Genomic DNA, 61,609 nt, shown 5'->3' with positions numbered 1-61,609 from the left:
TTGTTAGGAGATTTTACGTTAGGGCACCTCCGCTAGTCTTTTCTCCTCCGTGACTGGTACTCAGCTACATCCGGTTAGACTGGAAGCCGACCCCAACATAGTTTGGGAAAAAGGCTCGGAGGATGATGTGACGAAAACGTATCGCTGCAAAACCGACTCCACGTAGTCTTGTCTGTCCTACCCCTAGAGTGCAATTCACAACCGCGTAAGTGTGGAGGGGCGAGGCGGCCTGCGAGCTGAGGCGCAGGTAGTTTTAACGCTCGCCGACGCGGCTGAGGCTGGCCGGCTGGGCCGGCCAGCAAGCCGAAGCTGCGGCGGTGAGCGTGAAAACCATCTGCGACGATAAGCTCGCATGGGACCGCCGGAGCCCCGCAGCACCGGAGCCGTGACAGAAGCCATGCTTGCTGCATGTTGCTTGCTTACATTTTAAACGTACTGAGTTAAAAAATTAGAAGCTAAATAAATAAATTTTATGATGTCATTTAATAGTATTTTAGAAGTTTACTGTTAGAACGCATGCTACAAATTTAGATGCTAAAAAATAACCATCATGCGGAGTTGTATTTAGAGCGGTTTACTTAGAAGATAACGAGTGGCTGAGATAGTATTATTTAGATGCTCGTTAATTGTGGCTGACTTAGTAATTTAGAAGGCAACATACATTATTCGGGGCGAATAATTATATTAAAAAGGAGCCTGTTTAATAAGCACCCTTTAAATATGACTTTCCTTAACTTTTAAATGCAAAAACTAGTGGATTTTTAAGGCAGAAGTCCTTCATAATTAATCCAAATCATGAGGCTGATTATTTAAGTGGTTTAATATTTAGTTTATTTTAAATTAAATGGCAATAACAATAAAAAATTGAATATAAATATGTTATTACTTTGCTTGTATTACTTTGCCCAAAAGGTCACGGGCAATATGTATAGTGCCCGGTCTATTTGATTATTTGAATAATTATTATCAAATTGCGCTCTCATATTGGGCATTTTTCATAATGACCGGGCATTATGTATACTGCTCAATTTATCACTTGGTCCATAACATATACCCCATATCCCTTTATATCCCGCTGTGGGTAAGCAGCGGTGAGGGAGTGTCAGACTCTTACTGACTAAAAACCGTCGTGTTCCGTCGTAGGCCTTTTATGTACCAGGGCCGCGGTAACTCTTTAACGCGCGGTAACTCTTTTCGCGGTAACGGCAGGGCTCAGATTTAGTCACGTTTGAACTGACTATGATCGTCGGTGCTAAACTATTTAAAGATTAAGCTAAGCCCATTGAGTATTTATAAAAGGTCAAAAGGATTTTAAATAAAAAACTCATTACTATATAATTTATTTATTTCATAACATGTTTACATGTTACTGAAACATTGATTAAAAACGAATAACTACACACGGATCAACATTAAAATTAGGACAGGTTTCACCAGAGCGCTTAGCACAAGTCGCAAAAACAGCAATCTCTTTATGAATATATTGAAAGGGTCAATAATACATTATATTGTTAGGGTGGTTACAGTTTACAGTATGTCATGAAATACATCAAATACATGAAAATCGCCATTACGAAATCAATTTTACTGTGACTAGACATCTATCATTTATCGTATAAAATATTAACATCAATCTTTTTTTAGAACTAGGAATATAAAAATTGTAAAGATGTAATACATAAAAGGTTGATCTTAATGAACTAAATCGTGTGCGCACTTGAAATATTAAATAAAAAGAATGCATTAGGAATAATCCTGCACGTGAATATAGCCACAAAAGAATACAAATGGTATCTAATTTCTAAATAACATACACTTATAAATAATAAAATGTTAAATGCAACAGATAGGAAACCTATTGTAAATAATGCATAATTAGTCATGATGATAATGAGGAATTTCCTCAAAACAGTAAACACACTGTTAAAACTCCAATAATGTAATTATGAGATCTTTCAAAGTTTAAAATTGATGTAAAATACCCACATATTAAACTCATCTACAAAACATCAAAATCTAAATAACACACAAAATACTGATTAAAAATATTTTTTAAATTATTTAAATGCCAGTACTTCATGAAAACAATTTGTGAGAAAATGCTTTTAAATAACAATTTACAGGTACTGCTAGATATAGTCCAAACGAAGTTTCTTTGAAAATGCTTTTAAACAAATAATTTACTTAATCATAGTTAACTGGTATCTTATGACACTAAGCTCAATAGATTGCACATGCTTCTTATTTGGGTCTTCATATTACAATATAACAATCAGAATAAGAAACTTTTTGACACTTGATATTGAAAGATCATTACTTACTATTTAAAAAATCCATTTATGGACTGGAAAACATGGATAATATTATTATTGTGCATTTTATATACAGCATTTTACAATATAGGTACTTTTACCTACTAACACTAATCAGTTTGTTTTTGTGATTTTATAATTTTTGTGATACCAATAAAACAATTTCTTAAATCTTAAACATCTATTACATAATAATGAAAACATTAAATAGTATAATATATTGGGAGTTATATCTATCAAACTGGACACAAAAATACATTGAAATAAATTGATAGACAGAATCATAAAAACATTTCAACCCACAATTATGAAAATTCTTACATTTAAACATTACTAGTAGCATACAATGGGTATAGTATTTTTTTTATTTCTCAACAGAAACTTTTGAGTATACATTTTCTGGATAAGCTTGCCATTTCAAGCACCTAAAAAAGTTTACTAGCCTTCTCCGGCCGGTAAATAATCATCTTCCTGATATCACATAGCTCTATATGGCCCTTGAGACTTTAAATATTGAATTACTAGAGAAGGTCCCGAGGACACCACTTCTGGTGGAATAGCAGTCAGTGGGCAGTTCTCAATGCTCATGATCTGTAAGCTCACACAGAGTGCTAGCTCAAATGGCAGATTGCACAGGTTGGGGTTATCATTCAGATAAAGTGATTCTAGATTCTCCAAAGTGCCAATTTCCTCAGGTAAGTATTGCAGGTTATTTTCACCAACACTGAGATATGTCAGGTTGGTCAGATGGCCAATTGAGCGGGGCAGTGATGTCAGCTGATTTGACTGGACAATCAGTTTTTGTAAATCATGCAGAAAACCAATTTCATTTGGCAAAACTTCTAACTTATTTTCTTCAAGATCCAAAACCCTCAATTTCCTTAGGCTTCCAATACTGGGAGGTACCCGCTTCAAGCAATTATTAGATAATATCAGAACTTCTAAGTTTTGTAGGCATTGTATGTCATCAGGTAATTTGGCCAACTGATTTGTTCCCAAGTTGAGTTCCACCATATTTACCCAGGTTCCAATATCAAGGGGAAGGGATGTAAGCAAGTTCTCTTTCATGTTCAACTTAGTGACATTCTTGGCCCTGGAGAATATTCCATATGGAATTTTGTCAATCTGATTATGTTCCAAATTTATAGAGAACACATTGGTGAACTGAGCTGGACCTCCTGACGGGTAGCTCCCAAATGAGTTCCTTGATAGAGTGATACTTGTCAGTTCATTTAAACTAGCCAAGAGGCCATCAGGCAGCTGGGATATAGAATTCCCTTCAACATTAAATTCATCCATGTGCTTGCAGTTGCTGAGTGAGGCAGGGATAGCAGTCAGTCTGTTGTATCTGAGGCCCAGGCGGGTAATGGCTTGCAGATTGCCGATGGTCTCAGGTATATCCAATAACTCATTGTGTTGAAGGTCAAGTGTTGATAAATTAACACAATTACCAATCTCCTGTGGTAAATGCTCTAAATGATTGTGTGAAACATCAAATGTTACTAAATTCACCAATTTGCCAATTCCAGATGATAATTCTTTGATTTTATTTTCTCTTAAACTTAACATTGTCAAATTAGTCAAATGGGAAATTCCATTGCCAACAACTCTGATTCTATTGAATCTTAAAAATAATGTTGTCAGTGAAGTGAGCTTATAAACAACGTCTGGTATGTCATTGAGCTTGTTGTGTCGCAGATCTAATACTTTTAAACACTTCAAGTTGGCGAGGGACTGTGGTAAACTTGTGAGTGAATTCTCATTCAATGCTAATGTTTGCAGGTTCACCAGACATCCAAACTCTGCAGGCAGTAATGCTAGCTTGTTTCCATATAAATAAAATTCCACTAAGTGGGTTAGATCGCGGACATTAGGTGGGAGACACGTAATGGAAGATTTGCTTAAATCAAGCCGTTTAAGTCCTTCGTCACGGCATCTTTGAAATTCTTTGATAATATCTAAATCTGCCTGTATGGGTTTATTCTTCTTGGCTGTGGGTTTCGGCTTATTGGACTCCGGATGCTTGACGGTCACGACCTTTGGTCGAGCACCCTCAGCGTTCGTCAGCGACGCAGTGGACAACTTCTTTTCTCTCATGCTTTGATATTTATCTCTCGGGCTCACAGTACCAACAGAATCTAATGCTTCAGAATTTTCTCTCGATGAATTATCGAGATTCATTCCGTTCTATTCCAAACACCAACAATAGGTTCAGAAAATCTCTTACTCTTTTATATTATTTACTAAAACACTCTTGACATGGTTTTGTCATCTCATCGTATTAGACACAAATCAATACCCTATTTCAGTGGTATGAAATGAACGACTTCCTGCACTCATCCACGATAACACTCGCGTATAAATAGCACTTTACAGTAACGACGCAATGTTAAACTGAATCAATAGCATAAATTTCTTCAAACAGGCCCAGCAATCAAAAAAATTGTAATTTTCACGAAAACAGATTTGCTCAAGTCAAGCGAAAATGGAATGGAATTCGATTCAGACAGATTTCATTTCATTTCAAGCAGGCAGGATTTGACAACCAAGCCTATAGATAAAAATTATAATAAACAAAAAAATCGTTTCGATAGTGAATTAGACACGTACAGTGTGACCAGAAACCGAAAAATCGACTATGACAATGGGTTGGCCTCTAGAGATATCATCCTCCGAGCCTTTTTCCCAATCCTGTTGGGGTCGGCTTCCAGTCTATCCGGATTCAGCTGAGTACCAGTGCTTTACAAGAAGCGACTGCCTATCTGACCTCCTCAACCCAGTTACCCGGGCAACCCGATACCCCTTGGCCTCTAGAGATATCATTGCCTCTATTTCACTCTCTTGTCTCTGGTATTTGACAGCATCGCGTCACGTCAATTTCAAAGTTGTCAATTTTTTACTTTACAGGTTATATTCATCGGAAGCTGAGTCGGTATTTAGCTTAATTTTATAATTTGTGAGTAAATAAACGGTGTACACAACCACATTCACCATGGATAAAAGTAAAGAGAAGGAAGAACAGAGTATCATGGACAAGTCCATGAGATCTGTCTTCGGTAAGTTTTGAATACAACAACAGTTCATAACAGTACCTACCTAACGATCATATTTATCAACAAAAATGAATTCTGTGTTTCTTTTCCAGTTGGTAATATACCGTACGAAGCTACAGAAGAGAAACTGAAAGATATATTTAGTGAAGTCGGTCCTGTGCTGTCGTTTAAGCTTGTGTTTGACAGAGAAACCGGCAAGCCTAAGGGATATGGTTTCTGTGAATATAAAGATCAGGAGACTGCACTCAGTGCTATGCGGAACCTCAACGGATACGAGATCGGTGGGCGATCCTTGAGAGTAGATAATGCTTGTACCGAGAAGTCTAGGATGGAAATGCAAGCATTGATGCAAGGGCCTCAGGTGAACTCATTCTCCATTATATCTAAAAATAATAACAATAGATTCTCCTCCCAGATATTTATAACAGTGTCTAATACATACAGCAATTACTTAAAAATGGCAACTTTCCAGCACATCCGTTTTTATACTTATAAGAAAAATATCTCTACTTTTTGTGATGTTATTGTGTCTATACACTGTTACAGATAGAGAATCCTTACGGAGAGCCGTGTGAGCCTGAGAAAGCTCCGGAAGCCATCAGTAAGGCTGTGGCCACCCTCCCTCCAGAGCAGATGTTTGAGCTCATGAAACAAATGAAGTTGTGTATCCAGGTAAATAAAAAACTTAGGAAATACTCAAGTTTTTTAAACACACAAAGTGTTTAAAAATCTTTGTTTGTTATATAAAGAACAGTATATAAAAATCATTGTTCTCATAGAATATAATGTGTTTGGTAACTCAAATCCTTATAGGTATATAGCTTATTCTATCATATTCTTAAAGTATGTATGACTTTATCTAATTATATTTCCACTGCTGAGTGTTCCAATGCTCGATTGTTGATTAAAATGTAATATTGTTATGATTACAGAACAACCCCAATGAAGCAAGAAACATGATGCTACAGAATCCTCAGCTGGCATATGCTTTGTTGCAAGCTCAAGTGATTATGAGGATTGTAGACCCAGCCACAGCTGTTGTAAGTACTAATATTGATATTCATTTTATATACATTTTACTTCAGGAGCCCCTGATTTAAAAGAAATAACACCATTCAAATGCCTTTTACTTTATGAAACCTTATATCAAATGAAAATTCTACAATCAATACTGAACATTATATGTACAACATATACTTCACAGTACATTTTGTTAAGGAAATATGTAATTTTATATTATATTATTTGGGAATATGTGCTGTTAAACCAACAAAAAACTTGATTATATTTATAAACTTTTATCCTTCATGAGAAAACAACAAAGGAGTCCTTATTCATCTGATATTCATATTGCAGAGTATGTTACACCCCAGCAACCCACTGCCACCATTGATTCAGCCGGGTGACAAGATTCCACCTTCAAACCATTACATTCCAAGCAACCCTCCTCAGAGTAAGTATCTCAAAGTTTAATAAGTATAGATACACCTCTCTAAATTTAAGAAAACATCTTTTAAAGAAGGGACATGTCTGACGGAAAATGCATCGAGCGTATCGTAAATGTATGATAAACGCAGTAGCGCATCATCAGTGAGGGTTGATGATTGAATGTTTTATCATATATTTGTCTGTTTTGGCGTAATGCAACCGATAGTATGCAACGCATGCTCTGTCACATATGAACGTTCCCTTTACCAACTATTTGGGATTAGCTTCCAGTGTAACTGTATATAGCTGAGTATGGGCGTTTTACATTTGCAAATCAGATTTATGTTCTATTCATTTAGTACATAATATTGTAGTAAGTAACAGTGTTTAACATTTAAATATTAATTTTATTTTCACTTTAGATCAACCGCCTCAGATGCCGCCGCTACTTGCGGCGCCTGTCCCGCCACCAGCTCAATATGCGCGTGAGTAAAAATATGTACAAAAGTATATATAGTTAAAGCAAAAAGTGGTAATGCAAACAAAGCTCTCGCAATCTATATGTAGCACAACATTATAATACCTACTGATCAAAAAAGATTACTATAATTTTGTCCAAGTTGCAACTTCATCTGCATCTACACATCTTGTCCACCCTATAAATATAGTGTGCTGAAAAACAGGTGTCTCTCTAACAAATCGGGAGAAAAATGCCCTATACATAAGACTTCTCATATATTTGATCACATATCTATAAAGGTCGTATTCCCCCAGCTCGTCCACCAATGGGCGACATAGACCTGCGCGGCCGCGGGGCGGTGCCGCCGGCGCTGCTGGACCAGGACATGCGCAGCCTGCCCCCCGCGCCGCCGCACCCCGTGCCGCCGCCGCAGCACCATGCCGACACGTATGAATATGTTTTCTTTGTTATCGTAATATGTTATAAATCAAAAAGATAGGGAACTTCGGAGATTGACGATGATCTCAACCTATTTTCGTTAAGAAAAAAGAAAGATTTTTATTTATGACATGTATTTTTTAAAAGCTACTGAACTGATTTTATTGAGAAAATCTCACTACAACACAGAGTTAGACAATGTGTGGGTATTATTAGAAAGAGTTACCACAGTTTTCGAGCGTAATGCTTAAGATATTTTTTATATTTACATTAAGAATACAAAACATAAAACTAATAAAGCGCTAGTTAAATTAACTAATGTAATCTCTGACAAAACCCTTTTCTCTCAAGTATTGCTCCCCCAGTGGAGAAGCCTACAGAACCGATGTAAGTCACATTTTCAAGATGTTACTTATTCAGTCTGTTTTTTTTTGTACGCATTTTGTTATGCTATATCTGCTTTTAGATTTATTTCAATTCACGCATGGTTTCCCCTAGAATTCAGTAGTGTCGAGACCATTTTGTAAGTTTTTTGGGATTACTCGTTTTGTAATATTTCTGGAATGACAAACGAACAATGCTTCATTTTTAGGGTTCCGTAGCCAAAGGGTAAAACGGGACCCTATTGTTTTCGCTCCTCTGTCCGTCCGTCCGTCCGTCTGTCACCAGGCTGTATCTCATGAACCGTGATAGTTAGAGAGTTGAAATTTTCACAGATGATGTATTTCTGTTGCCGCTTTAACAAAACATGCTGAAAACTAGAATAAAATAAATATTTTGGGGGGCTCCTATACAACAAACGTGATTTTTTTGCTCGATTTCGATAAATATATATATGTATATAGAATATTAATTTGGATGGTACGGAACCCTTCGTGCGCGAGTCTGACTCGCACTTGGCCGGTTTTTTATTTAACCAACTCCAACATTGAATAATTTTCTCAATTTGAATAAGGTTATTCCTTTTTTGGCAAACACAGATGTTTTATGGAAAAGTAGAATGACAAGTGTTTGTCTTAGTCGACCTTTGTTCTTAGTTGTTAACAACATTATAAAGGAATTAAAATTATTTTGTGCACGTTTAACAGTGGTTTCCCCCGCGACCCGCGCCTGGCGAGCATGCAGACGCAGGCGTTCAGCGCCGACCCGCGCGTGCGCTCCAACGATCCGCGCACGCAGCAGAAGATTCAACAGCGTATGTCATTATTTTGCTATATTTACCAATTTTATTTACTTCTCTTTATAGGTCCGCATTATGAAAAAGTGACATTACCATGACTAAGCAAATTGCAAGACCGCACTAATCATCACTAATTTCTTGTGTGGAGTACTATTTATTCTGTTCCACATATTTACTCTTCATCTAGCCTTTTAGCCCAAGGTGTAGGGTGCAGCTCAGTACCAGTGTTTTACACTCCTTATCTGACTAAACTCAACCCAGTTATGGGTAACCCAACACTACTACCTGGATTGTTTATCAGGCTTTCTGGTATTTGACTATTAGTAACGATAGTCAAAAACGTGCAAGTGCAAATGAAAGTCAGGATTTTCTAATGCAGCGCATAAAAAAAAACTTTCATTTGTACATTTTTGACTTGACCTTCCACACATTTTGTCTCGTGATTGTTACCTACTTTTGATTGTATTTCAAAAGTAATGATTAATATATTATTATGTTTGCAGAACAAATGCCACCTGGTATGCCGAGCGCTGCGCAGGCTAGGACCATCCAGGGCATACCTTCAGGTGCCTCCGATCAAGAGAAGGTAAGTGTCAAAAAGATTTTTCGCATAATAATATTGATCCATTGAAATCCTAGCATTGGGTTTAAGACGTTGTAATCAAGACATGACTCTTAAGTCAAAGCATCAATGATACTTTTTGACAAACAAACACAAAAACAAACAAGGAAATCTTCATCTTTATAATAATTATACCAAGATTCAAAAAGGTAATCAACGATTTCTCTCTCCCAGGCTGCGCTGATCATGCAAGTACTACAACTATCGGATGAGCAGATCGCCCTGTTGCCGCCAGAACAGCGAGCCAGTATTCTGATGCTCAAGGAACAAATAGCTAAGAGCACGCAACAGCGTTAACTTAAACATTCGTCATAGATTGAGATACCGCATCTATATTGTGAATTGATTCATGAATTTATGTTTTAAGCAGCGGTTTTTTTTTTCATTTTTAACGTGTAAGTTAGTGACAGATTAACCAGCCTTAAATAAAGTAATTTTATATTTCAACGACAATGTTTTTTTGAGCTATAGAACCAGCTCAGGCTGTAGATCTAATATTGATAATGATTAGACATATAGGCAACCTAATACGTTAGTAAGTATTTTATATTGTAATGTCAGTAAGTAATAAAGAATATTTACGAATAGCCTTTGTTTCTTTTTAGTCACCCAATTTTCGTGTTTATATTATAATCTTACATTAAATAATAATTAATTACTTACTTCAAGATTAAGAATCGTTTTTATGCTTCAGGTCAATTCAGGGCCCGTTATCGCGTACGTGATGTTTTTATCGTACAATATTAAATATTGATTATATGGGTAATGTTTGCTGATTGTCCTGTAAGCCACTTGTTGCCTGGCTTTCGGACTGTTCACATAAGGTATGTATCTTGAAGATAATGTCCTAACTTAGGGTGATGCATTATGTGAAAGAGGATCTAACGAACAAATTGGTATAGGATTTAAAAAATATATCCGATTATACTTAATTTCTTCATGCAATAAAATAAATGTTTATATACAGTTGTTATTAGGAATGTATTAAATTAATATAATGCACAAAATCAATATTTTAATCAAAATAGTGATATGCTGTAATTTTCATATTAATTCAATATAATATGATAATTATAACGGATTATGAATTAGTGATTCGTCATTATTACCGCCAAATGCAAGTTGCAACTGCAACTCGTGGGGTGTCGTCGCGTCCCCGTCTCTTGGACTATAATTACGACCTCAAATGTCAAACACCTGTCTGACTTACTGCTGATTCACGTTTTGGTTATATGTTATTGTTTTCTAGACAATAAACAGGAATGAAATGTAATAATTTGTGCCTAACTAAAGACATTTACGATATTTTTTAAATACCAGTTAATCATAAGGTAGGTATTGCAATTATTTCAGCTTTCTTATCAATAAAGTTGGCATTAATCGCAGGGTTTATCCTCAAGTTGAGTTAAAACAATACCTATTTGTATTTGTTTATCGTTTATGTGCAAACTCATTCAGTTCCGTTCCTGCGTTTATAGAAAGCGAACGTGTCTATACCTACGTATTGTACGTGATTTGTTATTATTTGCGCACATTCCAAGTACTTTGGTTATTAATAAACATTAGAGACGCGTGACTTGTGTTTTTGGCAATGTATTCACATTTTAAGTACTCATAAGCATATTCAGATTTGATTTTTACGCCGGAAAATGTCGCTTGAATAGTTCTGTTTATTTCCTCTTATATTTATTAAAATACCTAAGTAATAATTTTCTTGTAGGTTTTCAAAATGAAGTGGCAAGTGATTTTATTCGCTTGCTTGTGCTTTTTGAATGCGTTCGAGTGCAAACATTATCGGGGGAAACATTGGCGGGAAAATGCGAATGAGGTGACGATGAGCCCACGCTATAGGGAGGGCCCTCCGGACCATACCAAGTTAATTGCTATGGCCAGATATGTTTTACACAACGCTGGTAAGTTTTCATATTTACTTTGATATAAAAACTTTCAGTATATATTTAGGAGAAGCCCTTATAAATAATTCAATGTTTTTTGCTGACCCTAGCAAGGGCCAACCTGAATTTTTTTTTCTATCAAAATATTTTACCGTAATATTATTCATATTACAAACAGGTAGGTATCTTACTAAACAATAGGTAAATATTTACATATTTTAATACCTCCGTAATGACCAAGTTCATGCTTATGTGATAGATGTCTCGTAGTTTTATTCTCGGTAGGTACTTACTACTTATATTTTCCTGTTCTATTTTTTCCCTCATATCTTTCTCGCCAATCTTGTTGGCGGCTCACAAAGAAGTAGGTCCCTACTTACCTACTTGATGCATGGTGCCTTACTCCTTAAATACCTCCCCTGCCTGTTGATATCTTTAAAAAAGTACTAAGTAGTTAAAAAAAGTAGGGATTCTGTGCAACGTCTCGCGCTTATTGCGAGCCGCCATAAAGTTTGGCTGCAATATATCTACTGGATTTTTTCTAGGTTCCGCCTGTTATAGGTACCTGTTAATGTAAATTGTACGTACCTAGCTACTAAATATAGGTTTAAATTTTTCGCAGGCTGGGCATCCTTAGCCACCATATCAGTTTTACCAGCCATTGAAGGGTTCCCGTTCTCAAACGTGAAATCCATCGTGGATGGATCCCTAGCCAACTCGACTGGTATACCTTACTTCTACATGTCACCTCTGGATTTCAGCGCTAAGGATTTATCGGTATGTTAAATTTCTATGGCTCTTCTACCTCCGATGTTTTTTCGTTCTCCGTAAGTAGGGCATCGAGTTATCCGACAAGCCAGTTATTGTTCAAGTTATTCTTGTCTTGATACTACTTACGCTACATTTTGTACCTTGTGTCTTTTTCATCTCAAATGCCCTCTGTGAAGTCGACATAGGTGCATACTGATAAATTGTAGCCGTATTACAAGTCAACGTAGTAGTCAGGTACTACGTTGATCCCAAACTTTATCCTTAGTACCTTACCTATTCATAAATAAAAAATATTTTTCCTTTTTAAAGCTGACCAAGGCGGAAAGTTCAGTAGTTTTCATAGCTAGACAACAAAAATTTAAATAAAATCACCTAATTACCAACAGAAAAACAGCCGTGCCACTGTCCTCGTGTCACTTGAAGAAACGAGATACTGCGAGAATCAGAAAATTGACCCGGAAGACCCGCGCTGCACCAGGCTCATGCTGTCAGGAAAGATGAAGAAGGTGCGTATTATCTTATATTTTCCATTTACTCGGAAATTGTCTTTGAACTTTGTTAACACGAGCTTAACTAAGGTTACATGCATTTTAAAAAGTGAGGGTCCAGCAACTCGCGCATGTACCAAAGCAAAATAAATACCCAGCCGCGTGCTCTTGTCAATTTTTACCTGCGCGTGTTAACTTGCTCCAGCTACTTGCACCGTGTATATGCACCCTAACTTTGAATATAGCAACTACATGCAACCTCCTATCTAATATAATAAGGACCTACTTAAGCAAAACGCCTTTGCTATCAATGCAGGTCAGATAAGTTTTGATATCTATAGTGCTTTATCACAAACAGCAAGCATTGCAAAACACTAGACTATCATATGTTTTGTTTACTAAAACAACGTTATGCATTCAGATACACGAGAACACAGCGGAATACGTGTTTGCAAAGGGCGCGTTGTTCGAGAGGCATCCGTCTATGGCCGACTTCCCTCCGGGTATGTACAAAGACGTAGGTACCTATTGTATTTCCGCGGTTCCAGCCGCGTATTGAGGGAAATATTTTCCGCACGGGGACAATAAAAAGCCTATGTACTTTCTTAGGCTCTAAACTATCTATGGGTATACATAAATATAAATGTCACTTTAAATAGGCAGAGATACTTTCGCATTTTTAACATTTAGTAAGGATTGAATAGGTATTTTGAGAGAATAAAAATAGTACGATTTAAATCAGTATACTATTCACAAAAGGAAAGGGAGAATAGAAGTGTTCCTTGTTAGTCTTTTATAAGTCGCCATGTAATAATTGAGGGTTTTTGATTTTAATGGAACTTAAATCCAAATATATAAGTAAGTATTAATCCTAGGTAGGAGAAATCCCGCGTACCTAAAACCTGAATAGGCACTGATTATTTTCCTCTTACTTTGTTCGACGTAGGGTCAACACAACAATTCGCTTAGTTCGCATTAATATGTACGTAACTAATACTTTTCATACGATTTTCAGACCACAACTGGTTCGTAGCTAAACTGAAGATAGCTCAAATCGCCATGGTTGATTGGTTCGGCGGCGCCAAGTACATCCCTGTTCGCGATTACTTAGCGTACAACTACACTGGCAGAGAAATGATGGAGTACCATAGTGAACGTTTGAGAAAAGCTGTAGCTGAAGAACTAGGCTACTTACCTTCAACCGTGAACTTCAAACTCGAGAAAAAAGTTGTGGGGTATTAGTGAGTCAACCTCTTTACATAAAGTTTTTTTTAAGAGTGCATAGACAACTCTTTACTGGTGAATAGGTTATACATATATTTTCGTAGTTTTTGCATCCTTGTTAAGAAGAATTCTCAATAATTGACTGAAAATCAGACGACAATATTGTTCTTTTTTATAGTAATGTTATGATATCAAGCTGTGATATATAAACAATGAAAACAAAGTTGTATTCGTACCTACCTATACATATCTACTTATGCAATAAAGATATCAAGCTAAGCTTTGTTATTAAATAAAATCATAACAGTAACAATAAATAGTTTTATTAATAAACAGAATTATGTACATTTTTACACACAAATGCCTTTCGGAATGAATTTCACCACCTTCCACAAAATTATTTTATAAAAAGATTTTATTATAAATTACACTTTACACATCGTAAAACTAAAATACAATAAAAAAAAACATCGATATCTTGTTTTCAAAAATAAGGCAAGCGGTTGTTTTCCTACTACAGAGTCAAGTTTCCAATTACAGCGTTAATTAGCCATATTTCTTTTCTGTTATAGAATAGCACATAAACAAGTTTCTGAGGTCAACATTCTACGTGACTTCGGGAAATACAATACATACATTTTAATTAACATTTATGTACACACTTCGTTATTTTAAGGAAAAGAGAAACATACCTATGTAAAGTTAGATCATTGCCTAATTAAAACTAATTCAATTTTCATCAATTATTGTACCTAACTATTTCTAAGGATTGTCGGAAGACATATTGCTTGGTTAGTTGGTTAGGTATTTAAAATAAAATTATTAAAACAGAGCACCATAATTATAATTATACTAAATTAGCCGTTTCCCGCGGTTCGACTTGCCTCCAGTGAGGATAAATTGCCGTCTTTGGGTCAATCCTATCTTCATATACCAATCTCGTCGCAATCGATTCAAACATTTAATATCGTATCATAAAAACGTAACAAACAAACTCAATCACATATAAAATGTTAGTAGGGATCAATGTTAAGATTTGATTACAAGTAGGCAGCCTGAAATTTACTAGCTTTTCCCACAAAATCTTAATTACCTACCTATAATTACAAGAAGATAAATACTGATATTATTGATACGTCTTAATTAATTGACGTTCATTTTATTTTACTGTCTTTAAATATTTAGTAAAACCAGAAAGATTTTCGATCGTTGAGTTAAAATTGCTGACTGTAGCAACAAAGTTCCTAAACACAATCAAAATATCCCTGTACAAATTAATAAAGTTAAATGATAGTTACAATCTCATAACTTCAGATGTTGTTAAATTCAATCGTATATCTTCCTTCAGCCTGCAGACTGGCTAACAATCGAAAAAAAAACACGCTGTATTGTCGTCAAAATACTCATAATAAAAAACATGTATTTTTTCCTCTGAAAATACAACGTTGAAGAAATGTCATTTGCTGAAGCCTTTCCCTACCGAATTATTGTTAATCAGTTACGCCCATCTACTGAGAACCGTAGTTAGACTTTAATAATCTCTATTGCGTAATCTTGTGCTTTACCATACCTACCTATCATTTAAAGACTTTCTACAGTAGTTGGACTCTCCCGTGACAGTGTACACAAGAAGCAATAGGTCTAACTGTATTACCGCTGCTGCTGTAAGCGTGGTGAACTAAGGCATTCACTGGTGCCTCGTTCACTTTCTTTACGTCGAGAGGCATGGCCATTACCTGGAAAGTAATAAAAACAAATATATAATCAAACAAATGTATGCTCAGAATGTTGAGGTAGAATGCTTATGTTATGTAAGTATCACACAACAAATTTTACTACAGTTGACTCTCGTTAATTCGAAACTCGGGGGACTCTTAAAATATTACGAATTATCGAGTTTTTGAAATATTAAATGGTTTGAAATTTGTGAGAAAAAATAAATAAAACTTCGAATTATTAAGTGTTGATCAATTATTATTTGTATCATAATGATGGGTTCTTCCTAAAGACAAAATACATGTCTACTACGTGTATTTTGCAAGACATGGTTGACATTATTATGACCCACCACATTTTTAGTCCCTGGTATGATAAAGAAACATGTTGGAAGTAAAATTAATAATTACATAACTGTAAATTCTACCAACACACTAGGTATTTTTTGCACGATTTATTAGTAATTCTGTAGAAATATTTCCTGTAATTTATGCATGTGCAATAATTAGGTATACTTACATTTTCAGCATTCTTTTCGCCTTCAGTGACTGAAGGCAGACTATTCAAATGACTTATATCCTGCTTTTCAACGGAACTGCTTATATTTTCCGAAAGCTTCAGGTTTACGGATGTCATATCCAGAATATTAGTTGAATGAGGTATCGTCGCGTTGAAATTCAGGTTACCAATTGGACGGTTGTACATTTTACTGTTTCCCACATATTCGGTAATGGCGATATTCTCAAGCCACTTTTCGTGTAGACTGTACAAGTTTTTGTAAGTGCATAGCATCATATCGCGCGCCCTGCATCGCTCGTCCAGCAATTGTTTTATTGCTTGTTGTAAATTTTCAGTCTTATCGCTTAGTAATTTCTTGCATTGTGCCAATTCTTCCACCATCAAGCTAAAAACAAATTAGTCATTTGTAAACAAGTTTAGTGAGTCAATGTGACATGTGTCCAACTAATATTATCCTCAATAGAAGGGACAGTAACAATTTTACTATCCCTACTTATTTTATAAACAAGTTTTTGCATATAATTAACTACATAAAGGGAAGTCATGTTTACCTGCTTGCTAGGAATTTGCTTCTCCATACTTCACACTGGCCTGCTAACCATTCCGTTTGTTCCTACAAGCAAGGTGAATGTTTTTATTCATCATCACAATATGCTACTATTGTAAAGAGTTGATCTATTTGCTACATGTTCACTCTCAAGCGGATAAATGAGTTTAGATGAAACTAAGCAGTAACATACATAGCTTACAAAACGAACTAAGAAAATTAGTAATTTTTTACCCCAGTATATGACAAAATAAATCTGACAATAATTACAACCTTCTTCTTGAATCATGATTCTATTTGCTCATTGGACTTGTCTATATGAATTTTTTCAAGACAGTGGGTTTGTGTATTTACTTTTTTAGAGTACCTGGTACCAAGGAGTAGTTTGTTGAAACATACCTGATGAGTAGACAAATGTTGTGCAGAATTCAACAAAGCATTAGCCAAGTGCTTCTTATCTTCATTGAGAGATTGTACTTGAGTCTCAAGGTCCTCACCCATAGATGCCACCAGCATTGTTTTTAATTCTTTGTTGACCTGAAGATAACACATTCTTTTAAACAATAGTATGATGCAATGGTGTTAGTATGATATGGCAGAAATATGTGTAAACATAAGGATGATAACTTAATAAACAGTATTAAGATTATTATGCTATTTAAAGAATGTTAGGATTGGCAGAGCTAAGATATGAAACTTAGTTTATCTATAGCATTGATGGTTAACTGCAGTTTTGTTTATACAGTCAAACCTGGATAAGTGAGAACTGGATAAGTGAGAAAACTCTATGAGTGAGAGTAATAGCCAGGAAACGTCATTTTAAGCTCCCAAAACCTCTATTAGCGAGAAGCAGAAACCTCTGTAAGAGAGAATCGTTTTTCCCTCATAGACCTCCGTTAGTGAGACTGTTACTTATCTATACCTCTATAAGCGACAGTCGAGCTTTATTTACAAAAACATCTGCAATTTTATGAGTCATTCTTAACTTTCGTGGCACCATTGTTTTTGCATTGTTTTCTCGTCAATATTGTACCTATTATATTTCGTGAAACTAATAATATTGTTATTCTATCGCATTCTTTTGGAACGGACACGTGTGCCTGTGTACCATCCTGGTTGTCGGAACTATAGTTATCAATTGCAAAGGAAAGTTTAGTTCTGCATCATGTCAAAACGCACAGATTAAGGAAACAGAAAAATCATTACAATGAAGCTAGCTTCAAATGCGTTGGAGACGGTCCATCAGTACTTTGAAGACAGGGCGGTTGTTGATCTAGCAATATTCGTCAAAATTTATGAGTTTAGAAAAACATTCGAAATACAAAAACAGAAACTCAAACGAAATTGACGGATTTTTTTAAGGGTAAATCATTTCTAAATAAAATAAAATTACATAGTGCATTAATTTTTGTTTTGTTTTCGTAAGCATTTAAAATATATGTACACAATATATGTTGTGCATATGATGCACATAATTCTATCATATTACATATGTATCTACATATTTACTACATTTGTACATACTGTGGTTTGTTATTGCTGTGTACCTCTATAAGAGAGAAACGCTACTTGCATTATTATAGTGAGAAACTCGGGTTAGTGAGAAACCTCTTTAAGCGAGAATGAGATTGTGTCCCCTTGAACTCTCGCTTATCCAGGTTTGACTGTACTGGAAGTTAAACCAAGTCAAAGATAAGGCTAATTCAGAAGATTTAAGTATAAAATTTCAAACTTATATCCTATCTTATATTTATTAAAGGCTGAAACTCAGCACACATCAGGTTTCTTTAACGACAATAAAATATAAGATGTCTGACCGTTAGCGGCTCATGGACAATGAGGTGCACTTCTTTTGTTTACAGTGTCTAAAGAATGCAACTGCTATTTATGGTAAAATGGAGATATATTATGTCCTTTCATTGCTAACAGTCACAATTCAGTACCCAGCAATGAGTGGAAAATACTTTATTGTGTAATCCACTGTGTTGTTGTCATTCAAGACTTGTTAGTCTACATATTTTTTTACATTAAGTAGGAAGAAGGAAGTCATGGTTCAAAGAATAACTGACCTGAACTTGTTGCTTCAGCTGTTCCTTCAAAGATTCATTTTCATGAGTCAAATCATCAATCTTTTTCTGCATCTCAACTTTCTCTGAGTTGTTTGTATCAATATCCAAGGAAGTTTTATCACCTGTGGAGTTCAACTTTGGACGAGGTTTGAATTCTTTCAAACTAGTATTCATCTGAGACATTTGACTTATCAAGGTATTAATGTCCATATTGTTCCTCGATTTTTTCATTCCTTTTGAAGCCGTTTGAGGCGTCATCGGCTTCACGGCCGCTGGATATGGTTCATACGGCACAAACTTTGGTGTCTTCATGTTTATCGACTTCCTCTTATCTGACTGGATCACTTTTGTAGCGTACACTTGCACCAAACGAGCCGGTAATAAACTATCCTTCCTTGTCGGACTAGCGGTACTTTTAGAACCAACATTATTAATCGTTTCTGTTGTGCTTTCATCCGATTCCATTCCATCACCCGCTGTCCTTGTTTTACTCATTATCTCTAGAATAGAATAATTAATTTCATGACAATCATCATTATAATATTCCAGATTAAGATAACAGAAACACAATCATAAAGATACATAGTAAAATGAACACGAAATGCATGTAATAAATTGATTAAAAGATGTGCATACTTGGGTTAAAAGAATAAAGTTTATCCATATCTACAAGATAGAAAGGCAGGAAAATCAGATCGTATAATCACAAACACTGCATCTACCAATTTCTTATAATATTTTATATTCCTTTCCCTTTTGGCTTTGAATTTAATTACAAAATAAAGTAGCCCAGTTTGGTTCGTCAAGCAAAAGAAAAGCAACACAAGACGTATTTTGAGCTGTCAATGTCATGCATGATGACAATGTGTCATTAAGCAAAATGTCACAGTCAGAACACTTTTTTTAAATGGCTACATTTATTTTGCGGCTATATCATCACAATTATGGTCTGCAGTCTGCACCACGACTTCTTGTAGGTAACCAATAGCCAGAAAAGATAGATAAATAGTTCCACATTTATCCGCCGGAATTATAACGGGGAGTGTAATGTTCAGCAGTAGATATTCTATGGCTGAGATGACGGAACCACATCTTATAAGCAACTAAAAGCGATTGAATTCTGCCATAGGCCGACCTCAATAGAATTGGGCCAAACGCGACATCTATTACTCCAGAGACCATAGGTGGCGGTGCTGCCTGGCTACCTGCATTAGTTTCCATGGTCAATCTCAACTTGATATAAAATCGTCAATTTCCTACCTACATTTTGTATAGGCCAAGTTTCATTAACAGGCATACTAAAGCAAACATCAATTTTAATAAAAATCAATCATTTATTGCAATAAATTAAATTCCTACAATGGATTAAACCATTCATTAAGGCTTCAGTGTAGCATCTAATTCTCCATTAGCTTGAAGTTCCTTGATTATATCCAGTCCCCCAATGAGTTCTCCCTTGACATATAGTTGAGGGTAGGTAGGCCAGTCAGAGTACTGCTTTAGGCCTTGGCGGACTTCCTCATCAGTCAGTATATCAAATGTATCATACGGCACCCTGGAATACAAAGTATATTGTTATTTAACATGCCTTTAGATTTAAAATCGTAATTCTGCAGACAATCACTTCAACTGCAGATTGTTTTACAAACATTTTATGGGCTCATCACCATTGTTTAATATCTATTTCACAACAGGCAGTGTAAACGTTCACAAAGAAATTTATCATGCTAAGTTTGATATAAGCACTACTACATTATGTAGCATGGCAAAGTATATTCTCATTTGCAATATCCTTACCCTGTTCCATTGAGGATTTGAATTAAAGTTCTGCTGAATCCACATCTAGGTTGCTCACGGTTGCCTTTCATGAACACCATAACATTATGTCTGTTAATCAAGGCTTTCAGTCTGTCTTCTAGTTTCACGGGAGCTACATCTCCGAGGGCAGTCTTATTTGTACTATGGGCCTTAACTTTGGAAGTGATTTGTGCTGCATCAGCACCATGAACTCTGTCTATTTGTGTTCCATTTCTAAATAATATAACCGTTGGTACAGAGTCAATCTGGAAATAAAATAATATTCAGTTTTTTTGTGCCATTGTTAAGGTTTTAAACAAGTATGTTCAGCTGTTTCAATACATATTAATTTATACACATTTGCATGTTTTTTAAGTAGTGTTAAATGGATATATGAAGTAAAGTTTACCTTAAACTGCAATGAGATTTCAGACAACTTTTCAGCATCACAAACAGCTACCTTGCTACCATTGGACTGTACTTCTGGTAGTTTCAGCAGTTCCTTCAATACTTCCGTGACTTGCTTACATTGTTCTGCCCAATCAGCAGAAAAATGTACTACTGTTAGCACAGGTGTCCTGAAATTAAAATATCGATTTGGAACACAAAACTTCAAGATAACAAACTCATGTTGAGGTTTTGTGTCTCCAGTCAAAGGAGACGAGCAGGTATTGATTTTATCAATATTTTTATCTACAGATATCAGTGTTTTGTTTAGGTAGATAATTTGATACTACTAGAATAAACAAAATATGTCACATGTGTTAAGCATGGAAAAAATTACGGCACTAAAATTGTTATCTTGGGTGACCTCATGAAAAGGTGAAAAACATTATGATAATTGTTTTTGTTCAAATCAAATTAACACATTAAATTATTAGATAATTAATAACCTTGTAAAAGTTTATAATAAACGCTACGAAGATCAGTGTAAGAACATTGAATCTTAATATTTTTTGTCAGTGAATTAAATTTGTGACAAACAAAAGATAATTAAGTATGTCCCACAGTAATTCAGTATGTGTGACTCTGAGAAAACTGTTCAAACAACTAAACTGTATTTCTTTATGTAATGTAAAAGGTTGAAAGATTTCTTACCTAATAAAGTTTTGAAAATTCTCAATTGTATCCAGACTGGTGACAGACATGACGAAGTTGAATTGGGGTTAAGTCTCACTCAGAAAATATTAAAACTGTTCACTATTAGTATTTAACTTTAGCGGTTCTTTCATGAAACGTGACACGACTGCGATATCACAAAGTTCAATACATATTATTTTAGTAAATACTAAATTCCAAAATAGTCTAGAATTCTGCTGTCTCCGGTCTTGATCGCAAATTGGCGACCCACAGATAATAAATGGCAAAATAGTGTTGCTATAAAAATAACTCAATTTCGATTACTTCTATCCCTGTCGATTGTTGTTATTATGTAAATAGTCGATTATTCCATAAACAAAGTGATATCTGACACTGACAATTGACAACGACAGCTTAAGATCCAAGACGAACTGTCTATCAAAGAGTAAAGTAATATATAGGGAAAAGAGAGCCCACTCACGTGTTATTCTTGCAACCCAATTTGACAATGCGCCATCTTTCTCTAAATTGGCCCCGAACTACCTACATAGCTATAGCTATAAAAATATAATTATGCATCATATTATTCATAACATTTTCTATTAGGGTAAGTAGCACCATATAACTATAACATTGGTTATCGTTATAGTTACATGGTGCTACTTACCCTAATAGAAAATGTCATCGTTAATATAGTAAAAGGTCGAAGGAAAACAAATAATTATTATACATTACTTTTTATTTACGCGTGTATGCGGAATGCAAAAAACCGCCATATTGATATTATTATGATCGGTTTTGTTAAGTTACTTGGAATACTGACACCAGGTCTTTTTAGATGAAATTTGATATTTGTGCTTTTTTAAACCGTATTTAATTTATTCGCCTATTTTATCTTTTTTTAAAGTGTCTAATATTTTCCTCATACTTTTGTCTAATTAATATTGCACAAATAATTTTATATTAACAAACAAAATCGATTATAGTGTAGTGCCATCTGTTGGTAATTTAAGGTATCTTTTAGATAGTAAATAGTTTCCGGGCCAAATAAAAGGTGGCGACTCTTCGTTTACTTAACTGTCAAAATGTACGGAGTGTCCCCCCCCTGCTGTCTATTTTTGCTGTGGAGTAAATTATTTGAGGTTACTTCAGGCGAATAATGTTAAAAATCTTGCATTTATTTGAATGATTCATATTTGCTAATTGGAGTAGGCGTGAAATATATTTTTTTTCAACCATGGCCACCGTATCAAGTGCACCAGCCCCGGGCATGCATCAAATAGATCTATCTAAGCTCAATTTACAGCAGTTGGCCCAACTTAAACAGCAATTGGATCAAGTAAGTTAAAAATATGCCGCAAGTTATGTATTAAATATTCTTATGAACTTAACTAACTATATTTCTGTGTTATACTTACTCATCCAACTCGTTTTATTTTCGGTACTTAAAATTCTCAGGTTAAGTATGAAATTTTATTTAACTACATCTTCTTGACTATACATTTTGTGTATTTTTCAGGAAATTACTGTATTTCAAGATTCATTACATACTTTGAAGATAGCCCAGGGAAAATTTATGCAATCAGGTGAATGTGTTGAGAAAATGACTCCTGACAGCAAAGGAAAAAGTATACTTGTACCATTGACCGGTTCTATGTATGTCCCCGGCACAATATCAGACACAGAGAATGTGCTCATTGATATAGGAACTGGCTATTATGCTCAGAAAGTAAGTATTCTTTGTATGTGGTTAAATGTAGATGATATAATAGAATTTCTTAATGGCTTTTTTTAATGTTGAACTGCCTTTTTTCAGTAATTAGTAATTATTTTCTGAAATATTAAATTGTTTCTTATTATGAATGAAACTTTTCAGGACATAGCCGGTGCTAAGGACTACTTCAAGAGGAAAGTGACATTTGTCACAGAACAAATGGAAAAAATCAAAATGCTAGGAATAGAAAAATCAAAGGTTCACAAAGCTATCTGTATGATGATCGAAATGAAGTTGCAAGCCCAGATGCAAGCTGCGAAACCATCTACTTCATAAAATATTTCGTTGTTTCTAAGTAACAATTGCTTTACCATTTATGTAGCCTTGTAACACAAGGCTTTATTTAATATAGCATTAGAATCTTGGCATTTACGCTACACACTGCCTACAGGTATAATCTGATCACAATTTTATATGGAGTAATATAAATCTTATGGCGAATTGTAAGAAGTTTTTATGTCTCCTAGAATACTTTTTCACATAAATGTACTGAACTTTATCATAATAGTCATAGGCTAAGCTAAGCGAGATTCTAATGTCTTAATTTTATCATTAAAAATAATAATGCATTTCTGTTTCCGAATATTTGATATATTAATAAAAAAGTGTATGACTTCATTTAGTTAATTGATCACAACTTTGTTAACCTCTCTCTTTTGGCATAATGTGTTTGATAATAAATTAATATCAGTATTCTCTATTGATTTTACTCACTAACATTTTAATTTTTTTAATACTTTAGAAATTAAAAAAAAGTGGCTATAAGCCATGTTTCTTTTAATCATATTGATATGTTAGGCAGCAATAAATTATTTGGCCATTGTATTCATGATCATTCATTTAAGCACAAACAGAAAATGGTTAAGATTTTAGAGGTTTTAAGATACATACATACTTATTAATTTCTTACCTTTTTATGGGATTATGTATGTATGTTCTACTATAATAATTTCTGCTGTGAGTGGAATGTAACTATTCTCCCATAACCATGTACTCATTATATTGAAAAATTACAACTACCTACTTGAGTTTTTTTTTTTGAGACTGATTGAGGCACAAAAATTCTACATTGGTTTATGTAAGTTCTGCTTATGTAAGACTACAATTTCCACTTTTCTTTGTAGGAAATTGATAGAGTAGTCAACTCGCCTTGCATTTCTATGGTCTTTTTAGGGATAAAAGTGGTAAAAGCATAAAACATGTGACACCAAATGATTTATTCTTTTAATAGGCCAAAATGATAGAGCTGATGATATCTACAATAATAATGACTTAACAAACTATCTTAAAATGTATCTACAGTATGTCTTATAGTCACAAAACAATATTAACTAAATAAGGCAACGACTATTCCTTAAGTTTGTAAACAATTTCTATTATTAAGTGTCGTAAAATGATTTTTATTCATTATCTCTTATCATGAACACGTGAAAAGGTGTTTGGATACAAGACAAACTTTAAATATGTATTTTGTAGAAATTTACATGGATACCAGATTTAATTACAATTTATTCATAATTATATTTATCAACAGTATTTATATTGGTAATCCGCACAAGTATGTATCAAACAATGGCTCTTAGATTGGATAAACTGTTAATTTTCTTTTCTTAAATATATCTCCGATCATGAATAAGTATTTTCGCAACTGGGCATTTATTTATTTTTAATCAAATTCATCATTATCTATTTTTATTCTGTAGTACGCATCAGAGTAAAAATTTATTTTAAATTATCTATTACAATAATATTAAGAGATAAGTATTTATTTACAATTTATTACATTATCATTTATCATAGCAACTATTATAACAAAACAAACTTAAATTGGATTAGGATTAGCCGTGAATAGCAATCTTATACTTCATCGCCTTGGGCGAACACTGGAGTGTCAACACCGTAACCCTTATATTTAAACGTCCCGTACACAGTATCATATAAATTATCTTACACGAACAGATCACTCGCCTGCTCGGCGAAGTCCTTATCTCAAATGGTGTAATATTCAGGTGCGAAATCGTTAGCGAGATTGCTGAGGAAGTGAAAGTCCGAGGAGGAGTTGGAGTTGTCTCCGGCAGGCGCGGCGTGCGTGGCCTCGTAGAACTGCTGGAAGGAGCCGTAGCCCTCGGCGCACTCGGTGCCGTTGTAGGCCTCGCTCGCCGCGCCCGCCGCGCCGGCCTGCGCGCTCCCCGCTGCGTACCCGGCTGCTGCTTGCTGCGCGTAAGCGTTCCCATCATAGTAGTTCTTTGAGTAGTCAGCTCCATGCGCGGCCTTCTGGCCCTCTGAAGCATAGTAGTTATGCCCATGGTCATGCTGCGCACCTTCGTGGTAGTGGTAGCCGTAGTGACTATTTGCATAACCCATGTGTTCTCCGGTGTAACCCTGCGACTGGTCATATCCAGGATGACCGTATGCTACTTGATCTTTTCCGTATGCTGGATATCCATAGTTTTGATACATCTCATGCGGGTATGTTTGCCGGGATCCTACACCGTTAGTTGTTCTCGTAGAAGGAGATCCATCTTGCCGTGAATGCTGCTGGTTGCGCACATATCCGTGTTGTTCAGCAGTCTGAATTGAAGTCCCGTAAGCTTCGTAGCCTCTGTTACCCTGCGGGTATTGTGCTAGTTTGCCAATGAATTGTTTGGAGTCCATGCGGAAGTCAGGGTGCGGAACGAACTGTCCGGGTGGCGCGTTACCTCTGATGACATAAGGTGGCATCGCATTGGGCACAGCTTGAGGGTGCGGTGGGCCTGGCGGGGCATTCGGAGGCGATGGTCTGGGATAGTGGCCCAGTGGACTCGGGTGCATGCTCGATGGAGTACCTGGCGTTGACGACGGTGTCAGATTTACTGATGAGAATTTTCCGCTATCTGCAAGTCCAACTACTGGGCCAAGACCATCTTTAGAAGACGATGGCGACACCTTACACGTGGCATCCAGTGACGGTGATCGCTTCCTCGATTCTTGTTTGATCCTCTTGGTTAAGTTCCTTGGAGCTGTTGTCATTACTGTGATAGGAGGATGTCCGTCTCGCGAGTCGTCTTCTGCAAGTTTGTCGAGAGAAGAGGACGAGGCCACGCTAGAGGCGCCGTCACTTGCAAAGCTGTTGTTGTTGGTAGCGCTTGGAGTGTTGTTATTCCGTGTGCGCGACGCTAACTCTGGCAGATCCTCAGCTGGAGAACAGAGAGCGCCGGGTGGTAACTCGCAACCCTGGCAACTTTTCTTGCCAGAGAGCGGTCCGTCATCGTCTAAAAATTTGTCGAGCCCTGTCTTAGAGCTCTTTCCACCTTCTGAAGTAGTGGAATCCTTATCGTCGCCATCTTCGGTCTTGCTGAGCGTCTGTCTCTTGTGCTTCATACGCCTGTTTTGAAACCAGACCTTCACCTGTAACAAAAAGGATCGCTGTTACATACAGTCTCACATACCTACTTTGAAATATTCTAACAATCTGAATTATCAAAAATCTTTGTGATTATTTTGTTAAACAAATTTTAATCATCTCTTCGTATATCATCATCTCCTTTACATTAGTTCCAGATACGAATACCTACTGACTTACCTGTCTCTCAGTAAGGTCTAATGAGGCTGCGATCTCAATTCTTCTGGGTCGGCACAGGTACTTGTTGAAGTGGAACTCTTTCTCCAACTCCAGTAGCTGTGTGTTCGTGTAAGCCGTGCGCAATCGTCGCGGCAATCCATTCTCTGAAAAAAAATCGAAGTTTTAAAACTATTCCATTAATGGTTTTCTGCTTTAACTTTGTTGAACGGCATATTCCAAATTAATTTTATAGAATGCTATTCCTGGAAGCTTTCAATAACATGGTTGTGAGGCGGGCTCGCGGGTACGCTTTCCTTTAATGTAATAACTTGATCGCATGTCAGAGCACCGCCCTTGACGCCATTGTGTCGAAACGGTGTTCTTTTTATTTCACCACAAAATACGAATTGGAATTCGAAATTCAAATTACAAAAGGGCGGCGAATAATGGGGCGATCGCGTTCGCGTGATGGTTCGGCCGCGGGGCTCGCGATGTCATCCGTGCAGTGGTTGTGGGTCTTATGTCGTGGACAATAGAGGTGATAATGTGATGTTAGTTTTGTTGATAAGGTGGGGTTGGTTCGTGTTTGATTGACGTGTTCGTCAGGTCTCGCCATTGCTATTGGACAAGGGCAGCTGTCAATCAAATTGTAATGCAGCCCTCGGTTATGCTTGGTTGCACTGAAGTAAATGCTAGTTTTAATTTGTTCAAATTATAGAGACTAGACTACCCTTGTATATCTACATGTAGGTATTATGTATCTATACTGCATACATATCGTCTGTGCTTACACCTACTTCTTTGGTACCTACGGTTAGTTCTAGCGCTTCGATAAATTCAGTGCAGGTAGAGGTAATTAATTCAGCCAACTTGCATAAGTTCGTGTACTTGGTCAACAATCCTAAATTATCGGGTTAATGAACCCGAAACTCGATAGCCCTTGGTCATCCAACAGAATTATCAAGTCTTAGTATAAAGGGGTGCGAAAGTGTTTACTTACAGTAATGTTCCTGCATCATCTATGATTTAGGTACCTACGGTTTAAACAGTGGTTCATATGTAAGAACACAATCCGAGATAATATATTGACTAGAGTTAGCCTTTAAGATGCTGACGAGGAAACTTTCAACTAGAAGGTAGATAGTTGTGTATAATTCCGAAGAATGGAACTGTGTTCGTATTGTTTTTCTGCAGAATCTTTTGTACACTGTCCATAGAGGTTTGAAGTACCATAGGACAGCAGGAATAATGAAATTCCCAACTTGTGTGCACGCATGTACTAGGATGAATGTGCGAAAGATGCAAGTTAGTAAGTTTTTGCGGCGCGGCATAATAAGCACGATTATGCGGGCTCGAGACTTCGTATAATGTTCGCATTATCTCCGTGTACACTTCCGAACCACTGAACAACCATTTTTGATGTGGTCTTCCCCTATACGTTCCTATTCTTTGAACTAAGCTTCATGAATATTTGCTTGAATTCAATCGTGGGTGTTAAATAAATGATTGATCCTGATGATCAAATGCTGTCTACAGTGATGATTTACATCCAAGTAAATTACGCACGTAGACTTGATAAGGTGAAGCTGATAGGTTGTTATTCAATAGAATATTGTTCTAAAGCTTATTGATCAACTTGATTGTAACGTACTGTATCTCAATTTGATAAATATCTAAGCAAGAACATCAATAACAGATTGTTCAATCAATCATGATGAACTAGTAGGATTTTATTATCGAGACTCGCACGATACGGTACAGGGCAATCTGAAAGGTCGGAGGTATTAAATTATGAAGGAATGTAAATATTTCTTTATTGCGCACCCCTGTCTTGTCTACAGCGTGTAGGTAACAAATGATTGCCAAGTAGGTTGTTTAACCCTCCGGTTGCGGACAGGGTATGTTGGACCGAAGATTTACTGCGGATTAGGGGTCACTACATCGGTCAAGTCAAGAGTCCGCTTGTCCGCACTTAATTTGATAATATCACTGTACTCCGTGTTTGAATTGAATTATTACTTTTTAAATGGGAGTTTGTTTTAAGCCAAATTAATCGACTGTTTTTTGGACATACTTAAGCTTTATAAGTTACGTTAGTTAGGCGAAGACTAAGTCGATTATTATGATTGTTTTACACTAAAGCTTTTCTACAACACATAGACCTTCTGAGTAATGTAGTTGGATCCATTGAGTGAGTAATAGTTAATCATTGATTCCCAAAAACAGGTAGCTGTAATCCCAAGCATTTGATCCCCGACGTGTAAATGTAATGTAACAAGCAGTTGTACACAATTTGCGGAGTTGCCGAGAGCACTCCCTCGGGCAAGTTTAAATAATTAATCAAGAGCCGGTAAAGGATTAATGCGGTGGCCAGTTGGTGGTTGGATGCCATTAGAGATCGTTCGATGCCCCTACGAGGGCCGGAGAGACTAAATGCTGCGGTCACATTATTTGTGTCGGAGGCGCGAGGAATCGAGGGTTACTACTGCTTAATTGGTTTTCTTAACATGTGGATGTGACAAGAATTGCTGTAAAATATTTTAATAAGCTGCTTGCGAACGCCAGGGATGCTACAAGTAGGTCCAGGGATACCTGTAGTTGACGCCTTCGAAAATTATTAACCTAGGGGGAAGAAAAAGTTTGCATCTTGGAGATGGAACAAAGTAAATATAGTAAGTTTTGCCAGAAAAATGTGAGAGTAGCGGAGTCGCGTGCCACACACTGACGGAGATGATAAAGTGCCAAACATTTATTTTGAATGTTGCCGCTGCAGTGGAAAAGTTGCCGCGCGAGGGGTTCCCACCAAGAATTATTACGTTATGAGGTGTGAAAGGCATAAATGTAAAAATTCAATATTTCAAAGAAAAAAGCAAAATTTTTCCACAATTTCTTGCAGTAACAATGTCGTTTGGCGCGTTATGGGGAAAAATGAGCCGATGTGATATTTTGTTTTCTTGCAACATTTAACATGTTGTTTTGACACACACGAGTACCTACTTATAACTTTCGAATTTTACTGCAATAAATAAGCTTCTAAAGCTTCGATTGAATTATAAAATTAGAAGGATTTTTTTTTTTAATTTAACCCTGTCGATAATTTCAACAATTTGAAATCCTAAAGCGAGTTTCATTCCGTCTTCTGTCAAAATATAGCTATGGTAAACAATTGAGATTGCTAATCAATTTGTACTTGAGTGTGTCAGTGTCGCAACAATCGATCATGTTGTGGCGGATTTGTATTTTTCCGATTAGCCGGCTGTATCGGGGCCCTGTTTGACATTGTCGCATCAATTATAACCGTGGATTACGCCGAGACAGATCTAAGACGGTTCAATTTCGTTTCGGTGCGGGGAAGAACGGCGGGCTTCGTGAAGGGTGATATCAGGAAGTGACTCGAGATTGCCTTATCAGAGCTTGATGAAGGCCTGATGCTCCCCATTATGCACGCTGAGTTCCGCTCGTGTCCCAACTTCGGGGTTTCGCGATAAGTTTTTTTTACTCGATGCGTCTGATGGCCGAAATGTAGAGTAGTTATTAGGTATATATGTACCCTTACAGTTAAGAGTTTTGTTATTTATCAAACATATGTTCATATAATTTTGATATTACTAGTAAAGTGTTGCTTCTGCAAGCAGGTATTTCCACCCTTTAATGAAAGTTTGCGTTCACATTAAGTTTGTTGGAAACGTAACGAGTGTCGGATTGTGCTGGATCCCAAATCCATTTGGGTGATACAGAAGGTTATTAAAAGTTGTCGCACAGACAGGCGGTGCGAGTTTGGAGCACTTTGACAGCCCGTCCCCAGGGAACGCGGTTCGATTCCGACGACTAGGAAATTTCATTAATCCCGTTATTAAGAAGTTCTATTTTCCTAATCGTTTGTTTTAAGTTTTGAAACCGTTTCGCTTTACGGAATTTACGCTTCACAGTATATATAGATGTCAGTATTTTTAATTGTTTTTTTAATATATTGCGACCTTTATCATATGACCTATGTTATAATTTATATGTACTATTTCGTTTGGGTTGAAAAATGCTGCCCTCTGCCCTTAAAGACGGAATACAAACCTGCGACATTTTTCCCCAAGTTGCTGCGACATTTACTATCTTTATTAGCTGGTCGATAATAAACTCAAAGGGAATATGCAAAGCGTTTTAAGACTGGCGGTATTTAATTGCCCTTGAAAGGGGCGACAAAAAATAAACGATGGTGGGGTATAAATAACGGTGCACTTTTCATAATCGCAATTGTCGCCCGGAGAATATTTAGTGCGCCGTAAAACTGGCCCGATTGCGATCCTTCGGGATGCGTGGGGCTAATAGTGTAGGGTAGCGAGACTTAACGAGATGCAAGTGCAAGACCTTATCGACTCCTTAAAAATGACAGGTAGCTCGCTGGATGGGGTGGCGAGCTTTTGCAAGTGTGCCGTAAATTGGATTGTGATTCAAATAAGGCCTTGGGGTAAATTACGCTGTTTTGTGCACCTGATGGTGACGGCGTTGCACTATTTTATGCTGGGTTAATAAGTGACATATTTTACGTACCTAAGCAAATCGAGGCTGATACAGCGTGCCCAAGAAGTCAGAAAACAAAAACCTCAATACGCACGTTTTTTTTCACTACGCTTTAAAGAACCGTTTACGTCGTCACTTAATTCGCATTTTCCATAAACAGTTTAGAAACAAAGACAGTGGTTTATAGGAAGTTAAAACCCACAAAGAAGCGGGGAAGGCAGGCGGCGGGGAATAAATTTTATTTATCAAATAAAAAGGATGGTCCGCTCGTTTTTCACCGCGCTACAGACATTATCGCTTCTTTTAATTATTATCCCGCCGATATTTATGCGAAGTACACTATGCCTCCTCTTGTACTTGTGCCCGATGCGTAAAGCAAAAAATTAGGGTTCCCTGCTACCGATATAAATCCAACCCTTAAATGGTGCGACTATTAAAAGTAGATTTTCGTCGGCAGCCCTCCATATGATTTTGGAAAATAATTTAAACGTAGCGTACGTTCTTGTTATGATTGATATTTTACCATACGCGTTGCAGATATAAAGTGTATAATTTTGCATTAATTTGCATAACTTATTGTGAAAATAAAATCGCTGGATGGGAGATTGAGGGCATTAAAATCGGGTTTTCGTTAAATCCTTTCATCGAACGATGAAAAACATGGAGGCGAATAATTTAGGTCAATACCTATCAAGGATTAAAATGCTTTTATAACTATTGCGTCATGTACAACTATTAAGTGCCTTATTGCATGTCTGTATGAACACATAATTATAAAAAAAAATAAACGAACGTTTTAATTCTGGTAGGGCGGCGCCCTAGCCACGCGGCCTTAAGGAAATGAAGGAAAAAAGCGGCGGAAGCTGCGGCCCCCCCCTCTCTCCCCTTCCTACGTTCCCCGCCGCCACCTTGTGGCTTTTTAAATGGAAATTTATTGTTAAACACTTCGTCAGACGAAGAGCCGAACGCTTAACAATATGCCTAGTCGCGGCCTTGCTTCAGCCCAGCCCTTTGTTTGAATGTGCTGACCTCACAACAAAGTTAGCTTTTGATTCCACGCCGCGATACAACTATGTAAGTTATTTTATAATTCATGTTTGCGGTACAGCCTTAGAATATTCCGAATAGCTCCATTATTATTATCGAGTAAGTTTTTTTTGTTTCACTCGAACAAGCAAATGAGTTTATCGCTGGTAAGTCAACTGGTTCAAAAGTCACTGTTTTTGCGAGTTCATAAAATTCACTCGAACCGAAAAGCTGGCCGTGTTCCCCACAATTGAAAAGCGCGAGGGAGCTCCGGCGAGTAGATAGGGCACTTACTGTAAAAGTTAAAGCTAATTGCCCTTAAGACATATTTTTAATTTCATTGCCCATTCCTTCTTTCTTAGTGTTTGTTGGAGTTCACTAACTCTTGGTCCCGACGAGATTGCAAGGGTAGCTGTAATTGCCATTTTTACGAGATAAGGTCACAACTTTAAATGTCGAACATATTTTATGTTGCATTCGGGGTGGTTTTCTCGCTAAACGAAATATTTATTTGACTATAAGAGTTTTTTAAGAGAAGTTTTGAAGAGCGGTAAAAAATAAATATCGACTTGATTGCTGGAATAAAAATCTAAGTGGTCTAGTTTCAGAGTTGACGTGATAAGACTAGTTTTTCTTAAAATAAAGTTTATTTGGAATTGAAATCCTTTAAATTCTGGCATTAGTCAGACCAATTAGTTACCGTAACATGGCTTATCGTCCGAAAACGTAGGTACCGCACAAATAAACAAAAACTACAAATGTAGGATAAGTTCAACTAATGATTTCCAAACGAAAAAACTGTGTCCTTAACTAACTTTCTTCTTTCAAGTTTTGATCTAGATATAAGATAGGTAAAGCAAGAAATGATATGGTGTACCTAGAGTTTTATAATTTGGATATTTTCATAACCTGTGATTTTTTCCTTAAATACTGATGATCTTTGAACTAGAAGGCGAACCTACGAAGTAGCCCAGTCTTGTCTTCTCACTCTTTTTTCTTCACAGCCTTGTCTCCGATTCCCAGCGGAGCAGTAGACAGGAGCACGTGGCACAATACCACAAAGCGGTGGCCAGTAGCCGCTCTCCTTTGTCCCCGTCTTACCATTCATTCAATCTGTCATTTCATTTTCATAAATGAATCATTCTTCATTTGAATTCGGAGGTTTTTTCTTGGCCGCTGACCTGCCCACCGCGGGGGTCGCCGATGACTGATGATATTTTAATGGTTTATTTTTCTTTAACATTGTTATCACTAACTATTGTAGTTGGTAGCTAGCGGCGTGTGTGGATGTACAAAGAGATTCTTTTCTTGAATTTTAAAATTTTTATTTTGCTCTGATAGGTTTTTGGCGGGGGATGTTCTTTGTTAGGTTTGATTTGGTTAGAATTATCGCTCATTGATAACTTTTGGGTTCACATCATCAGCCACTAATCTTAGAGAAGGTTTGTTTTAAATCTAAGTAGGTACATAATTTGTATCTATCTCAATTGCATCCTCTGTATTTTACTGACGTACCGTCACTGAAGCTACGTATGCATAAAGCGACCAGATTGCCATAAAGAGCAATATACACAGAAATATATTGAAATCTTTACATCGATTGAACGCTGCGCCTCCAAAGACTAAATAATAATGAACCTATCAATGAACAAAACAATAAGTTGGTCCGGTAGCGTGACACAGAAGCAACAGTAGTCAGCTGTCAATAGATGTCGCTGACACCGCTGATGAATGAGTGCGACCGTTACGTGGTGCGCCCGCGCCGACGCGCCGGTCATCATTAGCTGTAGCTCGAATGAAAAGGTGCAGAAGGCTAACTCTGAATATCACTAGATTTGGTAGACGAGCAAAAAGGCTTAGTACCTAAAGGCTACGGTTAGTGAGAGGTTTGAAAATAGATTTAGGTACACATTTATGGCGGAAAAGCCGATGGTCCCAACTTACCAAAGGGGAGTTATAGTTCTGATATATTTTCAAAAAAACTGCATCATCGTCTTTCGTTCAGTTTAGGTGGAAAGGCGCAAGTTTTACCTTCTGCATCCTCATGTGTACCGTGTCTAAATATTCTATAGTAGCTAAATGTTGGTCGGAGGCGGAGATTAAAGAAACAATCCGACGGCTGTCCAAGACAACGGAACGGAAGTCGGTACATGACTTTCAAAGCTTTATCTATTTAGGATTTGCTTTTGTGTCTAGTAAATAAGAAAAAAATAGAAAGAACCGGAACTGATTAGGCATATATTACGTTGCATGGCAGGATTAGATAAGGATAGAATTTCACTTGTTTTTCTCCGACAAGTGCACAAGATGATGCAATTATTATAATTTATTTATTGTAGTGAAAATGTCTTGAAATAAAGATGTTATTAATTTTGGTCTATGAGCCGTTTAACTTTACGTTATTCTAGCTATGCCATCACTTCTTCATTCATACGCTAAATTCTGCCAAAAGTCGGCGTCCAAGCGTCGCGAACAAAAATAAAGCGAAATAAAAACTTATTTAATTTTAAACGTTTTGACATTTGTCTACACACATGAAAACTATATCCGATCTTTTGTTTTTTTCGTGGCGAGGTTATTTTTGCGTTTGTCAAGGAAGGTGTCGATGGATGCGTCAGTGAGGACTTTCCGGTCACTGGAAAACCGAATTTTGTGAGAACGGGCGCAGTCTTTGTCTTTGAGTCTGTAAACATGTGATGCAACTAGATTGTTTGATATTGTAGGAATATACCGTGCTTTGTTTTATTGCTAAATCCAACAGGATCATTAACTACCTACAGATCAGCTTGTCAACGGACATTACTGTAAAATCGTATTCCTCAATTGACACCTACGGTTTACGCAGAAGATGATGAAGATAGCTTCGACATTGGGCTCAATCTTTTCAATAAAGCTAATTTTATGTGTCCATGTTGTTAACACATGAGGCTGTGTGATATTGCAGTGACATATTTTTATTTGTTTAGATGCGAAGGGCTAAAAACATATGAACACGACGTGTCTGCCAACGCACTCGGTGCGTCGGACGGGTCGACGATTGACGCGCGGGCGACGCGTCCTGCTGTCACACACGATATTCCGACATTTTAAAACGAACATTTTATTCAATTCGATGAAGATACGTCAGCGTTGCCACGACGTTTGGTGTCAGAAATAACATGCTTGTAGCAGTTTTTTGATCGTGTTACGTTTTGGACGAATTGTTTGTTACCAGCTGGGATTCATGTATTTACGAGAATTCGCTGTTGTTCCACGTTTGACTGAAATGTTGACAGTTCAAGCAATAATATTAATAATATCTTCAAATATTGAAAGTTTAACAAAATAATAGTATTTTGAATGTTTGCTACTGCACAAATACCATAAGCAACTAATTAAGCAACACCTACGTAAACAGCAACACCGCAATGATTTGCAATATCCACTATTGATACTATGCCGACGTCTATCAAACGTGACGTAAATCTGTTGGATAACAGTATTAAATATCTACTAACTGCTCACATACAAAGGCCTGCGTGTATTTTATATGGCTCCGACGTGCTAAGAAAAGTTTTTATTGCAGCAAATAATAGGATTCACATTCACAGTTAGATCGTATTCGTGGAGTTTGGCATGGTCGCGCCTGTGCCATAGTCGGAAAGTTTCGACATTCGCTTATAATGCGACTAACTCGCGCCGTGAATGGCCAGCGTGTTTTGTTCTTACTTACGGGTATGTAGGCATATCCTTTGGAGATAACATTTCTCACTTTGTCTGGGTATCCATTACAATATATAAAGATAAACCAAAAATGTTGATAAAATGTACATTACCATTTTGTTAACATTTAAGCTCCTTGTACCTGCTTATTTACTGGTGATATAGCCGCCCAGTGCATATTTTAAGTTCTTAGTTGTCTATGAGCTACGTTAATTTTTCAATAACCCTGTCAGCCTTTAATTATAAGCACTTGCTATTTTCAAACTTGTAACGTTATCATAACACAAAATCTGTAGTTTATAATGGCGAAAGTTAGGCAACTATTAAGTGGTGGCACAACATTTAAGTGGCCATCAAACCCTGCTTAGATGGCAATAAGTTAGTATCAAACTTGTTTGGGGACAGGCTTCATTAAGGGGACAACGGGGCAATGCATGGCGTGACGTACGGTGGTCAGCCCAACTCGGCCCGTTAGATGCAAGTGTCGCACATTGAGTGGACTCGGGCTAACTGGACCAACTTTCCTCTTGAATATTCCTCTCGCGCCGCCACCACTTGTTTATGGAGGCAGGATTCGCCCCGTTTTTGTGGTTTCGCAAGTTAGTACGAATGGCCAGTTGAGTGTCAACCCTCAAGATTTAGATACCGAATTATGGTACGGGCCTTTATAGGCCATAACTTTAACTTTAAATATTTTACATAGCACCCCAGCTATTATCGGCAGCTTTTGGGAAATGTAGCAGAAATTATTTATATCTATAAAACGTTCATACACATTAAGGAAAATCATTACGTCTAATACATCATTTATTCAATAATCGTTGTCAATTCAACGGATTAACACATCATAGGCTCACTTAAGTAAGATTACGACGTGAGCATTGTGTTTGTAAAGACAATATTTGCTGGGCAAACATTGGGGGTCGAAGGGCGCTAGTTGCCCATAACATGGAGCGTCGAAGGGAGGTAAGTGCAAGTCACTCATATCAATATCAGGCAAGCCGGGGGCTTTGGGGGCATCGCCGTGTTTTGTTTCACCAGTTTTTGCGTAACTTGTGGAGTTGTGGCTCCCGTTTTAAACTTTGTAACAAGAGTTATCGTTACAAACTGATGTGCTTCTCTCGGATAAGGGTAGTTTATTTTGTGTTTTGTGAGAGATTAAAGTGGTGTGATATGAATGTTGTTCATGTCAAAGTATCAGAATCGTTTTCCAATTTTATGTTTTGACTAATAGTCAACCCAACTAAGTTTAAGAAACCTTTTTTAGCATTCTGCTGCTCTGATAGAGGGTTCTCACTTAGCAAAAGTATTCTTGTATCCTGTTTCTCCTGCATTCTATGTTTTAGAAATTTCAATTATAAAAATTCCATTAGCTAAAAAGTTCAATACAATTTGCAAAAACCTCTACTTATAACAGAAAATATTTCTAAAAAACCATCTACCGCGATTACAAAGAAAAAAAGATGTTCCACATCAACTTTCACCTCGATATTAGTAGAGTAATGACGTCGGTTGGCATACAAACGGTACACGCCACGGCCGGTGCAGCTCTCCACATTTTTTCTCCCATTCGTCGTAATGGGGGAAGGGGGGGACTTTCCTGCACTACTTCTGCTTGTGTAAAGTTCCCGCTTTGACGGTAGGCATCCGATTGCGGTGACGGAGCACCGTTACATTTGCATTGCATCATTGCTGGTAAGGTACGCAAAAAATATTTGTGCTTCTGCGGTAAATGTTTATTTTTTTGTAGTAAGCAATTCTGTGTAGGTAGTTTTGAGTACTTCTTACTTGTATACATACTATTGAATAAAAACGGAGCTTTTAGAGCCTTTCTCTATCTATGATCAATTCATTTACTTACAAGAATATATTATCATGTTTATCAATATGATTTCAATTTTATTTTCGACTTACTTGTAGTTCTGATAGACCAGAGTAGGAATATATTTTTCTGAATGAAGTTATTTATCTAAGTAGGCGTTAATTAAAAAATGCTGTACAAATTGTTCAAGGTTTTCAAACGCTTCCTAAAAACCGCAAATAAATAGTAGCAAAATAATAAAGTTTTGCTTGCTGTCTTTACACAAGCCGCAGTGATTTGGCGCTTTTGACCCCATCCTACTCTAATGCTTCTGTCTGTTTGCAAAATAAAAATCAAACGTGGTCTTATTTCTTTATATTGAATTATTTGGTGTCATGCTTGCCAAATAACTGTTTATTAAGTTTAATTAAAGTTATCTGTGTAAAGAAACAGTGCAATTCTATGTACACACATATACGCAAAGGTTTATAGAAACGTAAATACAGAAATAAGTACATTAACCATTTTAATTTCCTCGAAACTTTCCGAGGGTTGTTAAAATAACAAAACATCAAATAGATTCCAAAATAAATCACCAGATTAACGTCTTCCATATTTTCTTTTTATGACTTATGTCTGCGAGTGCCAGCTTTTAATTTCGCCCAGTGAACGACTTCGATTTTCCTGCAGTTTAAAAAAGTAACTTATCAGTTAAGAAGAACGGGACAGCTTTATTACGTTGCTGAAGTTAGAAGGAGACGAAAGAGTGCACAAGAGGGAACGAAAAATAAAACAGGGGAAGAAAGTTAAGCGTCCGTGACTTTTCAAGATTTTTTCGGCGTTTATTTTTTAAAGTTTACGCCCGGCGCAGTTCTGTAGCGAGTATATAAAAGCGAGCGTTTTCCGATTTGTCTTTTGTTTTCCTCTTTTATTTATTTCGTTCCATTTCTTTTTATAGACGCTACGGGAACTCAAGAAATAGAATGGTTTTATGTAGGTAGGTATGTTTGTTCATTTCGTTTAAGTTTAATGATTAGGTATCTACTTTACGATATACATAAGTAGGAAAAGCTTTTCTTTCACAATATGGCGCCAAGCCCCGTGTATACAACCATATCGAATGTCTGGTGTTATCACGCGTACAATAAAAATAGACGGACAGCAAATGAAAACTATATTAGAAACAGTAATAGGTTCATAAACAATAATGAAAGTAAACTTCCGAACCCTCTAATTACTGTGGAACGTCCGAAGGTAAATAGTACGAAGGCGCAGTTCGATCATCCATCACTGATAGAGAGCCGCTCTTTGTGGCCACCGACCAATTACTGGCATGAAAATTAAATTCACGAAATCTAATTAAGAACAAATTGTTTTATTTATTATGATGCGTCGGGGTCATTTGTTCTTGTCGCGGTGTGCTCTGCGCGGCGCCCGGGGCGGGTCCCGCCTGTCCGGAGAGCGCCCATCAAACCAAGCCTGAGTTTTTTGGACGATCGAGAGATGCCACGGAGACAGTCAACGCCACCGGGTGATGTAATGAACTGGCCTGAGACCTTGAACTCGCTAAAGTAAGAAGCCTTATAAGAATACGTATGCAACAACCAAAAGTTTTACCATAATTTTGCCCTTCACTACGGCTGGTTATGACGTATGTAGTACGGGGGATTCGGTAATGTCCTCATTTGTTATGTTTGCAAAATGGCCGTATTACTGGCCGCCGACAGCCGACACAAAGACTGACAACGTTTTATTGTGAGATTGCCTACAAATGGATCGTATATGTTCTGTATTCGGCCCCGTGTGACCACTTCGTGTATTTCTTTCGTAACTTTGGAGCTTTGTATTGATAGGTCGGTTTTGTTTGATTTTAGTGTAAGGATGATTGTATGTTTAATTTTTATTAAAAAAAATAGTAGATATGGCGAGTACATTGTACTTAAATAGGTACTAGGTAGTATTCCAAGAACATTCAAATTCGTTTTAATATAATATCTATTGATTACTATGGATCACGTTGCTGAAGGCCTTGACCGATTTTATTTAAAAAATAGTTATTAACCGTCCGTGATTATATATAACAGTTTGTAGATACTTGCGTAGAATATATTTTTCTATCATTGAGGTAGGTACATACTTATAAAAAAACTTACTTGAATGCACCTAATTCTAAGATAATTCTTGAATTCTACAATAAATAAGTGAAGCCCAAGAGATCGCTATGGAATCGGCAACCAGTGTTTCATGTTCAAATGAGTTAGTAGAACACGCATGATATCGGCGGCGAAGTGCCGCCATACATCACGCGCTCGGAAGGCCCGGTCAGCACCGGCCCAGATCCTCAGATATCGCTGACCCACTGCTCACCCTGTATCAACAAGGTCGACCAGCTAAGGGTCGCAAATGAATTACTTCTGTACTACGTCATAAAAATGCTACTCACAAAAACCGCCTACGATCCACTATAGTGACCTAATTCAGCATGAAATTATACTAAGATTGAAACAGTGGCCCCCGGCCGATGTCGTATTCACGTTCTGTTCTGGACAGTTCATTTTTAATAATAAATGAGACGAAATCAAGACATGACGAATAAATGAATCCAGAACTTGACGAATAAATGAATATGGAATATGATAAATGGAAGGCTCGGATCCCTCGCGAAGATTTTTTCTTTGGCTCCGGCCGAACGGAAGACGCTGGCTTTTTCCTTTTGTACTGGGACAAGTTAAGCGTTTTTTGGACGGCCGAGCCAGGCGGTGTGATATTTATCATTTGATATAAAAGTCGGATCTCCAATTGTGTTCTCACTTTGATTTCGGCCACTGGATTCCGAATTAAATAGTGAGTTGGCTCGATTAATCGTGTGTGGTTTGGTACGCATCATTAAACTTGTGAATGTAATATTTTAGTTTGGAAGTTGTGTCGAAAGAAAGAAACATTGGCAGCAGACTCGTGATCCAAACGACCTCGCAGCGTGGAGACGGGAGACGTGTCGATTTAATCCGGGCCGCGTAATCCGCGACTGCACTAGTCACTGCCACGTGGTTCTATGATAAAGTACCCGAACAGATTATGCAAATTCTTCAAATTCAATCTCTGTCCCTCTCTGGCACAGATTATATATGTGTAGCGCTCCCGTTCTCGCGACGTAGCTCACCCCACTGACGCGCGCGATGTCTGATGGATGATGCGTTATTCCAATAACAATTTGGATATCGTATGTTTAATATTTGAAAGTCAGAAATGCGTTTTATATGAATGGATGCTGCTGTTCTGATGCACTTTCTACGTTTAATCATATATCATGTTGTCGAAGTTAAGTACTTTGTCAATTTGTGTGCATAGGTAAGTTGTCAATTTTAGAAGAAAAGTGTAAAATTACTTGTGATACATGTTTACTATTATTCAACTTGTACAAATGCAATTTCCTCGGAATAGTGTAGTGGTCTGTGTATAGTAATCAAGCATGGGCGATCGGTAAGTAGATGAGGTGAACACGTTAGTTCTCAGTAATCGTGCGAGTCCGTGCGAACGGGCATTTTATACCTGTCACACATTCGCTGCTAAATGAACTGTCGATGCTATCGGTTTTTATTATCTACAACTAATATTCACTCGTTTCCTTCAATCTTTTAACGTGATTATTTCATCAAATGGATTGAGTTTCTAAATCGTTTTTGTTTTTTATAACTCATTTCATTTTATTATCGACCGTGTGATTTCAACCTGACATAACTCTATGAGTTTGAAATTCAATTTCAAAATCAAATTCATTTCACAAATCTTTGATTCTTTGACACGACGGAAGAAATCCAGATCCATAGGGGTAGGTCCCTATGAAAGAAAAACCAACGCTCAACACTAACATGTAAAAATTCCACACATGTGCTAAACACTGGGCTGACTGTCCATCGAGATTTGACACAGGGTCAGTGAGTCAGCATTCCTACTGACTTCGGCTCGCGAGTAACACATGCACGGAACGTGACTTGCACCAAACTGACAGGCATTTTTTAATTGCTTGTAGCTTAGACAATTCAATGCTACTGTTAACAACTCAATTCGACACGTGTTGTGTAATTTTTCCGCGTACAAAACCTCAAACCTTGATTTTTTTCGTAGGTACACAAAACGGCATTGAGTCATCGCTTTATGTAATTTTGGCCTTTATTCTTTTTCCTCTCTGCATTAAACCCCCTTATAAAAACAGAATAACCGCCTAAAGCCAAAATATAAGCCTGCTGTATCAAGCATAAAGCTCTACCATAAAAACAGAAAAATAATTTTCGGAAAAAGCATTCGGCAGTAAAATAAAATCATCCTAATTAGGCATGTAACTGCTTTTCGTAATATTTCTTTTACATAAGCCACCTTCATTTTGTAAAAGCATCGTGAACCTACGCTGCGAACCGCAAACTGGCATCGTCGGCGGTCAGAAAAGAAAATAGTGCACGTCGGAATAATAACTAAAAAAAAAACAAACCTTGGTGGTTTGTCTGTGTGTGTAGTAGGAGTGTGGGTAGGCAGCCTGCTAAACGCAATATAAAGTGTGGTTGTCGTGCCATGTAGGTATAGGTAGATATTCCCTCTCCCCGCGCGGTCATTAGTCCCGCGGGCCCCCGCGCCCGCCAGGAGAAAGTATGATTTTACTCCTATAAAGCCGTATTTCTACTCCATACAGGAATTCGAATACGCGTGGAGAAGTTCCCGGGTTCTGAGAAGGACATGTGGCGGTTGCTTGTACATAATATCCAAGTTTAAACAATCTCAATATGGCGGGTGTGCGTTAATTTTCTCGTTGTTTGATGTTAACTTACAGCCGGGTACGAATAATGTTGTAAAACAATTTGCCTCTGAAGAATATTTTATGTTAAGATTTATTATTCTTATGTAATTATTTTTTCGTAACTTTAGTAACTCTACTATCATCAGGATATTCATGTGATATCCTACTTATATTATAAATGTGAAAGTTTGTGAGAATGTATGGATGTATGTTTGTTATTCAATCATGCAAAAACGGCTGGACCGATTTGATTGAAATTTGGTATGTAGATAGATGATGCCCTGGATTAACACATAGACTACTTTTTATCAACACAACACGCGGGCGAAGCCGCTGGCGGAAGCTAGTATGTATTTGCTTTATAAGTAAGTTACACAGCATTTTGTTTCTTTCTGAATCCTGCCCAAAACATTATGATACAAACGTAACATTATAACATTCATTTAATTATGAGCCAGTTATTTATGGAGCGTCCTTCCCATCGTAATTAGAAGGTACCCATACATATATATGTTACAGTAATATGAAATATATGTATTTATTTAAGTGGAAAACTCACATTCGGTGGTGTGGGTTGTCCCAGCTGTGCAATTAGTGTGACCACGTGTCCGAGGGGACCAACCGCTTCTACGGAAAAAAGGTACGCCGTAGCTGACCAAATTATTGTGAGGTCTTATTGAAGATTATGGCTTTCAGAACTGTGCTGTGTACATGATAATTATAGAGTAGAGGTAGGTATATTAAATAGGTATGTTTAGTAGGTGGATTTAATTTTCAACATGTAAAAAGACGATTATTGACTCGTAGTAAAGTTTTTATTAATTCTTTGGTTTTAATGTAGTTTCATCTCAATAGATAGTGAACTCAAACATACAACCCGATTTTTATTGGGATCCGAATCAAAACTTCAACATCCAAATCTCTCAGGTTAATATTGAAATAAAATCTTTGTTTTAAAGTTCGATATTTAAAACAAAATCATAGACGTCACACGGGATCGGTAGAACGCTTACACAGAAGGCGAGAGGAGCGCGGGAGTCACCGAGACACGAGGGTCGTTGCCATATCGATTTTCGATTTACACCCGCTGCACTCGAAGTAGGTCAAGTGCTGCCCGAGGATCACCCTGATCTGATCCTGCACGCAGTCAGATATACGGTTTTGTATTGAGAAAAAAGTACATGAATAGATTTGGCTTCTGGTATTTGCTGATCTAGGAATCAAGAAAAGAATCAGGTTTTGAAATTCGAATGCTTTGTATCTGGCTCTGTGATTTCATTGCAAGCTATTTCTTTTTCTTGGTCATTCACTGAGATACTATGTATAAACATTGTTATTGAATCTAAGTTGTGAATTAGCTAAAGATTAGTCCAAGTAAATGAGTAAGTTATTTGCTTTTGTCTGTTCTACAATTTCATTCACTTGTCGTAAATGTATTTCAATCGAAGAAATAATATTGAGTTATTCATCATGCTATATTGATTCACTTACCACTAAATCAGTTTGTTTATTCTTTGTCATTACTAAACTTAAATTATAGACAGTGTCTACCTACGCATTAGGTGCCCAAAATTGAGTGATTAGATTTCATTTGAGTTACAGTTCGCGTGTGTCGGCGTAAATAGAAAAGTTATCGATACTGAAATGAGGAGTTTTCCAGTTTTCATTAGGGTGCGATCGGGGCAGTTAGAGCCCTTTTATTATCTGCTCGGCTTTAAATTGCCAAAAAGAAATTCCTCCCCAGGAAAAAAGGGGAAGCGGGACAAAACCTTGTCCTCAACTTAGCTACCAATGGCACACCGTTATTTAAAAATCGAACACGATAAGAGCCGAAATGTTTTTATTTTTTTAAATGGAAAGAATTTATGTTTGCCTTTAAAAGTAAATATTGCAATCGATGGCAGTTTACAATGGCGAGGCTTCGATAAGGAGTTTTTATTAGATTTAGCGACAGTTAGGTTTCGGACTGTGCGTGCCTAATGTAGCATTCGATTTTCGGTAATGGTCAGCTGATAAGCAAATGATGTCATTATTGACTCCGCCTTAGTTTGTATCGTTCGCGTTCCATTTCACTTTCGCGAAATGAGACTCGTCTCTGGACCAATAAAAATATCTCGTTATTGGTTGACAAAAATAAAATTTTATGGTTTCGTTAGCAGTAAAGTGTGATTTTAATTAAATTTCAATGTTGTATCGCAAGAGATAATCAGATGGCTGTCGTCGAGCTATACATTAGAGCGACCGGGGGTGAATCCGACCCAGTGTGATACACCCCCGGCGCTGATAAAGAATTGAGGGTATTAAACGATTACAAATGCTTCGCGGTTCAATAAACAACCCACTGGAGGAAACCAGCATCTTCCACGAATTACTTAACGTGTAACGTTTTTAAATATTTCTTTGAAAATAATGCCAGCTAGTTTCAATGTAGTGTTAGCTATTTATCTTTATTATGGCTGAGTTAGTGAGGGAAATAGGCGATTATGGCATTCGCACACAATGGGTATGGTTATGCAATATGGATAATTTTAATACGTTACTGTTATGACCTTAGCCGATGACAATGTGCTATGACGCGAGCAAAAACTATGTAGTAAGTATCACACATTACATAACTTAGCATTGTATGTATCTGAACAATTGATTCCATAAGTGCGTAAAAAGTTTGATCTGCAAAAGTACAAAGTATCACACGCTTGCAACTACGTAAACAACGGAAACCCTTCTGAAGAAGATCACGTTTACAACCGCATTCAAAAGTAAGAAGTGAGGCGACAAAACTCTTCAGATAAGGGACACCTTCATCCACTCTTATTTATGTAGCCCAGCTTCCGATTGAGAGCTCGACGAAAGAGGCCGGCATTTACACGCGAATACTTATCTACCCCCGACCCTACATTTATTTCCGTCGAACTTCCCACAGGCTGATTGTGCATACCTTTGCCTAAGAACCGGTAACTTTTAAATAGTGAATCGAAACTGTGTTCGAATTTTCGAATTCCATAAACAAATGGGTTTTCCATTTCAAACTTCTAAAGCTTTAATCTCTTAAGTAAATAAACGAAACAGATAAATAAAAGAGGACATAGAGAACAATAAAATCGAAACAGGGAAATATTTAAGGTGGTATTTTTGAGCGGGAGTCGCGTAAAGTTAAATGAGTTTGTTGGCACCGAGTAATCGCGTCTTTGTTGTGTTACTGGATCAGATAAAAATCGTCGATACGCTTCGCTTGATTTTAATATTTATTTATTTGAGAAATTTTGATTTAAGATTCTTTGTGTAGATAATATAGCAGAAACTTTGTATTCTCATTAAGAGATATTTTTATAAGCTGTTTAGGATGGGTGCAAGGGAATTGGTTTGATAACCACATACTTACCGATTCTCCCTCGCGTCTAAGCCATTACAATGCAAAGAAAAGTAATACGTTCAGAGGATCTAATAATCTTAAGTGTATTGTATGTTGAACATAACATTTGAAACCCTTAGCTTTTTCACGACGATTTTTACACTTCCGTGTTTCCATAGATAAGCAAATACGGGGACGCGTGTGATGGATATTAAGGGCACACCTTACATCATTTGCGTTATTACCCACCGCTCGTCCCCGCGCGGGGGGTGGCGGGGAGCCGCAAGACGCGCTCCTTATATCTAGATGTTACACCCCCCTTAATATGCTAAAATCAAATTAGTTCCAAAGCGGAGTGATTCCCTCGCAATCGATCGCCCACTCTCAATATTACGCGCTGAGGGTTGGGAACGCTTTATTTGAATAGCATGCGTGTTCCGCTTAATTAGACATTGCATTTTTGAACTATAATGTGAGATGTAATAGTGCGATGTTATCGGGAGTCTTGGAGTTGGTTCAAAGCGTCAATTTCCTGCGGGATTCTTGTGAGCAGTTATCTCGGCGGGGATCGGGTGGTGTCAGCGGTAAGTCGCGGGTTTCATTAGCACGGTCTTAGCAAATTAACACCCTCGTGACGAGACGAGCCGGCTACTCACAAACCCTCACGTTAAAGCTATACTTAATGGTTATTTCGGAACTATACCTTCATTGTGACATTTATCTTGTGTTCGTCTTTAATTGTGTTTTGGGATGATCCGTTTATGGTTCTTAAGGGTCTGTTAAATGTTGGAATTGGTTTTAATGATTGTCATAAAACGTTGAGTATCTGTTAGATCTGAAATTGAATGTGGAAAAATAACTTTAAAATATAGATTCTTTAATTTAGAAAAACAATTATTAGGCAAAAGTCAATTGACCTCGCAAATTAAGCGAAACGAACTTCACAAGAAAATACAAAAATATACACATATTTTCCCAGAGCTACACTCACACTAGTCAGAGAGCCGGTCGCCGGTCGCCCCAGGAGATGTAGTTGTTTATGCAGCAACGCTCCTCGGCTAAACGTTGCTCTGACGGTGACTAATGACGGATGCACTAATAGTTGTGTCGCATTCGCCAGCGCTGACGCCATATATCATGCGAGGGTAATGGGGGGAAAACGTCCTATCACCCTTGGACGTGATAAGGTCAAGAATCGTTTGTCCCCGCAGATATTTTAGCGAATTTTCCGAAGCCGAGTTTTCGATTTATTGACTGTGATGTGTGGTCGTCGGTGGTGTTTTTTGTATGTTGAAAAAAACTTATTGGATTAAGTGAGACTTCTAATCTCCAAAAAATATTTTTTAATAGTATGTTTGAATGAAATGGATATTAAACAAATCAAATACATATTTTGATAACAATCTATTACCATTAAACATAATAAGAATAGTGCTCGTTCATAATAATATCACGTCCATCTTCACTTCATTAACACAGAGCACAGTAGTGAACAAAATTGATGCAATAAAGTATTAAACACGAACAACATTAAAATAACGACACGCATCATATAAACGACATTCGTGTCTAAACAAGTCAGCGGTCACATTAGCATTAGCATAAATAAAGCACTTTTGTGTGCGTTCATACTTTTAAAATTAAGTATAGATGAAAGCTTGGCGAATACAAATGTAAGGATTTACTGCGTAGTCATGTCGGGATTAGGGCATGCAATTTCGGTAAAACAAAAATTACCGGTAAAAATTCGGTAATAAAAATATTTTTACCGGTAAACCGGTAAAACGGTAATTTTTGTAATTTTTTAAAAATGTGTTATTATAACAATAAGATTGGGTAGTCTTAAAGCAAAAACTAAATAAATATGCAAAGTATAAGGTGGTAAACGTTTTTTGTGACGTGGGCCGTAACAAAAAAAAAACATGTCAGTACCATCCGTACGCGATGTCGCCTACAAAATGCAAGAGAAACGGCTGCGATGGCACAGACATGTAAAATGGAGTGACACCTGAGGACATCGGCAGTGTGTATGTAATACTCAATCTCAATATACCCGGTCAAAGGCGCAAAGGCAGGCCGAAACCGTGGTGGTTGAGTGTCGTAATGAATGTCATGAAAATCTGCGAACTCGAAGAGGAAGATGTCTATTCAGGAGGATAGAGTGAAGTGGAAGAAAGAAGATACGGAAAGCGGACCCCGTCACAAGACGGGATAAACGCTAAGAATTACCGTAAAAAAATATATTTTTCATTGAAGTGAAAGCCCTTTTTTAAGGTAAATCATCAAATGACAGACTCTTTCTGTCTAAAACCCATGGTTTTTTAGTAGACGTTTTATGGACCAGGGTCGCGGTAACTCTTTCGAACAATCCCGCGGCCCCGGCAGACCTTGGCCCTGCTGGGCCCCACTAGGTTTGCTGACATCTCTGTGAGGAGCCCGTGGAACAACGCGCGCCGCTGACACGGGTCTGTTGTCTATGCAGACGGTGGAACGATGAGCCACCCGAACTCACCGCCCACAGACCGACGCCTACGGTGGCCGGGAGTCGTCTCTCGACCCTTGGCGCCCGTGGTGTCTTCCTGGTCCACTACAGCGGCTGGGATGAGAGTGGCAGGTGCTACTCGCAGTCGCTCCGCCGTCTCCTTCTCGAGCATGACTGCTTCGCAGAAGGAGGCGACGGCTTCCCATTCCCTCTAGCTCCGGACCATGGCTTGAACCAGGGAAGGACGTGAAAGGTCGCCGCTGCCTATTGCCTCGACGATAACACGGCGGTACCCTTCCCAGGCAGTGCACACCTGGACTGTGTGCTCCGCCGTGTCCTCAGAGCTGTCCGCATGGTGGTGAAGTAAAAGCCCTTGCTCAGTAAGGTCATAGAGTAGGTAAAATAAGCATTAGCTACATTTGTACCTAGTATGAGCTGACAGCTATCAGGAAAAACAGAATAACCGGATGAATACAATTTGTTTAGATTTTATAAATTAAGATGAGAAAGAAGATTTGTATCTAACCTAGAGATAGATAACGACACACAAGTTTACTTTCCTAAAAAACAGCAACTTTAACACTCTTACAATACGTAATGTATGCAACATTATATTCAGGCTACATAACAAAGATTTGACGTTAAATGAACAATTGCTATATTTTATCAAAAAAAAACGTAAAAACCGGTAAATTACCGGTTTCATATTATTTTTACCGGTAATTTTAAACTCGCAAAAATGGGCGATTTACCGGTAAAAACGAAACCGGTTAACCGGTATTGCATGCCCTAGTCGGGATGTTAGCGAAGTGTCGTAGTGCGAGCGTACATCAGGGATCTCCCTCGGCTACGGCGTAGCGGCGCTACGAGCTACGTCTCAAGATTAATACATCGTAGAGGCCGTGTTAGTGGTGCAACAATTTGTCTCTATAAATGTTGACTCAGCGAGCGGTTGGCTTGCGGTCTCCTCGCGCGATTAGCCCCGCTAAATTTATTGTTTAATTTCAAAGGCGTTATTAATAACTCGCGAGGTGATTAAACGGATTTCGCGGCTTAGCTTTAAGATGTTCGCCTTTGATTTATACGTTAGAGCTTAATATGCGGTGTCGAGGCTTTGTTGAGATATGTGTCGGCGTGAATATTTTATATCGCAACTTGACACTCGACTAATAATTTACTGTCTAGCTGCACAGTTAAGAAATATACGTACCTATACGCGTTATTTATTTATATTTCTGATAATAAATCTAATACGTCGGTCACGGTTATTTTGAACGTGACGAATTGGTATCGTGATTGTACTGAGCTTAACCTGTCATTCTTCATAACTTTCATTTATCAAACGATGTAGCGGTATTGAGTCAACTACAAGTTGTGAACATACCCACAAATGTAGGTATAGAGTTACTGTTTTATCAATAAGCACTTATGCATAGAGTACAGAAACTTAGTTAATTACCCGCGACCAAGCAAACTCGTATCCGGAAACCGGACAACACGATACGTCGGGCGTCGCACCCTCGTCTCAGACATGCTCCTGTTTGTCGACAGCCGCGGCGCGACCAACAAAACAACAAGCCGCCACTCACATGCCAATCTCGACCCTAAACCCAAAGCAAAGAGTTTAATTTCTGACGTACAAGTAAACAGAGTTTGGACGTTTTAAATTAGCGTTCGAGCTTCCACAGCGAAGATGATCTAGCTATGTTATCCAAATATGTGCTTAAAGTTTGAGTGCATATTGTCGAGAATGTTTTGTATCTGTTGACAATAGTTACGGACCGCGATACCACGGTTTATGCGTGTAAGATGATGCTTGTTTGGAACTCTCGCTGATATGATAAATCAGTTTAGAACCACCAAACAGCTCACTCGAGACTCGTAGAGGGGTGCGAAATGCCAAACAATCTTGTGTTAAATGAACAAATTGATTATGCAGAATTGTTTACACTGTGGTGAGAATATGGGCTCATTTGTTTGTGTGAAGCTGTAGGCAATGTTACAGTATTAGATTCAACTTTTTCATAAATAGTGTATTTATTGTAATCAGGTGCTTGTGCTAATATACCTACTAGAACAAAAAGTATTATTATTGCAGTCATTTTTCGGAACAAAATGGAGAAATAGAAAACATTTGTTTGCCGGTATCATGACGAGTTTTTCATATGCTGCCGATACAAGTAATAATTATTCGGTGCCCTGAACTCCAATGTTAAAAAATACGATTCAATACAAAGAAAGTGTGTGAGAATGAGAATTAGGACTATACCACACAGCATAACATAACCGGCCCAAAAACAACAATTTCATCTCACTATCCATTCAGAGTGCGTAAGAAAAGTGCTGAGCAATACCTCCGTCTCTTGCTGGCGACCGCCCACGCAGATCTTGTGTCTCACTCACAAATCCTCTAATAGGATTACAGTGGACCATGACAGGTAAGTGTCTGTAATTGCTGTTAAAATCGGCGCCGACAATACGACACAAAGAGGCGCCCAGTGTGCGCCCGTGTGCGCTCAGTGTGCGCCCGCCCTTAGCGAGAGTGATTTATTGATTGGCGTTCTTTATGTCGGCTTAGGATTATGTTTTGTTTGTTTGTTTGTTAGTCAGCGGCTCCCGTTTCGTTTGTAGTTGGCTTTTTATTTGATACGTTACAGATTTCTTGTAGATCTATTGTAGGCAGGTACCTATTTACAGTGCATCTAACCTTAACCTAAAAAAATGAAACTTTATTTAGATACGACTGATGTTGCTTTATGCAAATGCTTGTTGTAATGTCCATGTACAGTTCTACAATTCCTAGACAAAGAAAATGATCACAACTGTATTGTATATATTTTACCAGCACATTGGTCATCTTTCATTAATTCAAGAGGCAGCACAAATCGATATAAGGATTTAAAACTCCAAATATTTAAAAAAAAAACTACACGAGTCACTTAACCCTACAAAACACACTTGTGGCCAAATCGATTTAAAATACAAAATACACAAATAAATCCAGAGGAAAACATATCGCATTAACGTTTTAACCTTCGGGTGTCGGGTGTATTATTTGGTTCGGCTATAAACGCACAAAAGGGCCAGTTGTCGCATTGATTTATGTCCTACGATGATAGCCGGGGCCAGCGAAAGTGTTACGGCCAACGTAAATCATAGCCCGAAATGTATTGACAGCCACTGAATACGCTTGTTATAGACGAAAAATTATTGTATTCTTGTTTTAGTTATACGCTCGTTTATTGTTTTGTGATTTTATTAATAACTAGTTTTTGTTGGAATTGAAATGATTTTACTTGTTTTTTTTTTTTATTTAATTAGAGAGTTCATGGAACTGTCATAGTGCAAATTATGATAATATCTTCACATGGGTTTACATGTTTGATACGTTTAAATACATACAAGGGCCAGCGTTATTATTATGCTTACATACCTAATTATCGAAAAAATAAAATATGTAAACCTATAAAGAACTTTCGGGGGTGAATATACTCGTTATAAGCAAAGTATATACCTATTTTATATTCCACTAGGTTTAAACTTTCATACATATTTGAAAAGTTGCTGAAAAAGGTTTAGCAGTATCATTTATGTATTATATTTATTTAAGAGTTATTATTCTCTTAAGTTTTTTTTACTGACAAAGAAAGAACTAATAGTTTTAAATTGCTGTTTATAATCATTTGCCTTTAAAGAAGAATCTTATCCTAATAATAGTAAGTGGGGCTCAATGATACATAATAGGCCAGAGGCACCTGTGGTGACCAAGGAGAGCCCGCCTTACGGATATCATTCTAACCTAAAATTTACGATCATTTTTCACATAAATCAAAGCGGGCCGACCTAAAGATTTATTGCTATATTTGCGAGATGTGGTCAACTGTGCTAGATAAAAGACTACCTGAGTTGTGGCGTTTGTTCCGACCGTGGCTAATTAACACAATTTATGACTTATTTTTGCATTGAAACCGAAAGTGGCGCTATTTTAGCACACCTTGCGCATTTGAGGGTTGAGGATCTGATGTAAAGGAAAGTGTTTACATTCAATCTTTTTTTTATTTACATATTACTTTCAATTTCTCTTGTAGGTTCAACTACATATATTTTTTTCGTAATTTGTAACAAACTGAATAATTTTGTCATGTAGCTTGCAGTACATAATGGGCGTACTTTAAAAAGACACCACAAAAAATTGCTTGCTTGAATTTCCTGCATATCTAATTTTAAAAAATAAAGACCAAGCCTAACAAAAAATGTTAGTTAGCGGTAAGAAGGCAGAATGACAAAGTTCCCATGCCATCATCATTACGTGTAATAGGTTCGTATTACAGTGAATATTTCAGCTGCTTATTTACAGAACGCGATACATCGCACGCGATTTTGTGGCGACCTAGTCTTTGGTGTATCAAAAATGGTTGTTACCCTTATATCGGTTATTCGATTCGAAAAACGTGAAGAGGATTTGAGAAAGTGTTAGCACTAGCAGTAATTGAAGCGGTAAAAATTATGATTAAAAATAAATAGAGCTACCAGTCTTGAATTGATCCACGATAGCCTCGCGACGCATCCTTCACATGCCACGTACCCTTCAAGACACCTCGGTTACATTTAATCAAACCTTTTGTTACTCAAAAGTCATTACAGTGAAGAAGGAACGTGAAATCGCGAGTGTCTCTCACGTCACTCACGATCGTCTGAACAAATTGAGACAGTGCAGAAATAACGCGGCATTGTATTAAAGAATCGGAATGATCGATCGTGTCAGGGCGTTCATTTTAATTTCGATCTCCGAGATCAGCCCGGGGCGTGGTTGTGCGAACAATTTGTTTCATGTCCCTAATACGTATGTATATCTATCTCCAGATTCTATTGAGAATCGCCTTCTATTAGACATTGCCGTGGTCACTGCCTCGCAGTTCCGTTAATATTTTTTTGGAAGTTTAACGGCGAACAATAGAAAATGTCGAGTTTCTAGCAAAAACTATTGTGTTTATAAATCCTTGGAATATTAACCGCAAATACCTAAGTAGATTTCTAAAAATAATCACGGAAGTTCGAGAGATGAGTTTTGATATTTCTTTGTTCTTGCTGTTGGCGTTTTAGGTAACTGTTCTTTTGTGTTTCAATCATCTGAGGAGTGAAAAAATAGGAAGCAGTTGTAAAAAGGCGGATATGCGGCATTTGGAAATAGACATGGAGTTGGGATTAGTGGTAGTTGGTGAAGGCAATATCTAAGTTTAGGCGGGTTGGCGGCGGTGCATCGCGGGCGTGCAGCGCTCGATAGCGCTGACAGTGACGGATTACCCCGGTAGCGCCCGGTTCACGGCCGGATCCACAGCCCTTGTCACTAGGGCTGCCGACTGACGAAACTTGTCACACACTTTCTTTGTGTCATGTCGTATTTTGGTACTTAGTAGTTTTAAACAAACACATCGGAAATAAAATTGGTCTTAAATAAGTAGGTACATATTCTGTAAATTGGTACTTATACTTTTATGCAATAGCGCTCTACCACTCATAAGGGAAAGGAATACGAAGAGGACCTGCATTTCTTAAAGCAATTGCTACTAATTTGATATGTATTAGTAGCTACTCCGATACTGTTGCTCCCATTAAAATATGCAAGCGACAATTTAAATCCAAAATATGAATGTAAACGTGTTTGACAACCCTACATGTTTGTGCAAACTTATATTTGGAGTGGTATCATCGGGGTGCTAGAAGCAAGTTTGTGTATAATAATATCTGCAATAATATAACAGCCTAAGTTGTACTTTGTCATCCTCATCGTATCAATATTATCATAATGGTTAGCAGTTTTGTTCTTTGTCTACGCCTAGCGCTTTGGAAATCACCTGATAGATGTGTAAAGGGAGAGTTAGAACTATGGGTTTTACCACTATTTCCTTGTTCTTCTACATTAATGTCATTGTATGCATATGTCATGCGTGATCAAAACATTTCGCTCTATTTGTAGATGTCATTCTAGATTATGGATTTTCAGCAGTTGCAGTTGTTGAGAATTGGACAAAATAAACCGGTCATTGGAAGGAAGGATGCAATTTGTTCGGTACTTTCTTTTATTATGAATGGTGGACATACTTATATATACTCTACACTGTAGAGTCTCCAGCATGCTCAGTAAACTCTCGATTCTGATCTATTGGCAAAGGATGGCAAAAGTTTAAACTGTAACTATACTCTTGGTGAGATGCCAGCTGAAAATGTATCAAAGAGCATTTGGCTCAGGAACATGTTGTAGGGAGAATTTGTATACTTTTGTAAGTGGCCCTTACAGTTTCGAAATTTTTAGTTTTAGGACCAAAACCCAGTGAATATGAGATGTTACGTTTAAGCTGTCTTATGGAGCAGGTAGAAAGACAACACTATGTACATAGTTTTTTTTAAATTTTACTTTACAACACGACGTGTAAGCGCCAATTTCTTAACAGCTCTTAACTAATTCTACAAGAAACGCTTAGCAAAGAAGTAGCGTCCATAAAATCATGTTAACGCGTGCGTTTTGTCGGTGAGACCTCCCGGAGCGCCCCGCGGGAGACCGCTCCTGTACGCCACGCGCTAATCGCCTCAAATATGAAAATATTATCTATTACACGTTGTAAAACTGTTCAACTTTTATACGAATCGCCCACAAAAAACTGGGAAGGTCGCAAATGTGAACGACCGAGACGAAAGTGTAGAATCATCGCGTCTGATTGGTCTTGTGATGTATAGAAAGGTGAACGGGTAATCAGTTCATATTGCAACGGTTCCTAGAAGCGTCAGTAACATACACCAGTCGGGTTGGCTGTAATCCTCTTTTTGTCCTGATTCACGTCATTTCGAAGTGTAGCTGTTTTTTGTTTTGGGACTTTATGTTCCGAAGGCAATTTGAGTGATTTGGATGCGGATCTTGACATGATGAAGGCAATGTTTTTGTTTGTTGTTGTTCGTAACACCTAAAAATTGTTCTAAACATTTGTAGGTACTATTCTGCATTGTTTATTTTGTTCAATGCGTCACCAGCTGAAGCATTATTATTTATTGGATTGACGTAATTCCTCGCTAATTGTATCAATATTTTCCCAAGCTAAAGGTCGGTACAGATATGTCGCAATTTGTATCGCATCCTCATGATGTATCACTTACCAGGTGAGGGTCGGTTCACACGACGGATGGTGATGGATCATCCACCGCTTATTGTTCTCCCTAACACGCGTTTCGTCCCAGAGACAAATTTGGGGTCACTCCATCTTTTATCTAGGTATCGTTTAATTGTATAAAAAATAAATGTTTCTATTGCATTAAAAATCGTGAAAAATGTGACGTATTTTTTTCTCTTCCTTAAAAACTTTGTCCAATTTTATCATTTAGATTTGCTTATACAGCAAGGTTAAATAGGATATTGGTTGATGGTACGGCCAATTTCAAGCTGAATGTATGGGTGCGATAGGCAAAAGCAAGTGGTCATAAACAGGTTCCCACTCCATTCTTTGAATTTTACCTACGAGCTTGTCAGCATATAAAAATTATGTTCTAAAATGTTCTCACTTATAATTTGTGGTTATAGTGCATGTCGGGTATTCCGTTCCGTTACACGGCATGTTGGAGCGGGTCGGTGGCTCGGATAATACCTCTGCCGACGCGTAGCGATACACTCCCACACCAAGACCAACTACAGTTACAGACACAAAACGTCGGCGTCGTCGCGCCACACAATTCAATATATTTCGGAGTAATTTAATGTTCATTAAAGAAACTCTGAGACCGTGAACCAGAATACAATGGTTGAATAGCCATTTGTTGAAGCCGTTGAAAGGCACAATAATAATTCAGAAGTTGTTATTCACGCGACAGTTAGGCGCACTTACGAAACGAAAACGTGCACGTTTGATGGAGGACCCATTTTCTTAGTACTGAACACTGCGTGATGGTGGGGTCGACTGAATGTCTTTGACCGCTATTTACGCTTCGTAGGTGTAAGTCAAAATATCTATTTTAAAGAAAATTGACACGTACCTTGTTGACTGCTCTTTCTCGTAGTTTTTTTCTCTTTCATCCAAGGGTACTCGGGCACGTTGAGGCCGCCACCAGGCGAGGGCAGGTCGGGCGCGTATCCCGGGGGAGTATGTTGCGGACTGAGTTCTCCTCCTCCCAGTTGCGGTAAGGCGGTCATGAATTCAGCCATGGAAGGTTGGCTGTTGATGAAGCCAGTCTCAGTACATGTCTCGAGCATGGGGTGCGGCGCGCCGGCCGTGGTGACGGCCGCCAGCCAGAAGCCGTTGCCACCATGCTCCATGCGCGGGTGGTCCTGCCCCGGCGCCGGCCCCATCGGCGGCGTGTTCCTCGTCTTCACGGCGAAGTCCTCTTCCATTTCATCGCGCACCCCCATGCCAACTCTCGTGTGTTGCTTCCCTCTGATCGTGGGAAACTCTTCGCATTTTATCTTGCGCACCAGCGGGTTAGTGTCGAGCGGCAAGGCAGCGGTGTTGCATATCTCTTGCATCGCTGTGTGTGTGCCGCGCTGCCCAACGCCTGATCATTCACGGGACGTCTTCGTCTTACGTTTGGCCGCATGCGTCATTTTTCGAAATACATCAGGTTTATTTGAATCGGAGATTCTTGTGTAATATTGCTGCACTGGATGTTGACAGTAGCTGCATGATATCTGAAAAATATTATTAGATGTTAACAAACTAGTTCTGTATGTGTAACCGATCCTGCTTGGACTGGGAAGAAGTGTCAAAAAGGAAGGAGTATCAGGGGGAAGAAGGGAAGAAGTATCAGTCCGACTGAGTAAACTCAGTCGGACTGATAAGAACATTGCAAAGATTTTCCAGACCAACTACCTTTAACTGTACGCATTTACCAATGTCAATATACTTAGGTTCAATCAAGACAATTAAGATCTTAATGTAAAGCTGAGCAATGCCTAATCGTCCTTAATTTGACGAAAATAGAGAGGCGCCAAATTTAATGCAACGGGAGAAGGTTGTCTCGCGGTTATTTCGCAATTATCCGCGGACAATCGACATTACCGCGGCTTTGTCGAATAATTTGTACGTAAAGCCGTGATGAACCCGCGAATAATGAGCGAACCAAATTGTTTATTGTAATTTAGAGGCCTCATGAACTGTTGCACGTGACCGAGGACAATGAAGCTATTACATTTTTATAAACTCCAGTGAAAATTATGAAAATGTAATGCTCAGATGTAGATAGAATGCAAATTACATAATCGTGTGTTTGTTGCTCACGTTGCGGTGTTATTGATATTCTTTTATTTTTATTGCGTCGTAGAGTGGGCTTAAAAATGCGTTTTTAGGCATGTATGTAAATCAACCATATATGTATGTATACCTTTATGAAAAAGTAAACCAAAAGAAGGCTCTTTATTGCATCTGTAAGATACTTTGTCATGTGGCTTCGCACCGCTTGAAGTAAAGGGAGGTCGAAGCTGCGGACGTGTGGCGTCACTTTTATAGCGCACATGTTGTGGCCAACAGTCCCAACCGCGGGTCCCAGCCGAACGAGATGTAAACTCGAAAATGTTCGCTTCGCCGCGGTTCGGATCCCACTGTTGGCTCAACGTCAATTAAAATTCAAACCGCGTTCGAAATACGATTTTTTCCACTGGAATTTGCGGTGCGGCCTGGAGAAATGGCGGGAACGCGCCTTTTTGTTTTATTTTATTTTTTTGAAAATGGAACGGCTGGCGGTTAAACCTATTTTAATGCGTATGGGTTGCTGTGTGTTTTGAATTAAAAATATTGTGTCTGTTCTGTTTGCGCGTGGATGGACAATGAAATGTAATTTCCTTTGGAGAATAACATTTATATTTGTACGTGTCTAGAGAGCATTATGCGGTACATGTCGGTGACTGCGTCCACTTATCTAGATTACATTTCAGCTACATTTGAGTAAGATGTACAAACTTTATGAGGTAAATTAAAATAAATGTTTTCCGGCGATATTCTGAAAATAACTAGGTAGGTATACCGTACACAAAAAAATACGTTTCGAAGAAAATACTGCTCATTCAACTAACTCTTTTACTAAACCATGGCTTTTAAGAAGGCAAAGGAAATTTCAAAATTCCCCTTTCCCCTTGTTTCTCAGCAGGGTTCCGTAGGTTTTACGCCGCGTTTCACTTTACCGGCGCCCTCAAGGGGCTCCCTTAAAAAAGCATAAAACGTGAACAGAGCCTACTTATGAATTTGTTTATGGCCCCATTTTCAGGAGACGTCGTCCTCGAAATCTGGGAGCTTACGAAATAACAATATTCCTAATTTAATGCCTCTAAATCTTTATTGATACGAGGAGTTCAAGTAGGTTATGAAATACAAGGTGTAGTGATGGTGATATCTTAGCTTTTTTTGCACCTATAACGAATTATCATTATATAAATAATGTTTAAAGATTAGCGTGTATAGTAAAACTAAATTACCTTAGTTAGCATATGAATCTTACAGTACCACAACCTCATTGATACGCACATAAGATAAAAGTACAAGTTATGTTTCAGCTGCAAGTATTAATTCATAACCTAAAAAATAAAACAACACTAAAACTACGATTCATTTACATCGACGAGTGTATCATACAACAGGCCTCATAATAAAGGCAAGGGATAAGCAGCTATTATCGTCAATTTAGTTATTTATGTACTGCAGAGTAAATAAGCGAACATCTGCGTGTCCAAACTAGTGGTTAGGGTCCAATTTGCTGGCCGTAACGATTTCCTCTTCGGGGAATCGAATGGCGTGCGTCCGGATGCCGCCCACCTACATACTTACATACGTAGAACTGTGTATAGTGTGGTAGGTGGTAGGCTTTCGATGTGGTTCAATGTACGGTATGCTCGAAGAAAGCCTCAATTATCGTTCATTTGCCATGTTTGAGGTTTTGAGGTATGTAATTCTGGTTCTACAGTACCTTGACGTAAGTAGAAAAAGACATGAAATTGTACAGTGGACTGTACTGTGATGAACTTTTGTGGCGAAAGTTCATAAAAGTACTAGGTACCTACAATTTATTAACATGTTTCTAGTTCTATGAACCATAGGTATATGCTTGGGAGTGGTTCCTATTCGATGTAGAATAAAAGCTTCATTGCATGTTAGGGACATGATGCATGCAATAGATCTGGTTTTAAATTATACAACGCCTGATTTCGCAGAATACTATCTATACAATTGTGTGTTGGTATATTTGAATAGTACAAATTAAATTGAATACGGAAAATTAGACAGAAACATACAAAAAATAATAAAACAAATGCCTGGCTTAGTAGCTTTAGAACTGTTTAAAATATTCAGCTTGCATGCATATCTATTATTTTTACTTACTTCGAAATTCGAATGCATCTAACCGAAATAACAAAAACCAACATGCCTTCATAATACGATGCAATTAAAAAGTATTCTCGACCAATGAGACACGAGTTCTAAATACGAACATTTCTAGTCTATGCGTCGTATGAGCAAGTATATGGCCATCATTGCTCATTATTAGTCAGTTCTCACGCAACACGCACGTGCAATCAGCGACAACAATTGACCGTCTGCTGGCTTATTTGTCAATCTGTATTATTGGTGGGTCGTATCATAAACCTAGTACTTTAGCAGGAATGCAGTCGGCCTCGGCTAAGACTTATTGATGCTGAGAATAAGTAGGTGAGGATATACTTTATAACGGTGCGGCTTTGTTAGCATTAGAAAATAACTAAATTTTTCTTTTGTTAAAATAATTGAATATGTAGAAAACTACAAGTTTGGACTGCTAACGTGGCAGTTAGATTAGCAGAGAAAACTAAGCTGTTTATTGTAGAGACAAGCGCTGCTTCCAATTTAATATTTAAGAAAGCTGAAGAAAGTACCTTTTGCGACCAGATTCAACATTCATTGATCCACCTGCCAATTTCGGGTCGGGATCTTCTATTTGCAGTACCTAACATTATTCATAATAATTCTGATTTTGACTCCACCTATCGTATATTTGGTAATTCCCTTCGTCTATATCAATACACGTTCATGCTCAAAACCTTCCTTACAACATGATCCTTATTACTCCACATCACAATTCAGATGCCCATACCGTTACAGAAGTTTCCACATCGTTTTCCAGTTAACACTATGTCTTTATCACTTAAAAAGATACTGAATTGCATCCACTAACATCTACTTTAACATAAAGCCTCGAGTTTGCATGTGATATTTAATAATAGGTCGTAAATGACTGAATATAAGAAACAACTACATAGACGCAAAGCAAACATTGTACGCTAACAAGCTAAAAAACATGTAATTTGCAAACGGAAGCCTTATAATTGCAGAGTTATTTCAGCTACTATTACGATTGTTCACGAAATTTTTGACGTATAGCGTTACCTATGATACTGAGAACAATGGATATTATAATTTGTCGGAGACATAATATAAGTAGAATAGAACATTGAAATATAAGACATTCATGCAATATATGGCAATACTTTGGTAAGTAAAAACCAAGTATCAGTGATGGCTTTACTTGATGAATCCTACTTTTTGCTTGATAAAGAATGAATGAACTAAGTTGCAGCTACTGCAATAAAAGAGAAGGTGACTTCTGAAGTAAATTTCAAACAATGTAAAATCTTTCAATAATAATTCAGTCCATTGCTCTCCATCATTCTACTTTCAGCATCAACTAACAACGCGATGAAGAAACACACAAGAAAACTTATTAGAACACTCCATAAAAATCCTGTCACAGACTTGACATACAACTTAGAAAAACATAGTAATTTACCATACTATACCGGGTGAAACTACTCGTAAGAAAACTAAAAGGTAGTGGTACACCACCATTAGAAATTTGCCTATTTCATGTGGTATTAACTTTCTATTTCCATCCGATCTGACCATGGCTAATAAGCAGGGGAATTATTATTTTTTTTGTGGGAAATTATACTAGTTATGTTTCGACGTGGTCCCACAAAAAGCGGTTGACACGAAAACCGACTTGATAAGTGCAATTTCTTAGTAAAT

The 61,609-nt window shown here is 37.6% G+C and overlaps 8 protein-coding genes across 11 annotated transcripts in view; 3 read left to right on the top strand and 5 right to left on the bottom strand.

The window, feature by feature from the left end:
• Positions 1 to 1,327: 1,327 nt before the first annotated feature.
• Positions 1,328 to 4,857, bottom strand: LOC124634465 (leucine-rich repeat protein soc-2 homolog). Its single transcript, XM_047170062.1, has one exon. The coding sequence runs from the start codon at positions 4,491 to 4,493 to the stop codon at positions 2,790 to 2,792; it is 1,704 nt and encodes a 567-aa protein (XP_047026018.1). The 5' UTR covers positions 4,494 to 4,857; the 3' UTR covers positions 1,328 to 2,789.
• A 325-nt stretch (positions 4,858 to 5,182) lies between these two features.
• On the top strand, positions 5,183 to 10,080 carry LOC124634307 (cleavage stimulation factor subunit 2 tau variant). The gene is made up of 10 exons (XM_047169837.1): positions 5,183 to 5,368; positions 5,458 to 5,726; positions 5,912 to 6,037; positions 6,298 to 6,405; positions 6,722 to 6,818; positions 7,216 to 7,278; positions 7,568 to 7,700; positions 8,780 to 8,886; positions 9,375 to 9,457; positions 9,668 to 10,080. The coding sequence occupies exons 1-10, from the start codon at positions 5,305 to 5,307 to the stop codon at positions 9,788 to 9,790; spliced, it is 1,173 nt and encodes a 390-aa protein (XP_047025793.1). The 5' UTR covers positions 5,183 to 5,304; the 3' UTR covers positions 9,791 to 10,080.
• A 111-nt stretch (positions 10,081 to 10,191) lies between these two features.
• LOC124634308 (protein CREG1) lies at positions 10,192 to 14,184 on the top strand. Of its 4 annotated transcripts, none has more exons than XM_047169839.1 (6): positions 10,192 to 10,317; positions 11,214 to 11,406; positions 12,011 to 12,165; positions 12,546 to 12,665; positions 13,069 to 13,150; positions 13,663 to 14,184. In XM_047169839.1, exons 2-6 carry the CDS (start codon positions 11,223 to 11,225, stop codon positions 13,887 to 13,889), a joined length of 768 nt encoding a protein of 255 aa, XP_047025795.1. In that variant the 5' UTR covers positions 10,192 to 10,317; positions 11,214 to 11,222; the 3' UTR covers positions 13,890 to 14,184. The 4 variants fall into 4 exon arrangements, with proteins under 4 accessions (XP_047025795.1, XP_047025796.1, XP_047025797.1 ...); XM_047169840.1 differs by lacking the exon at positions 10,192 to 10,317 and adding an exon at positions 10,696 to 10,824; XM_047169841.1 differs by lacking the exon at positions 10,192 to 10,317 and adding an exon at positions 10,885 to 10,999 and having other exon boundaries at positions 13,069 to 13,164; positions 13,663 to 13,917.
• On the bottom strand, positions 14,179 to 19,542 carry LOC124634306 (golgin-45). Its single transcript, XM_047169835.1, has 6 exons — positions 19,359 to 19,542; positions 18,723 to 19,222; positions 17,053 to 17,190; positions 16,658 to 16,719; positions 16,107 to 16,491; positions 14,179 to 15,607 (listed from the first exon to the last, which is right to left on the bottom strand). The coding sequence occupies exons 1-6, from the start codon at positions 19,384 to 19,386 to the stop codon at positions 15,464 to 15,466; spliced, it is 1,257 nt and encodes a 418-aa protein (XP_047025791.1). The 5' UTR covers positions 19,387 to 19,542; the 3' UTR covers positions 14,179 to 15,463.
• Positions 19,543 to 20,036: 494 nt separating this feature from the next.
• LOC124634627 (glutaredoxin-3) lies at positions 20,037 to 21,884 on the bottom strand. The gene is made up of 4 exons (XM_047170282.1): positions 21,618 to 21,884; positions 20,929 to 21,097; positions 20,520 to 20,785; positions 20,037 to 20,277 (listed from the first exon to the last, which is right to left on the bottom strand). Exons 1-4 carry the CDS (start codon positions 21,665 to 21,667, stop codon positions 20,100 to 20,102), a joined length of 663 nt encoding a protein of 220 aa, XP_047026238.1. The 5' UTR covers positions 21,668 to 21,884; the 3' UTR covers positions 20,037 to 20,099.
• Positions 21,885 to 22,691: 807 nt separating this feature from the next.
• Positions 22,692 to 24,392, top strand: LOC124634525 (probable prefoldin subunit 5). Its single transcript, XM_047170134.1, has 3 exons — positions 22,692 to 22,938; positions 23,119 to 23,328; positions 23,476 to 24,392. Exons 1-3 carry the CDS (start codon positions 22,837 to 22,839, stop codon positions 23,647 to 23,649), a joined length of 486 nt encoding a protein of 161 aa, XP_047026090.1. The 5' UTR covers positions 22,692 to 22,836; the 3' UTR covers positions 23,650 to 24,392.
• Positions 24,393 to 24,949: 557 nt separating this feature from the next.
• LOC124634524 (homeotic protein proboscipedia-like) lies at positions 24,950 to 27,085 on the bottom strand (the record flags this gene model as incomplete). The annotated part of the gene is made up of 2 exons (XM_047170133.1): positions 24,950 to 26,760; positions 26,936 to 27,085. Coding segments are annotated over 2 exons (1,548 nt in total), but the record flags the coding sequence as incomplete, so codon positions are not given.
• Positions 27,086 to 54,694: 27,609 nt separating this feature from the next.
• LOC124634703 overlaps positions 54,695 to 61,609 on the bottom strand; it is a 12,980-nt gene continuing 6,065 nt past the window's right edge. Inside the window, exons 2-3 of the mRNA XM_047170363.1 lie at positions 56,601 to 57,249; positions 54,695 to 54,741 (exon numbers count right to left, since the gene is read on the bottom strand). Coding sequence (XP_047026319.1) covers positions 54,695 to 54,741; positions 56,601 to 57,087 — 534 coding nt within the window. The 5' untranslated portion in view covers positions 57,088 to 57,249. The remainder of the gene's footprint in view (positions 54,742 to 56,600; positions 57,250 to 61,609) is intronic.

This window comes from Helicoverpa zea, chromosome 11, assembly GCF_022581195.2.
Source record: "Helicoverpa zea isolate HzStark_Cry1AcR chromosome 11, ilHelZeax1.1, whole genome shotgun sequence".
Lineage (NCBI taxonomy): Eukaryota > Metazoa > Arthropoda > Insecta > Lepidoptera > Noctuidae > Helicoverpa > Helicoverpa zea.
This window is presented reverse-complemented; position numbering and strand designations above follow the sequence as displayed.

Coding starts and splice junctions, on each gene's coding strand:
- LOC124634525 (XM_047170134.1), top strand. CDS start 22,837: ATGGCCACCGTATCAAGTGCACCAGCCCCGGGCATGCATCAAATAGAT. Junction 22,939..23,118: donor TTAAACAGCAATTGGATCAA/GTAAGTTAAAAA, acceptor TGTATTTTTCAG/GAAATTACTGTATTTCAAGA. Junction 23,329..23,475: donor CTGGCTATTATGCTCAGAAA/GTAAGTATTCTT, acceptor GAAACTTTTCAG/GACATAGCCGGTGCTAAGGA.
- LOC124634307 (XM_047169837.1), top strand. CDS start 5,305: ATGGATAAAAGTAAAGAGAAGGAAGAACAGAGTATCATGGACAAGTCC. Junction 5,727..5,911: donor CATTGATGCAAGGGCCTCAG/GTGAACTCATTC, acceptor ACACTGTTACAG/ATAGAGAATCCTTACGGAGA. Junction 9,458..9,667: donor GTGCCTCCGATCAAGAGAAG/GTAAGTGTCAAA, acceptor TCTCTCTCCCAG/GCTGCGCTGATCATGCAAGT.
- LOC124634465 (XM_047170062.1), bottom strand. CDS start 4,493: ATGAATCTCGATAATTCATCGAGAGAAAATTCTGAAGCATTAGATTCT.
- LOC124634308 (XM_047169838.1), top strand. CDS start 10,934: ATGTGCAAACTCATTCAGTTCCGTTCCTGCGTTTATAGAAAGCGAACG. Junction 11,407..12,010: donor ATATGTTTTACACAACGCTG/GTAAGTTTTCAT, acceptor AATTTTTCGCAG/GCTGGGCATCCTTAGCCACC. Junction 12,166..12,545: donor TCAGCGCTAAGGATTTATCG/GTATGTTAAATT, acceptor AATTACCAACAG/AAAAACAGCCGTGCCACTGT.
- LOC124634306 (XM_047169835.1), bottom strand. CDS start 19,386: ATGGATAAACTTTATTCTTTTAACCCAA. Junction 17,191..18,722: donor AGCTGAAGCAACAAGTTCAG/GTCAGTTATTCT, acceptor TGTTATCTTCAG/GTCAACAAAGAATTAAAAAC. Junction 15,608..16,106: donor GCGAAAAGAATGCTGAAAAT/GTAAGTATACCT, acceptor ATTACTTTCCAG/GTAATGGCCATGCCTCTCGA.
- LOC124634627 (XM_047170282.1), bottom strand. CDS start 21,667: ATGTCTGTCACCAGTCTGGATACAATTGAGAATTTTCAAAACTTTATT. Junction 21,098..21,617: donor AATTTTCAAAACTTTATTAG/GTAAGAAATCTT, acceptor TTTTAATTTCAG/GACACCTGTGCTAACAGTAG. Junction 20,278..20,519: donor CAAATCCTCAATGGAACAGG/GTAAGGATATTG, acceptor TTTGTATTCCAG/GGTGCCGTATGATACATTTG.